At 39.3% G+C, this 72089-nt stretch overlaps 2 protein-coding genes across 2 annotated transcripts; both read left to right on the top strand.

Moving 5' to 3' along the window:
* The first annotated feature begins 38554 nt into the window (after positions 1-38554).
* On the top strand, positions 38555-40870 carry LOC147636157 (uncharacterized). The gene is made up of 2 exons (XM_086801106.1): positions 38555-38912; positions 39038-40870. Exons 1-2 carry the CDS (start codon positions 38700-38702, stop codon positions 40565-40567), a joined length of 1743 nt encoding a protein of 580 aa, XP_086657232.1. The 5' UTR covers positions 38555-38699; the 3' UTR covers positions 40568-40870.
* A 24042-nt stretch (positions 40871-64912) lies between these two features.
* LOC147636156 (uncharacterized) lies at positions 64913-67229 on the top strand. Its single transcript, XM_086801104.1, has 2 exons — positions 64913-65271; positions 65397-67229. Exons 1-2 carry the CDS (start codon positions 65059-65061, stop codon positions 66924-66926), a joined length of 1743 nt encoding a protein of 580 aa, XP_086657230.1. The 5' UTR covers positions 64913-65058; the 3' UTR covers positions 66927-67229.
* The last annotated feature ends 4860 nt before the right edge of the window (positions 67230-72089 follow it).

Below are 72089 nucleotides of genomic sequence, written 5' to 3'. Positions count from 1 at the left end.
TAAACCAAACGGCATGACTCTGAAAGCATAACAACCCCAAGGAGTGATGAAGGTTGTTTTCAATTGATCCTCCAATGCAATCCCAATTTGAAAGTAACCCGAGTAGCCATCACATATTGTATACTTCTCATGACCTGCTACCTCATTTAGGATCTCATCTTGAAATGAAAGAGGAAAGTGGTCCCTTTTTGTCGCCTCGTTGAGTGGACGATAGTCCACACACGCCCTCCATTTGCTGTTCTTCTTGGGAGTGACCACGACGGGAGAGACCCACTCTGAATTTTCTACAGGATATATGAATCCCACTGCTAGAAGCTTCCTCACCTCTTTGAGCAGTGCTTGCTCCTTGATGACTCCTAGTCTTCGTAGCTTTTGTGCCTTAGGTTTGGCTTCTGGCTTTAGCTCGATCTTGTGTTGAATGGCCTCTATGCCACGCACATCTGTGTAATCTTTAGCAAAAAACCTAGGAAATTTCCTTAGTACACATTTAAACTCCTGTCCTTCCTCCGATGTAAGTGTTTTTGAGAGCATAGCATCAAACATTTCTTCATCATGCACAATTTGGTCTTCTTGAGAGCCTACCTCCTCCAAACCTTGACAGGGTGTCTCTTTGTCTTTTGCTCTGAATCTTACCCCCATGACTTCAATGGAAGACTCCTCGTCCCCATAGTGCTACTGCTGCTTTCTTCCTCTGAGGCGTCATCAGTCCAATCCTCCTCTGTTTCGCCTTGAGAAGATTCTTCATTTATCTCCTCTTGTCGTTGCTCCTTCATGTCAAAGATAATCTTCTTACGATTTTCATTCCTGCAAATTAACTTTCCATTTTCCCAATCTTGCAAAGCTCGCATTCTCATTAGCCATGGTCTACCTAGGATAAATGGATAACCACTTCCCTTGGTAGACATAACATAAAAATCAACAACCTTCTTAATGCCAAAAACTTCCACAGAAACATTCTTACAAATCCCAAGACACTTTGCTTTGCTATTGTTTGCCATTTTCACCTTAATTTCAGGTGTTTCATGAATATGCATGCCTAGTTTTTGCATAAGGTCGTCTGTCATGATGCAAATTTGTGCACCCCCATCTACTAGACCCTTCTTAACTAGCCTTCCCTTGATGTAGCAATCTAATATAGGTGCAATGTCCTCATCCATCTCCACTTGTGAAATTTTTACAACAGGCACATTCTCTTTTGTTTTTCTCCTAGTGCTCACGGCCTTTGTTAATTCCCTCCTAACTTGTGGACATAAGGCTAGAAATTGAGGCCACGAGATATCAGGACCCTTACCTCTCATGTCTTCCAAAAGGTTGTATGGAGCCATACCATGTCCAAGGGGGAAATCTTGGAGGTTTATACGACATCGTCTCCTCTTGACTTCCTTGTTTTCCTTCACTTTCTTTCCTTGTCCATGGTCACTTTGTGATGCCACACCCTCCTTTTCCTTCTCTTTTCCACGCCCTCGTTTGACACCATTTGCTTCAATATCTACCTCCTTGCCTTTGTTACCTCTACCACATGTACATTTGGGTCCGGCAAGGGCGGCATTCCTTCCACTCCTCGTGGAGGTGGTCTTGTTGCATTAGGCCTCTGCAAAATCATCGGTTGTTGTTGACTAGTGCCTTCACCTGCATTCATCACTGGATAATTCATGTTAGGCTTCCCTGGCTCCCCACGAGGCCAAGGACAATCATACATCCCATGCCCTAACTCTCCGCAATTCCAACATTGCAAGAGTCGCCTAGGTCGTTGCTCTCGTTCTTCAACCCTTTTAGCTTGGCCCTTCTGTTCCACAGCTTGTGTAAAGTGGATAGACAAGTTATTTAAAGACTCATTTAACTTTTCTATCACCTCGACTGTGACCTCAGGTAATTCTCTACGAGTGCAAGACTGTACCTCTTCCCTAGGCTTTGAGTCATCAAAGATAAAGCCCCCCCCCCACAAGCATACACCTCATCTTTCGGAGTTTCTTGGTAGTCCTAGCCTCAGCAGCATCAAATGTTGTGGGCTCTCCTGACTCTACTTGCAATTTTAGTGATGGGTACATTCCTGCAATAAATCTCTCCTTCTTCAAGAATTCTGCACCATCTCTAGGGTTAGGAAGACTACACAACCAAAGAGTCCAAAGACGTAAGAATTCTTGCTTATAACTCAAGTAGTCCTCTGGATCCTTTTGCTTATGAGCAACTATTTCTTGCCATGGCTTTTGTGTGTTCAAAGGAGTGAAGTAATTGTCTCTAAAAAGTTGCATGACCCCCTTGTAATCTACTCGTGCGGGTGCAGGTAGAGATTAAAACCAAGTGGAAGCAACTCTTCGTAGGACCAACTCAAACATGTCTAAGCATTCTTGGTCTCCTACCACTCTCTTTATGTGGAGTGCCATTCTAAAATTTGATAAGAACAACTCGGCATCCTCACCGGGCTCTCCAAAGAATAAGGGGTAGCCACTCATTTGCCTAGTTGTATCCATGCTTAAAAAAAAGAAGCACAAATATGATTACACAAAGGTCTTCCTTCACTCTCTTTCTCTCTCACTCCTTTTTTTCTTTTTCTTTTTTTTTTCTTTTTCAAAGTAGAATGAAAATGTAGACGTCAAAGCTTATGTCATAATGAATCAAAGGCAAAATAAATGGATTAACTGAGGCATTAATGGCTGCTACTTGCCTAGGTCCAAACATACGACGAATGACACGTTGAAATTGTAACTTACTACCAACAACTATGTGTATTTTTTACCTAGCATAAGAGATTGGCCTACGGTATAAGTCTTCTTGATTCATAAAACTAAGCTAAAACAAGATGAAAATATGTACATCAAAGGAAATGGTGTAATCTACAATGGGAAGTATGACAGAATTAGGTGATGCTAAAATCTCACTTAGTCTTTCTGGACCAAAAAGAAGAACCATGCGTTGTTGGTAGAAAATTTTTCTATCTATGCAAACATTCACTCTAATGGAGTGCACCCAATGAAATTGGTTGAATTGAATCCTAAGAGGATTAGGAGGAGGTGGATTGTTCATGAAAGATCACACAAAAGTACCACTTTCCTTCTTAAAATATGATACCCAACAAGCAAACAAGGAAATTTATGTGTTAGAGAGATCGATTTACCTTAAATATCCATTCAAAAACTGCTCGTTCCTCAGTGGGGGCACCAAAATTGAGGCAGTCTGGGGCGGGCAACAAGAAGAGCGGCCTCTAAACACTCCTCAAGGCTCCCGTGTTGCTCAATGGGCTTGGGGCACAACGCAACACAAACATAAGAATCCCAAAACGACACACCCAACAAGAAAAGGGACACCACCTAGTTATGTGTGTGAACTAGGACACCAAACATCTTTCCTTGTAGCAAATCAATACAATCTAACCATAACATAAATCAAAAGGCACACACACCCTCAACAAACACTCATAACATATGATATTGTGTGTGGAGGAGACTAGCATAACACAAATAGATGCACACCAAACTTGGAGAAGAGCTTAGAGAGAAAATATAAACTTGATTTTGTTGTCGATATACACATGGTCTTAAGATTACGGGAGCCCTCTCACCATACAACTCTCTTACCATGGAATGAAGGCAACAAATCAAAAATAGGCCCTCAAGCCGCCAAGCATAAGATCACACCACAAAATACAAGGATCGAATTTACCTTAAATCAAACATCGGACCGCTTTGCTAAATCAACTTTGGAGATGTAGGAGTCCAAGATTTTGTACACAATTACATCCAAACTACTAATCTTATTTATGCACAAAGGCAAGTTACAATTATGATAGGGAGTATGGCATCACTCAAGCCCTCACAATGACAAAACTAGCTTCAAGCTTCAAGCTTCTCTATGCAATCAAAGGTATTGATGTATAGAGAGAGCTCACAAGTTCACTATCTCCTTACACACTAGAGTTAGGAGTGGTGTACAACGTGTGTAATCTCTCTTCTTACAAGGAATGGAGGGGGCTCTATTTATAGGTTTGAGAAGCCCTAATTAGGATTAAGCCTAATCAATCTTATTATGGGAAATCATAGATTATGGATTTTTTATTTTGAAATGAGAGTGGGCCTCTTCTTATCCCTTGAGTCACATGGATGTGGGCTCAAGGTGAGAGAATTATTGAAGATGAGAGGAGAGTGTGATGTAGAGGTTTGAGCAAATAACTTGTAGTAATGCCTACTCCAAAAGTAGTAGAGTGGGTGCTTATTTACAAATGTTAGTGTGGTAGTAGTTAGTAATCACTATAAAAGGTTAGTAATACAATGTAAAAAATGGGTGAGAAGGGCTGAGAGGTTGAGTGAGAGGAGTAAATATTTGGAAAGATCCTTTGTGTGGTTGAAAGCTCGAAGAAGCTTGGATTCTCCCATGTGTAGATCTTTAAGTTAACCGCCAGTCTCCTTCTTACATTTGACGCCACAAAAGTTGATTGAGGTGAAGAACATGGGGGTTTTTGTAGATGGAAACCCCATATTTGCAGAGGTTAATATGATACATTCATGCTGAATTTTTATGTATTTTTTGAGATTGGGAAAAAAATTTAGTAATATAGGAGTAGTAGGGAGAGAAATGGAGATGAGGTATGGGTGTAGGGTAGATATGAGAGCAAATGGAGATGGAAGGAGAGGGAAAAGGTGGAGAGGGTGAGAGAGGACATGAAGTTTGCAGGTTTGATGGAGTGAGAAAGGAATGAGTAAGTGTGTAGGTGATGAATGTGTAAGGGAGGTGAGAAGAGACTAGGTGTACCTTGCCAAAAAGTGGGTAGACTGGGGTCCAATAAAAAATTTATATCTCACCGCCATTAGCTCCAAAAATTCTCAAAAACATTGATCATATTCTTGAGCTTGCAAGCTAACTTTTGTCTTTTGATGACCAGTCCAAATTCGGAGTGGAGGCGGGCGTAAAAAATTCAGCAGAATCATGTATTTTCTGAATTTTAAAAATCTTTGTGTGGGTCCCCATTGATGGAATTTCTTGATAGCTCCAAGAGTGAGTCCCCCAATACATCATACCCTGACCTTAGAGACTCAAGTGTATGTGGACACTTGCATCATGGAGGAGATTTTTTTTCATTTTATAAAGGATTTACATAATAAGAAAAAACAAGCTAGTATTTAACTAGTGAACATATCATGACAATATGGTTATTATGATAGGAAAATAAAATAAACAAAGAATATAATTGTGAATAAAATACTAAAATAAAATATACAAAAATAATTGATATATGAAAAAGTATTTAATAAAAATATATAAAATATTTAATAGTAAAAAATATATACAAAAATACTAAACTATGGAAGTCAAAAGGGAGGGAGACCCTCATTTATTTTAGGGTAGATGAGAGAATAAAAGATAAAATAGTCTAAGGGGAAAAGTGATTTGGGTAGTAGGCTTTCTACATGGTGTGGGTAGAAATGTGAGGGCATAGGATTTACTTATGCATGGTGAAGTTGAAGCATATGTACAATGATGGTCCAAAAGTATTATGAAGAAATAATAATAATAATAATAATAAATAAATAAAATATACTTAGGTTTTATAATACACACGCCTAATGAAGTATTTACATATTTGAGAAAATAGAGACCCCCATATTTAGGCCCTTATATAAAATGAAATATTTACACAAAATGGGTCGTAATAATTTTATTTATTTTTGATGAGTAGCTAGCAAAAACTTCTTTTTTTTAATAATATAAAAAATTTATAGAAGATATGGGTAAAGTCCCTAACGCACACACACCTATTTACAGTGAAAAGGTATTTATGACAAAGAGTTTATGTGATTTTCCTTGGCCGAGGTAGCTCCTTGTGGTAATGTGGATAGCCGAAAAAATGGCTATCACTACATTGCCTGCCGCCATTGGTTGCATGACTTTGATGTTGAGACAAGTTTATGGTCTCTTTTGAAGTCATTTGGCAAGGCTCTGGTATGTGAATTGAAATTCTATTTACCTCTATTTTGTAGTAGCTCTCTTTGAATCATAGGAACACTATTGCAGATAGCACGAAGTGGATAATCAGTCACCTTAGTAGGCTTCAACCTTGTTACGTTTGGTGCCTAATGAGCCGCTTCCTGTGCTGCCGACTTGCTAGGGCCTTTTGTTAGACTTGGCCTTGAGCTCATGGACTCGTGCTATGGTCTCGCAAAAGAACGAACCATCCCATAATGCCTACCTGATGTCTACCCTGCCTCTCCTTCGTCTATGCTACCTCTTGCACCATCTACCTCTGCTGAGATCCTTGCAACTCTGAGTGTGTCCAAATTTCACATAGTAAATATGTATGCTTTTCTTCAATTTTTGTCCTATATTTTTGTGCCTAAGATTGCATATGTAAATATTAATAATACATATCCACTCACCAACACATCACAATTTGCAATTATACATAAATGTAATCAAATATTGGTGGTTGAAAATTAAAAATAACTAGCCATAGCAAAGCAATTTTAAAAAGACTTAGAACATTTATAGAAACATGGGATAAAATTACTATTATCTAGAAAATATTAACATACCCAACTCTAAAAGCAAAGTAGAACTCTTGAAGGGAAGCTTGTGAGCTTGACTGTGTATATTATTCTTATACATCCTCCCCCATGAGTTGTAGTTCAACTTATTTATCATCCCTGCTTGGATTTTCATAAAAATTTTGTGACTGGAAAACACAAATCAAATAAATACAGAAATAAAAATAACTTATGTTAAAATAAAAATAACTTATGTTAAAATAATGCACAAATAAAACAACTTAACTTACTTAGTGAGCTCAGCACCCACCTCATCAAGAGTAAGCTCCTTTCCAATCACCCACACTAGGACATAAAGAATTACTTTCACATCCTTAATACCTCAAAGGGATTGCCAAGGCATCAATTTCATATCTTCAGGAAGCTCTTCTATAGTGAAGCTTACCTTTTTATTACATGCTTTTGAAACAAGACTTGAATCATCAATTTTCTTTGATGATTTTTTGTCTTTCAATCATTTGCTTTCCCACATGGCAAAGATTCTTTCTTGAGCATCCCAAATCTCACCAATACAGAATGCTAGTTGGAAAAGTGGATCATACTTTCGTAGCCCATTTGATTGCTTCTCCTTCGAACACGATAACTTCAACTTCATGAAGGCAATTTCTTCTAAGGATAGAGTCTAGTTTGCCATGCTTCTTAATGTAGTCCATGTACCCATGGTAAAAGAACCTTATTCGCTCAAGGAAAGACATCTTGGTCCGATAGTCATTGTCGTTGTTGTGATCCCATGCCTATAGCATTGGTTCATCAACTGTAAGCCCCACATACACTTTACAATATGCTCGAACAAACAAGGGGCTATCTTTGTTTTCCATATGCAGCTATTTTTTCACTTTAGCATAGTGGGAGCCCCTAATGACATAGTAAGTGTACTCGTTAATCTTTGAAATATCAATAGATTGTCTACCAAGACACTATGCGCTCAGTTGAAAAGTATAATAGAAGGAACAATAGAAGCATATGGATTTAGTTTCATCTTTTTCTTTAAATTCTCCACATGGACTATGTGTGGCTCTCTAATCTCCATTAACTTTCTTCCTATAAGTGTATCAATAGGTGCCTGCTCAATCTTTTGAATGTGAAGATTAAGAATCCTATCATCCTCCACCACTTTTTCTCGCTTAATTTTTTTCATGAAATTTTGTTGTGATGCTATAATACCCGAGCTCAACTTTTCCTTAGGTGATAGGAACGTTGTCTTCATCTTCATTCTCTGAGTTGAAAGATTCTGGAGATGGTGATCAAGCTTTGAAATCATTTTTAGAATAATTTCTACCCCTAGATGAAGCTCCAATATCTTACTTACTTTGATAAGTTGGTGTGGCAACAATTGCTCGTTGTTTGGGGGTGAAAGTTTGACCTTTGTTGGAACTTTCATTGGTTGTGCTTGTAGAAAAAGTGCCAAAGCAACATATAGATTACCTGAGTTCTACAAAAAGCAGTAAAGAGAGTTGAAGGCCAACATTGATTGATCTGAAGGTTTCCTTACTACATAAGAAAATCAATTGCATGATTCTTTGCAGCAGTAACTATAAAAGAAGAACATGTTCTCCTTCATCTTCTCCTGTATACTGAGCATTCAAGACTTTTCCACAAATCTTTGACCTTATTTAAGCTTATGTGCACCACTACGTTTTGAAATAATAAAAAATAATGAGTTATCTTGAAAAGTAAGAGACCACTCATGATTTGGATATGAATGCCTTGATACATCAGGGAGGGTATTTGAGGTGGAGCATTAATGAAAAGAATAATTGCATTCCAAGAAACCTCGCATTAAGAGTTAGGTTATAGAAGGCAGAAATCAGCCAAAAACATATCAAAAACACTAATGGCGAAACTTTTTCATTGCATATATCATGGAAAAACCTTCTCTTTCTATTGTGGTATAATTCTTCTCAGCATTGTTCAACTAGCATATGAGATTGGGAAATCCTTATTATCTTCTCCCGATTGAGCCAAAATACATCCAATTGCAAAGTTTGAAGCATCAATATGGACATGAAAGATTTGGTTCCAACAGGTGCCCGTAAGATGGGTGCAGACACTAATGCTTGCTTCAACTTTTCAAAGGATTCCTCACACTCGTCAGTCCAATTAAACTTTACAAGAAGAGCATATAATGGTCTGGCTAGGACAGCGTACATGTAGATGAATCGACGATAATAGCCACAATGTTCCATGAATATTTGTACCCCTTTAGGGTTGACAGGTCGAGGTAATGAGACAATGACATCAATTTTATCCATATCTGTATACCATTGTGAGAAACAATATGGCCCAAAATCTTCCCTTGTCTTACCATGAATTTGCACTTGTCAGGATTTAAGCATATACGATAAACTTGACACTTTTGAAACACAAGTCTGAGGTATTATATATGATCATCACGCTCTTGTGAGTGAACACATAAATCATCCATGAAGAGCTCAAGAAATAGCCTAAGGTACTCCTTGAATACATGACTCATTATCCGCCGAAAGGTTGCAGGTGCATTTGTTAGACCAAATGGCATAACACGATAGGCAAAGATGCCATCTTCAGTAGCAAAGGTTGTCTTGTGTTGATCCTTCGGATCAATTGACACTTGATTGTAACCGGAGAATCCATCCAAGAAACTATATGCCTTTTTCCCTGTAACACATTCCAAAACATGATCCGTGATTGGAAGTGGGTAATGATCACGTACAGTAGCTGCATTTACCTTCTTGAGGTTTACACATACTTGAAGTTTTCCATTTTTCTTGGACACCACTACAATAGGGGAGACCCATCAGTGTGTTCAATCTCATAGATAAATTTTGCCTCTAAGAGCTTGTTTATTTCTTCTTTTATCTTTCATGCAAAATTCTCATTGTAAGTATAAGGACGTTGCTTGGAAGGATTTGCATCCTCTCGCAATGGTATTGTATGCTGACATATGCTTGGATCAACTTCTTTGAGGTCTTTATAACTCCAAGCAAAAACATCGCGATACTCCTTTTTTTGTTTGAATTAATAACTTCTCCTCATCTAAGGGCCAAAGCAGAAAACTCATAGCAGAAACGTGATGCACAGACAGAGGGTTGATAGAGTAAGGTTACACAAGAGATAAGAAAAGAACTCCAAATTCTGCTTGATTCACTCTCTCATTACATTACTTCCCCTTCTTTTCTACTTTGCTCAAAACGTTACTCTTTCCAAAACGTTCTTAAACAATCGTTACCTATCTTAACTTCCAAGATTACCAAGAAAGTCATCAGATATTCCTACCACTTGAGCATATGTCCGACTTACTAAATATCCGACTGCTTACATATCCGACTTACTACATTCCGACTTCTTACATATCTGACTGAGCAACATTCTGACTATAGGGAACTATGCCTTCAACAAGCAATGTGTTGCCACCTAGTATGTTTTCACATAGTTCCCAAAGGGTCCCCTATGCAAAAAATATTGATTTTGGGTGGGGCATCATCATCATCTTAGGATTTTTGATGGTGGTGAAAGTTTGTAAGTCCATGGAGATTCTACCCCACCACTCGTAAGGTTTCACCACCATCGGATGCCCGATGGGCAGGACGGTGTGTTGCCATATGCTATTTTTTCACATAGTGTCCAAAGGGTCCCCTACGCAACAAATTGCAGCTTTGGGTGGGGAATCAGTATGATACAGTGTTCAATGGTGGTGAAACTTTGTGTGTGGTTCCAAGGGGCTCCTACCCCACCACTCACAAAGTTTCAACACCATCAGATGTCAGATGGGAGGGACATTGCGTTGCCACCCGCTATTTTTTGCACAGCACCCAAGGGGTCCCTATGCAAAAAACAACGGATTTGGGTGGAGCATCATTAGCATACGATGTTTGATGGTAGTGAAACATTGTGAATGGGTCCAAAGAACTCCTACCCCACCACTCACAAAGTTTCACCACCATCAAACGCACCGGTGGATGGGCAGGATGGGGTGTTGCCACCTGATATTTTTCCACGTAGTGTCCAAAGGGACTCCTATGCAAAAAATAGCGGGTTTGGGTGGGGCATCGTTATCATACGATGTCTGATGGGGTGGTGAAATGTTGCGAGTGGGTCCATGGGGCTTTTACCCCACCATTAACAAAGTCTCACACCCACTATCAGATGCCAAATGGGTGGGACATTGTATTGCCACCCCCTATTTTTTCACATAGTGTGCAAAGGGTCCCCTATTAAAAAAGAAGTAGGTTTCGGAGGGGGGTCATTACCATAGGATGTTCGATGGTGGTGAAATTTTTGGAGCCGATCCACACGGCTCCCCCTCCATTCGCAAAGTTTCACCACCATCTGTTGCGTGCCACTAAAGGTTCCCTCTACAAAAAAATAGGGGGTTTTTGTGAAGCATCATTATCATAGATGTCCGATGGTGGCAAAAATTTACGACAAAAAGGTCCAAAGGTCTCCTATCCCACCACTCACAAATTTTCACCACCATAGGACACCAGATGGCTACGACGGTGTGTTGCCACCCGTAATTTATTCACATAGTGCCCAAAGGGTACCCTATGCAAAAAATAGCGGGTTTGGGTGGAGCATCATTATCATACAGCATCCAATGGTGATGAAACTTTGTGACCGAGTCCAAACGGCTCCTACCCCACCACTTGTAAAGTTTCACCACCATTGGATGCCGGATAGGTGGGATGTTGTGTTGCCACCCGCTATTTTTTCACATAGTGCCTGAAGGGTCCCCAATGCAAAAAATACCGGGTTTTGGTGGGGCTTCATTATCATATGATTTTCAATGGTGGTGAAACTTTGGGAGAGGGTCTAGAGGGCTTTTAGCCCACTACTCGCAAAGTTTCACCACCATGCCGGATGGGTGGTACGATGTGTTGCCACTCGCTATTTTTTCACATAGTTCCCAAAGGGTCCCCTATGCTGAAAATAGCGAGTTTGGGTGGGGCATCATTATCATACAGCATCAAATGGTGGTGAAACTTTACGAGTGGGTCCGCTAGGTCTCCACCCCACCACTCACAAAGTTTCACCACCATCAAATACCAGATAGGCGGGACGTTGTGTTGCCACCCACTATTTTTTCACATAGTGCGCCCAAGGGGTCCCCGATGCAAGAAATAGCGGGTTTGGGTGGGAAATCATTATCATAAGATGTCCAATGGTGGTGAAACTTTGCATGCAGGTCATGGGACTCCTACCCCACCACTTTCCAAGTTTCACTGCCATTGGATGTCGGATGGGTGGGACGTTGTGTTGCCATCCACTCTTTTTTGCATCATTGCCCCAAGGGGTCCCCTATCCAAACAATAGCGGGTTTGGGTGAGGCATCATTATCATATGACATCCAATGGTAGTGAAACTATGTGAGCGGGTCCATGGGGCTCCTATCCGAGCACTCAAAAAGTTTCACCACCACGATCGGACATTGGATGGGTGGGAAGGTGTGTTACCACCCTCTATTTTTTCACGTAGTGCCCAAAGGGTTCTCTCTCAGGGGGTTCATTGTATGTAAATCCTCTATATCATGTGCATTCAATGCTTGTTTTAAAAACCCCTTATCTATGAATTCTCCATGAATAAAAGATATCCTTTCTCTATTTGAACAACCCGTGAATACTCCCTTTAAATGGTATCCTTTTGTATGTAAAAAATGTGTTAAAAAAAGATTTAAAAAATCCTTTTTGTTGAACCCACGTGCTATGCTTACATATTTGTGAGTGACCCCCCCGAGGATTCTCTATGCAATAAAAATAGGGTTTGGGTGGGACATCATCATCATCATCATACGATGTCCGATGGTGGTGAAACTTTGTGATCAGGTCCAGAGGGCTCCTACCGTGCACCTTGAAAAGTTTCACCACCATGGATGGTCATTACGGTGTGTTGCCATCTGCTATTTTTTCACATAGTGCCCAAAGGGTGCCCTATACAAAAAATAGCGAGTTTGGGTGCGGGCATCATTATGATATGATGTCCGATGGTGCTTAAATTTTGCAAGCCGGTCCACAAGGCTCCTACCCTACACCTCAAAAAGTTTCACCACCATTGAATGTTGTATGGGCGGGAAGGTATGTTGCGACACCTGCTATTTTTTCATATAGTGTCCAAAGGGTGCCCTATGAAAAAAATAGCCAGTTTGGGTGGGGTATCCTAATCATACGATGTCCGATGGTGGTAAAACTTTGTGAGAAGATCCATGGGGCTCCTATCCCATACCTCGTAAAGTTTCACGACCATCAGACGCCGAATGGGTGGTATGACATGTTGCCATCTTTTTTCACATAGCGCCTAAAGGGTCCCCTATACAAAAAATAGCGGATTTGGGTTGGGCATCATTATCATACCATTTCCAATGGTGGTGAAACTTTGTGATCGGGTCCTTGGGTCTTCTACCCTGCACCTCTCAATGTTTCACCACCATCAGCGGATGGGTGAGACAGTGTGTCGCCACCCGCTTGTTTTTTACATAGTGCCCAAATGGCCCGCTATGAAAAAAATAGCGGGGTTGGGTGGGACATGATTATCATACAATGCCTGATGGTGGTGAAACTTGCGAGCAGGTCCCAGGGCTCCTACCGTGCACCTCGCAAAGTTTTACCACCATCATCGAACGTCGGATGGGTATCGCCACTCGCTTTTTTTTTACATAGTGCCCAAATGGCCCCCTATGCAAAAAATAGCGGGGTTGGGTAGGACATGATTATCATACGATGTTCGATGGTGGTGAAATTTGCGAGCGGGTCCTAGGGCTCCTACTGCGCACCTCGCAAAGTTTCACCCCACCATCAGACGTCGGATGGATAGGAGAGTGTCTTGCCACCCGTTATTTTTTCACATAGTGCCCAAATGGTCCCCTATGCAAAAAATAGCGATCTTATGTAGTGTTGAATATCTTATAACTAGACCTCAAATAAGTATCTTGAGATTATGATAACTATGAGCATGTGAGCATATTGGAGATCCTGAGAGTTAGAGATTCTGTGGATTGATATTATAGCCTCCTCCCTCTTATTTATTATACCTACTGCCCTTCATTTTGTATCTATATCTGAGTTTGTATCTTCTATCCATATATATTATGAGTTGGCTTTTCAGTTGTTGTGCCCAAATATTTTGTATCCTTTTGTTCATGGTTTGGGGGTGAAACTTTGCGAGCGGGTGGTGTTCGCGGGTGGTGAAACTTTGCGAGTGGGCCCACGTGACTGTTATCCCTCCACTTGCAAAGTTCCACCACACCATCACACAACGGATGGGTGGGATGGTATGTTGCCACCCCACTTTTTTTTGCATAGTTGCCCAAGGAGTCCCCTATGCAAAAACAGTGGGTTTGGGTGGGGCATCATTATCATATGATGTCCGATGGTGGTGGAGCTTTGCGAGCGGATCCATGGGGCTGCTACCCCCTCAACTTGCAAAGCTTCACCACCATCGGCGGATGCTGGATGGGCGGGACGGTATGTTGCCACTCCGCTATTTTTTTGGATAGTGCCCAAGGGGTCCCCTATGCAAAAAATAGCAAGTTTGGGTGGGGAATCATTACCATACAATGTTCGATGGTGGAAAAACTTTGGGAACAGGTTTTCAGGGCTCCTATCACACCACTCACAATGTTTCACCACCATCGGACATCGTGCGGATGGGTGGGATAGTACGTTGTCACCCGCTATTTTCTCACATAGTGCCCAAAGGGAATTGGGCATCATTATCATACAATGTCTGATGGTGGTGAGAGTTTGGAAAGCTCCTATCCCATCACTCACAAGGTTTCACCACCATCGGATGCCGAATGGATAGGATGGTGTGTTGCCATCTCCTATTTTTTCACATAGTATCCAAAGGGTCCCCGTACTCAAAACATTTTGGATTTGGGTGGGGCATCATTATGATACAGTGTCTGATGGTGGTGAATCTTGGTGTGCGATTCCAAGGGTCTCCTACCTTGCCAGTCCAAAGTTTCACCACCATTAGATGCCGGATAGGAGGGACATTGTGTTGCCATCCACTATTTTTTGTATAGTGCCCAAGGGGTCCCCTATGCAAAAAATAGTGGATTTGGGTGGGACATCATTATCATATAATGTGCGATGGTAGTGAAACATTGTGAGAGGGTCCACAGGGCTCCTACCCCACCATTGTGAGAGGGTCCACAGGGCTCCTACCCCACCATTTGCAAAGTTTCACCACCATCGGCGGATGGGCGCGGGACAGTGTGTTGCCACACCCGCTATTCTCCGATATAGTGCCCAAAGGGTCCCCTAACAGAAAAAATAGCGGGTTTGGGTGGGGCATATATCGATGTCCTGATCATCCTCATCAACATCACCATCATCCTCAATGGTAGGGTCATTCTCATGATCATGAGAAATGGCACGCTCATCCTCATTATCATGATCATCTCTTATTTCTTGATCATCGATCACAACATCTTCATTGGCATGTTCGACATCATCTTCATTGCGGCTTGTTACATCCTCCATATGCTCCATATCAGTGAATGTATTATACATCACTTTGGAACGTGGTGCAATAGGGATGACGTACCACCATTTAATGTCATGCACCATTGGCAGATAGATAACCTACTCAAATACACATACTGCAGTAATTAATTAGCATATCAAAAGTCAAGGGGTACGCGAGCTTAGATATATATGTACATGAAACACATTAGTAAAAAAATGCATACCTACTCACATTGTTGTGGCAATACGAGCCTATCTTTCTTTGTTTGCCAAAACTTTGTAGAGTCAATAGTTACATAGCCACTTGCATGGCGTTTTATCGTTACATTAGGCCCTTTTTCCACCATATTCATTTGCCATTTGACATCCAAAACATACACAAAGAAGCGACGAAAGTCAAGCCTAAATATGTCTTGGATTGTGCCACAATAATCATCCATTTTTCCTGTAGCTCCCTCAAAGCTACTAATGACACTGCAATCTTGTGTATTCCTCTTTTCATCAATTCTTTGTGTTCTAAAATGCTTGCCTTCACACCATATAGCATTGAACATAGTGCACTGGACCAAAATAGAAGCAATATTTGTGTAAGCAATGTGAATAAATATTAAAAGCAAATCACTTACAACAACTAATGCAAAACATTAGTTGTATGTACCTTTAACATGCATCCTCATGCATACTCCCATTCTTCCGCCGTGATATGCAGCCCTTTATCGCTCTCTACTCTCTCCATTTCCTGATGCAACCAATCAACATGGATATCATTCGGAAGTGTTGCTAGATGCTTAGGGTACGCCTTACGAGAGCCATGTTGCTTCCGAAAAGAGAGCTCTTTCTGCTTGCCTTTTTGTCTTTGCATCCTCATATCTTGTAACCCATCTGCTCATCACATCACTATTAAGGATGCAAGTGAAATTGAGATCATCAATCAATGTTCTGTCAATTACTTTACTCTGTCCTTTTCCTTGAGGCACAATAGAGGTCATCCTCAAGTCCTCTTCATTGCTCCATAGTCGCGGCAAAGATCTGTCCACCTGACCAAGAAATTCTGAAATATATACAAGAGACTCTTGTATCAACCAACCCTCGGCCATGCTTCCTTCGGGCCTTGCACTTTGCCTCACAAAGTCTTTTAAGGTCTTCATACAGCGCTCTAGGAAGAACATCCAACGTGCATGCACAGTGCCACACATAAAGCAATTTTGTCCACTAAATGCACAATGAGATGTAGTTGACTTGTGAGAATGGTTCGCGGAAAAGTCTCCTCTACCAAACAAACCACCTCCACTGCCATAACACGTGCATCATCCAACGTGGCTGGATCAATTGCTTTGGAACTAACATATCTGAAAAATAAATGAATAGTACGTTATACCTCATGCACGTTCATTTTGCAAGGTATAATGAAGGGTGATCTGACATGGATTTTACATACCTCAAAAGCTCGCCCATCTTATAAATACATTTTTTCAAACTCTTATTTGCACAATGGTCGATGCTAGTAGGTAGTATGAACTGTGCACATAAGAGCACATGTATGTATGGTTTATGGCATTACAAAATTTAATTTCAACATACAAGACTTGGAAAACACTTACTTGGAGCATCTTGTGCCAATCGTGGGACTTCAGCCCATATAGTTGCTCAACGCCTCTTTTCTTAGTGGTTGTAAAGGCTCCCTTCAATGATCTCATGCATCCAGTGGGAGTACCCAAAGTGGTGATGGCCTGCTTTACCTGTTTCTCCTCTTTCTTTGATATAATCCATGGTGCAGGTGGAAGATGAACGTGCCCACCCTCCTCTCGTGGCCAAGCTTGACGCATACGTCCTGCGACCCGCAAGTCCTCCCATACGCTAACATTGTCTCGTTTACCAATAACATGTTCCCAAATACCAAATCCCACATTCTTGAAGATGTGCATGGGAGATCAAGAAGATGGTTGATCTTAAGATGGGTCCAATATGGCAGCCAAAAAAAAATGGAGTACCTACACAAGGGATTGCTCTATGTGACCTGTAATCCAATTAGAGACTACACAAAACAAGATTGAAAAACATTACTATACCTGTTCATGCCATCTAGAGGAAGAATATTTGTAGACTCCCAAATACGCTTCCAATCTTTTGCACGAAGTATTTGTGGAGGAATGTTACTCTTACTAGCAACATATTTAGGATGATCTGACGGGAGAAATCGATGATGATTATCGAATATGGTCTTACACAAACCGTCAGCATACTCATGTACTAACGAAGGGCCATAAACAGGACATGCATGTTTACCTGATGTTTTCAAACTTGTTAAAATATAAATAAAAGTTAGAATAATAAAGTCAATACATTGTCCACATCAACACTGCTTTTAAGTCGAAGTGTCGAGAGGAGGGCGGCCTACTAATGTCCACAACCGCAACACCTCTCCATAGTTCCTCCAACTCATCAATCAACGATTCGAGATAAACATCCATATGCTTGACTTTATGTTTCCCTGGAATTAGAAGGGATAACATAAGATGTCCCTTCTTGATCGCCATTGATGGTGGAAGGTTGTAATTCACCAACACAACTGGCCACACGCTGTATGCGGTGCTTTTGAAACCAAATGGATTCACTCCATCCATACCTAGGCCAAGTCTCAAGTTTCTGGGCTTTGTTTTAAAGCTCGGCCACTCATCTTCAATATGTAGCAGGAGTGTATGCGGGAATTCTCCACATGCCATCATCCGATCGATGTGAGGAATGCCATGACATGAGCTCTGCTATGGATTTGCACTTGAACATGTGTTTGATGATGCGAGGAATTATAGGAAAGTGTCGCAAGACTTTACGAGGTACATCAAAACTCTTTACATCTGTTCTATACCTTGCTTCACCACAAGTGGGACAATGTCGAGCCTCCTTATGCGTCCTACGAAAGAGAATGCAATCATTGATGCATGCATGTATGCGATCATAATCCAATCCTCCAAGAGATGTCACATAGCGCCATACTATGTCTCTTGAGGTGGGGAGTCTATTTCCCTTTTGGAAGCATGTTTGATAATAGCCTGCATCCAATATCATCAATTAGTCCTAAACCCTAAACCCTAGACCACTAATTCAAATTTGCAAGTTAGAATGCTTACTTCAATAATGCGTTAAGACTTGCATTGCTCCATCCATAAACTATTTGTATATTGAGTAGTTCAAGTGAAGCACGTAAAATAGAGAATGTGCACCCTTCAAAAACCAGTGTCGATGAAGCCTTGTAAAGATGCTCTTGTTCCATATCATCGTCGTCCATACCTTTGGGATCATCCTTAAAAAGATACCGCACCATATCATCAAACATTTCCTCTTCCACAACTTCGTGGGGTGCAGGGCTATTGTCATCCCTTTCCCAATCATCTCTGACCATAGATCCTGAAGCTCCAGCATCATCTCGTCGACACTTTGTGTGCTCTCATCGCGCGTAGGGCACCATGTTAGGGTGTGGTACTGCATCCTACTTCAATTAGAGTATATATATTACAACTCCATTAATTTAATTTGGATACCATGAGTCATTTGAATACTATCAATTTACATCTACTCACCTCTAAACTTGTTTGATTCCATTCTCTATACATGGAGATGTGATTCAAGGTAATTCGACGTGCTCGTACAATGCATCCTTGACATCGATTACACATACACTTGATCCTTTATCCTAACCACACATCGTGATTACGATGACGCATTGTCTCATCCTCACCAGAACTGCTTGAGGAGGTTGATGACATCCTATGTACAAACCAGAAAACAGAAAATCATAATCAGTTTTTAATGAAAGTATAAAAATCGCGTGTATTAACGCGGCTACATCCTAAAAATCACGTGTATCAACGCAGCTTCATCCTGAAAATCGCGTGTATCAACGCGGCTACATCCTGAAAATCGCGTGTATCAACGCGGCTACATCCTAAAAATCGCGTGTATAAATACGATTGATTTATTATAAATGCAAAAATACACGCGCTTTTACATGCGACGACCTATTCAACCTAAAAATAACCCGCCTTCCCCAAATAAACATTTTCAAAATATAGATCTGCTCTCGTCGCCTCTTCCAACAGAGCACTAAACCTAAGTGCAAGGAGAAGACAAGGAGTACACACGGGTGAAGGAAACCAGCCAAAAAGAAGACTCACTTTTTCAGAGGTGAGTCAGTTTGTCCTTTGCCCTGTCTCTTTCCTTCCATTTGTTTATACTATTGTCTCTTTCCTTTATGGGTTTGTCTCCGTCCTTCTCCTTCTCTGGTTGCCATCTAGTGAACGATTGTGACACGGGGTGACAGTGGGCTTTTTATAAGGACGTTTTGTCGGAGGTCGGTCGCTTTCAAAAAAAAATCTCGCAGGCCGCGTGTAGGAATGCGTGTATGTCTGCGTGTATCCTGTCTGCACAGACGGTTCACGTGCATATACACGCGTTTTTGGACGGGTGTATACACACGTTTTTGGACGAGTGTATACATGCGACTGTGTTTACCCCATACTATGGTCTTAGAGCTAGGTGGCTTGGATGATGGTATTTGTGTTTGTGTTGATTCACTCGGTACTAATGTGGAGGTGAACTATGGCTTATGTGATGAATACAAGTATGCTATCATGATGACTTATCTCTCAATATGAGTCAAGAGACAGCCCATGATGTACATGAGGATGGTGATAGTCATGCATGCAATAATGTGTGTGCAACCTTTGAAGATAACCACACAAGATGGATGTTGTGGTGATAGTGATGTAGTTTGATGGTGGAAAATCATATGTGCTAGCTTGCATTTGTGCTTTGATGCAATCATGTATATACTTTTATTTTTACAGATTGTTTATGGATCCAGGTTCTTCATCCGATCCATTTGCGTACAGCAATTGGCTGATGGAGATGCAAAATCATTTTGGGCACCATCCTGGTCTAGTTGAGCTTATAGAGTATATGTATGCCCATCCCCCTCCTTCCATGCCTGGTGTCTATACCCCTACCGCGAGTATCCAGGGCACTCCACTGCCGCGAGTATCCAGGGCACTCCACTGCCGTCTATGCCTGCGAGTCCGACGAGACGGCATGCAGCTTCTCCTCTTCCACGCCCACCGAGGAGACATACCTCGACCCAAACACACTCACACACACCCTCCCAAGCACCGTCACGTCAGGGATCACAGCCACCATCACGTACACCCTCAGAGCCACCGCCACATCAGGGCTCACAGCCTCGGGGGGGTCACTCACAAAAAAATGTAAATATTACGTGCATTCAACAGAAGCATATTTTTAATTTATGAAACTTACAGAAATATATTTACATAAGGGTATGATTTAAAATTTCTTCAAAAAAATTTACAGATTCATAAAGAAAAGGGGATATTATATGGATAAAAAAATTCACAGATAAAGGATTTAAAATATAGGCCTTGAACGCACGCGATAGGGGTATTCTACATATAGTGACCCCCCCGAGCTCACAGCCACCGTCACGTAGACAATCCCCCAGTCGTGACTCCACCCGCAGCAGTAGGAAGAGTGGGAGTGGAGGATGCGGCGGGTGCTTTGGTGGGGGAGGTAGTAGGGCACGCGGTGAGAGAGGAGAGAGAGGGAGAAGAGTTAGAGGAGACAGTGAGGATGAGGAGGAGATGAGAGAGGTGGAGGGAGTGATCTGCTAGGATGTGACGGATAGGGGCGGGATAGTGATGGATGTGAGGGGGAAAGAGGTAATGGAGTACATGAGTGGGGTAGTATCAAACTTGTATAGAAATTGTTTTATTAGATTTAAAGATCAAAATAGCTGATTAGTTGGGGAGGTGATAGAGGCTGTACACAGTCAGTACCCCAATCCCCCACATGCTACATTCTCGGATGTATGGAAAAGGACACGAATAAGGGAGATCTTAAGTAATAAAAGATCTCACCTTATAAAACTCGCGTACGATGATGGGCTAAATGTAGCTGCGGGTGGCTATCCTGTCGAGAAACCTACCACCACTGTGCACAAACGCGAGTGGAAGGAGGTAAAGAAATGAGCAGAGGGTGGCATGAAGAGCAGGCAGCATGTGGAGGCACGACGGATCCAAATGGAGACCATTGGATCTTCGAATTTTGGATCTGGTGGCGTCGAGTCATGGGAGGCAGAGTTCGTAAGTATCTTGCCACTTTATTTGATTGTTTACTTAATTCATTGATTCTATGATTGTTTTAATCTTACAAATTGTGTTGATTATGATACAACGATGATGGGTTACGACGGGGAGGAAGCCCACATCCCACGATACTGGGTATGCTCGCCGGCATAGCAGACGTGACACGTGGGCCCTCTTCAGAGCCGAGGGACGTATTACGGACGCGCAGTTTGAGATGGCCATGAGACCATACGGTCAACAGGTACTTGAAAACTCTAAACGAATGATTTTGGTTTATTGAATTACATATATATATATACTTATATACTATATATTACTTGAACAAGCACAAGCTGCATGATCCACCCGTCGCCGCCACTGTAGAGGTGGACGTGAGCACCATCGGACATTCCGACCGATGTGAGCTCATCTGATCATGGAGGGAGCAGCGAGTCTTCATCTGGGTCTGAGTAGTACTCAGACTTATAGTATCACATTCCATATTGAGGATGTGGTTGTATATATATTTTTGTAACTGAAGCCATGGGCTACTTCGACATATGGACTCCCTTGTATATATGTGTACACATAAAATTTTGATAGTAATATTGAATCGTGAATCAATAGTATTGCATTCATGTCTGTCTTGAGTCGTGTATTGACAATGTATGCATTCATGTCGTTCTTGTCTTAAATCTTTCTCGTGGATGGTCCAATGCACCCAAAAAAAAAATCCAGAGAGTGTTATTGGGTGCTAGAATGCTGGAACAGCATTCAGGTACCAAATAGCACTCTCTGGATTTTTTTTTTGGCTCTCTGTTCGCGTGTATAGACGCGTCAACTCTGCAAAAAGTCGCGTGTATATACGCGGATAATCTGTAAAACACGCATGTATAGACATGTCAAATCTGTGAAATACGCGTGTATAAGCGCAGCTAAACTGACAAAACGCGTGTATACACCCTTCTATCAGTGCGTGTAAGCGCAGCTAAACTGATAGAACGCGTGTATACGCCCGTGTATCAGTGCGTCTGAACATTCCTATACACGCGCTTTTACACGCATGTCTCTGGCCGCAATTATACATGCGCTGATACACGGGCTTGCTACTTTTTTTCACAAGTCATTTTTAGCGGCTAGGAGCGCGGGTATGAGCCCGATCCCTTGTAGTGAGAGTAACATGGATTCTCAATCAATCAAGACATCAGCAAATATATCGGGGAAGTACACAAACTCTCTTTCTATTATTTTTCTTTAAATTCTTTTGATATGAAATAAATAAATACAAGAGAATCTAAGTTGATATAGGGCATACTTAACGATGAGTAATTCTTAACTTTATTAATTATACATGGTCATCCTGGTCTATGAGACTCCTAGCATAAACACTTTTAGTGAGGTAAAGAATTAGAAGATAGAATATTTGATTGGTTTATGACTAGATTCTAGGAATACATTAGGGACTATTTTGCAAAGAGTCTATCTGTCCGTGTATTTAGAATCAGATTGTAAGATAAACACGAAAGTTTTGAAGAGTGTAAGAGACTATAGAAAGCCGAATTCCTTTTGTTTTTGAGAGTTATTCGAGTGCAAAGTGGGGCACTTGGCTGTTTTTGACAGTTTCATGCTGAAAACACAACTTTCGCTGTTTTGAATGCTCTCAAAGAGACCTTAGAACTCATTTTTAGAGAACCATCATTAAGACATGCTTTATAGAGCATTAGAAAAACTAAAACTTTATAGTTTTGGACTTTCTCTAATTCTACATAGATTGAAAGATATTACTCTCCCAAAGACACCAGTTACTAGGCTTTGCCTTAGAAATTGCTATCAAGATTGACTACCTTGTCGATATAGACCGGATGGACTAATGCATAAGCATAGTTAAGACTTAGTTAAACTGACTAGAGATGACCTCGCTCGTTAGAACATGATAATTGATTATGTTAAAAACAAGGACTCCCATGTGACTTAAAAGATAAAGAGAAGTTAAAGACTGTTTAAATTAAAAGCTTGTTTTATACTTGAAATTGATTGTGATTGATTTGAATATGCATGCCTTGAAAGATTATGGACTAGAGATGATTGTGAGATGATATGTATGAGTTATGATTGCTTTGTTTTGAGATGAATGATTGATATGCACACGTATGACCGATTGATATGCATGTGTATGATGAGACTCGACATGAGATTTTGAGATTCGGGCTGACTGTCCTTAGACAGGGCATGCCAGACAGAGAATGTGATTTATGCCCTCTGGGAGCCATTTGGTAGAACCCAGAGTGGATGAGATTTACTAGAGGCATACCCGGGATAGCCACGATATCCAATGTGGAGATTGGGTGGACGGGCATCGTAGAAAGCCCTAGATTGGTTGGATTTTGGTCATTATGACTAACCATGCTGTCGAGCACGCTGATGATAATAGAATCTTGAGATAGACACATACATTGTGATTGATTGAGATGCTATGCTGTAATTGATAGAGATTTATATCATGTGAATGTTTGTTTGAGATTACATAATTCTTTGCTTATGTGATAAGAACCTTGGATATGGCATGCATGCTTGTTTGCTATTTGAGAAGGTTGATTTAATTGTATCGCTATGTAGAAATAGCAGGATTAAGTGAGTTTAATGTTTTCTTAGATTAAGTTATACGATTAAGATATGGTTAGATTCAGGACCGTCATAGTTGGTATCAGAGCCTAGGTTGGGCAATCTGCATTTGATTGCGGATATTGCAGGTCTTGGGTGACTGATATTATTTTTTCCTCTGATATAGCCAAAAGTTTATTTTCTTTGAAAAATCTTTCGTAATTTTTTTGTAGTCACAAGATGGTTCACAAATCCATTTTTATGAGATGAGGGTAAATTTTATGCAGAGAATAAGAGAATGCAGATGGGTCACATATTGGTTTCCAGAGATGATAGAAAAGGCGTGGCATGAAGGCCTATGTTTCCGTTGTTTAGAAAAGGTTCATAAACTAATGAGTGCAAAAACAAGCTAGCATCACGTGAGGTACGTGAGGGATTAACTACAAGAGATCAGAAAACAAGGTAAAATGTACAAGAGAGTGTACGTCGATTTTCAAGTAATGACAACGCTCGTGGAGCAACATGAAAAGTTCTATAACTGTGGTCAAGGAGATTGAAGAATATGTGCATGTCAATGCTGTTGTTTATATAGGTAAGATCGAAAACCAAGATTCAAATTAATATTCCTATCAAAATTTTGAATAATGTATTTCAAGTGTTGAATAATTCAAGAAGCATGCATAGTTTTCAATCACCCCACATGGTAAAATAGTTAAGAATAACTGAAATTTGCCAAAAGAATCTTATGGTAGAGATTTCTTCGAGAAAGCAATAGACATGTAATGATTATGTCAAGAATATGCTTTTCGTTCATAGGTGACCTCAAGTCAAAAGCTGATTTTCCACGTGTTGGCTTTGGGAAGATATTATGCCATATTAGGGATAGATCAGTTAGTGCCTAGAAAGACCAGGATATTATGTTATGAAAAGCAAGTTTGCATGATTGGAGATGATGGTAAAGATTATTGCTTATAGGGTCAAAGATAGGATGTAGAATTTAGAATGATGTATACTTTTCAGCAGAGCAAGAAAAGTATTTCATGTAGTATACTATTTGCTTATTAAATAGTAAGTTATCATTGTGAAGTTAATTAAGTGTAGGTTTAAAAATCTATATCTATTGTGGAGGTTGCAAGTCCATCAATAGAAAGATTATGTAGCCACATTTGTTGTAAAGTTTGAAAGTGTTTCGCTTTGTAAACTCCTTCATTGAAGAAAGAATAGAGGATTTCTCTATTGAGGAAAAATTTGACTAAGTCTAAAGCTACAAGGAAAGTGAAAATAAGAGTTTACAAATTGTTTGATTACCTTAAAGTTTAAGACAATACGACGATAATGTTTTTCATCAGATTTATTATTATTTATTAAGTTGTGATTCCAAGAAGACTTGTTTATGACATGGATAGTGGATTGATTTACAAGATCAAGACACTTTGTGAAATGCCTCAATATCTTTCTAGTTTCTTGTTTGGAGTTAAATTTTATGGAATTAAGATGAGTTTAGAAACTCTACCATATACATGACTAGCTTAACATATAAAATCGTTTATCCAAGATAAGATCTATCAAAGATATGAATGAAGAGAACACAATACTAAGAGAAAAGAATGTTATATTATTAAGAGTCTAATAGATGCAGTGAATACCGAGTATGTTGATTTTGTCCAAGAGATATCTAAGAAATGGAAAATCAAGTTAAGAACTTATTATATCAAGTTAAGATCTTAGACAAGAAAGTTGTTAAGTCATTCTTTCTAAGGCTACTTTGAAGAAATCTCAAGACGAAGACATATGGATATTAGTTTTCTTGAAGGTCAAAAGCATACGACTTCTCAAGTACTGTATCAAGTATCATAGTTGAGTAAGAAAAGCTATTTCTCAAGGTCTAATGATTGGAGGATAAGATATTTTTGTCATCGAGGATAACGATTTCTTAACGGGGAGAGAATGTAACATACCTTCGAGATTAACCAAGTTATGATTAAAGATAATCCTAAGTTTTGGATGCTACAGATTTCAGTAATAATGAATTCCACTAAGTTTTCATTGGTTTTTCAGCAGTAAAGATTCTAAGTGTTAAAATTAAGTAAAAATTCAAGATTGCATTTTCAATTAGTGAGTATACTCAAAGAAAGCCCTTAAGTGTGCACATGGACATGCAAATCGAAATTTCATAAAAAAGTAGAACCTGATCTATTTTTGGAGTTGACTTTCACATACAGCTAATTTTGGCGATTCCACCTGCTCTACGTTGTAGACCGCATACAATCTCATAATTTTAACTACCCACACAATTAGTATCTGATAATTGTATGCAAAGTTATACTTGTTACAAATTGCAGCCCCCCTGACAGCAGATCTGAGAGGCTTGCCGAATCTACAAGTAGCTCTTCCACAACTTCTGGAGAGTAGACATGGATTCTCAATCAATCAAGATATCAGAAAATATGTCAAGGAAGTACACAAACACTCTTTCTATTATTTTTCTTTAAATTCTTTTGATATGAAATAAATAAATCAATAAGTATATACGAGAGAATCTGAGTTGATATAGGGCGTACTTATAACGATGAGTAATTCTTTACCTTATTTATTATACATGGTCATCTTGGTCTATGAGACTCCTAGCATAAACTCTTTTGGTGGGGTAAAGAATTAGAAGATATAAGATATTACTCTCCCAAAGAGACCAGTTATTAGGCTTTGCCTTAGAAATTGCTATCAAGATTGACTACCTTGTCTATATAGACCGGATGGACTAATGCATAAGCATAGTTAAGACTTAGTTATACTGACTAGAGATGACCTCACGCGTTAGAACATGATAATTGATTATGTTAAAAACAAGGACTCCGATATGACTTAAAAGATAAAAAGAAATTAAAAACTGTTTAAATTAAAAGCTTGTTTTATACTTAAAATTGATTTGTGATTAATTTGAATATGCGTGCCTTGAAAGATTATGGACTAGAGATGATTGTGAGATGATATGTATAAGTTAAAAGCTTGTTTTATACTTAAAATTGATTGTGATTAATTTGAATATGCGTGCCTTGAAAGATTATGGACTAGAGATGATTGTGAGATGATATGTATAAGTTATGATTGCTTTGTTTTGAGATTAATGATTGATTTGCACGTGTATGACTGATTGATATGCATGTGTATGATGAGAGTCGACATGAGATTTTGAGATTCGGCCGTCCTTAGACACGGAACGCCGAACAGAGGATGTGATTTATGCCCTCTGGGAGCCATTTGGTAGAACCCTGAGTGGACGACACATGGATCCAAGGGTTCTAATGGATGTTTTTTTAAAACTATAATCATTTTCTATGTATATGACATGTATAACTGAAATTCAGCATCAAACAACTCTATGGATATTTATGTAGTGAAAATAGCAGGGCAATTTTGCTGCGTAGCAGCCTAAATTATAATAGAACAACCGACTAGTGGCCAACTGTGAGAGATGAGCACTCCATGTCTAGAACATCAGTACATGGACATTGAACGATGGCGCATTGGGCTTCTTGAGTCTAGATTGTCTCCCCACATGTCTACATTATAAAAATGAGGCATGCTCAAACTTAAAAAACATAAGAACACATTAGAACTCTTATACCTTATGCATGCTCAATCTTAGAACTCTTATACGTTATGCATTATGTGTATACCTTATGCATGCTCATACTTAAATAACAAAAGAACGCATTAGAACTCTTATACTACTCATGTGATATTAGAACTTTATTAAGACCTTCTAGTATACTGCGTAGATAAGCAAGGTGGACAGTGCCCCTTTTCCATAATGGCTTCTGAGGACTTTCCACATGCTCCCCACTATTAAAGTCAAAGGAAACTTCTCTTTTACAAGAGAAGGATAGTAAAAAGATCAAGGACTCCCCCTCCACTATAACCACCTACTCGCAAATAACCACTCCTAACTTGACTTTAATGAACATTCTAAAAGGCCTACAATAGCGTCCATATCTTTATGTATCATGCTCTAAGCCTAAGAGAATAGAAAATTTGAAACCCTAGCACCAAAGGGTGCAAAGAAAATAATTGAGAAGAATAAAAAAATTGGAGAATACCTCAAGAGATGAAATAATACTCGAGTTGCTCTATGTAGAAGGAGGGCACAATAATGCAAGACCTAAAAAGCATAACATGCAAAAAAAAGTGACATTTATGAGAAAATTCTTTTTTTAGTAACACATCTATGGTTGATCTATATGCATGCATGCATAGAGCCTATATGTGAGAGGATCGGGACCACTTCACAATACTTGCATGACCTCCTTACATTAGCATGCAATGTCACTTCTCATTGAACTATAGCATAAGGAGATCTAGCAAGCATTGTGATGAATATGTCTATACACATGTAAACTCCATGAATAGATAGAATACCTTATGCAGACGAAAAGAGACCATAAGAAATATATGCTATATGCAGAGTATAAACATTCAAAAAGCTTATACTGTCCATCCATGCATAGCACTCCATATCAAAAAATCCTTATGCATAGATTTAGCGTTAAAAATGCCTAAGCTCTATGCATAGAGGTTAATGCATGCATTAAGCTCTAAGCATATAGATTAATGCATAGATTAAGTTTAATGCATGCATAGATTAAGCTCTATGCATAGAGCTTAATCTATGCATTAAGCTCAATATTTAAATATTAACCTTTACATACATGTATTAAGGTTTATGCATGCATTAAGCTGTATGCATAGAGCATAATCTATGCATGGAGCTTAATTCATGGAGCTTAATCTATGCACTAAGCTTCATGCATAAAGCTTAATCTATTAATCTATGCACTAAGCTTCATGCATAAAGCTTAATCTATGCATAGATTAAGTTGCATACATAGATTATGCTTTTTGCATTAAGCTTAATGCATAGATTAAGTTTTATACATAGAGCTGCTTAATCCATGCATTAAGCTTTATGCATAGATTAAGCTCTATGCATAGAGCTTAATCTACGCATTAAGCTCTATGCATAGAGCCTAATCTATGCATAGAGCTTAATCTATGCATAGAGCTTAATGCATAGATTAGGCTCTATGCATAGAGCTTAATGCATGCATTAAGCTTAAGCTAGATGCATGCATACTTAAGCTTACGCTAATCCTGAATCCTAACACCCAAGGGTGCAATAATAGGTAGATGAAAAGCATAAATCATTTAGAGGGCTTACTGCTTTTCGGTGAAGTTGAAGGAAAGGATTAGAGGGCCTACAAAACAAAAGATTAAACAAAGTAATTAGTAATCGAAAGCCCTAAAAGCTTAATGCATAGATGCGAAACCCTAAAGAAGACAAGAAAAAGAGAGCTTCCCTCTATATTGTCTAGCTAAAAGTGATGATTAGTGTAAGACCTACACAACATAAAAAGACCAAAGAGTGATTTTAGCAACACATTTAATGAACTCTACCTACCAAACACAAGAAACATATAAAAGACTAATATACATTAAGAATAGACAGAAAAAGGTGAAGGAGAAGAAGCAAAAGGACAAGGTTAGTACTCTATGCGATAATCTTAATCTCATTGTGTTTCTTATTAATCATTAGGTTAAGCATAATGCAGGCAAACCCTAATAATTAGGTCACACCATCACTTGTAGAGTGATGGTGGTGGATAGGAAACGAAAAGAGGAATAGTAAGGGGAAAGCACGTGGTATCCTAATATATTTTTAGGTGAACCCCCTGAGCTAGCAATGCTAAGTAAATTCTAAAGAGAAAACCTACGAATATACCATTGACATTGCTAGACATAGTGCATGTATTCATATTCAATTTTTTAATCGCTCACTTTTTGTGCCCCCAATACAGATATCTTCTACTAGTTCGGATAGTGATGGGTCACCATTAATTGGAGGTCTAGAGTGGTTGCGAAGAAGAATCCCTTGTTCATGTGCAAGATGCAAGAATGTTGGTATATGTGAAGGTTGAGTGTCATTGCAGCATATTAGAAAATGGAGATCATTTGAACCAATTCTAGCCAACTTGATGATGCAAGCCAATTCCTCGGTTAGTATATAAACTTATGAGATGAAACATAAACTCATGGTTTGTCATATGTAATGTTGAGTGTTATTTTCAAATATAGTTCATTAGGATGAGGAGGACATGGACCTTCATGCATAAGTACTACACAATACGCCTCATTATTTTGTCTTTGGGAAAACTTGAGGAAGGAGTACAAGCATCATAAGGAGAACTTGGAAAGTGGAGTATGTTCAATACATTTGGAAGACCCATGATTTCCACCACATGAGATAGAGAAAGAGGATTTCATGGTGGAGGAGATGATCACTCACTTTTTTCAAAGAGAGGGTGAGGAAAAGACACCTAACTTTGAAACACATGAAAGAGAGGATGTGTTACACAAGGAGGCTAACACACCATTGTATGAGGGTGCAAAGTACTCAACTTTGCGGGCATGCTTAGAAATCCTCAACTTGCAAACAACATATGGATGGAGTGATAATAGTGTGAATGGCCTACTCCGGTTATTAAAGAAGATACTCCCAATAAACAATTTGATACCGGCAAGAAGAAGTGATGCTCGAAAAATGCTTTCCAAGCTTGGTCAGGATTACAGTCAAATTCATGCATGTCATAATAATGATTGTGTACTATTCAGGGGTGTCTTTGCTAATGTCATGCAATGTCTAATTTGTGTAGAGGATTGTTACATGAAGGATTTACCGGATGTTAAAATTTCACAAAAGGTATTGAGGAACTTTCCTATTATATCTCGAAATCAACATATATTCTGGTGTCACTTCATTGCTGAGTTACTGACATGGCATGTGACCATCATTTAACCAATGGCATGATGAGGATTCCCACCGACTCACCGGCTTGGGCACACATTGAGCATGGATGGCCATAGTTCAAAGATGAGCCCCGTAATTTATGGCTTGGATTGGGTATGGATGAGGTGAACCCATTTGGATTGAGGTCTACATCATGGTCCACATGGCCCACTGTTGTTGTGCATTACAATACTCCTCCATGGATGTCCATCAAGAAGGGTCATGTGATGCTTGCGCTTATTATGCCCGAGAAGCACAAGGTAAAGAATATGGATGTATATCTTGAGCCCTTGATTGATGAGCTTGAGCAATTATGGAGAGGCATAAGGGTGCATGATGTTTCTCGTCCAATTTCATACCGTAATGCAATGGTCAAGGGTATCTTAATGTGGACTATGCATGATTTTCTGAGCTATGTGGAGTGCTTAGGTACGTCGTACGCATAAATTGATTTTTATCTAAGCATGCACAAATGATCCATTTATAACTCTAATGCATTGTAATGTCTATTAACTTTATATTCTTACATGCCAATTTCGTAGGTCTCACAACTGCAAGATATAATGCATGTCCAATTTGTGGTCCATCACTTGTATCCAAACAAGCACATGCACTAAAGAAAGTGGTGTATGATGAACATCATTGATTTCTTCCTCCAAACCACCCTAATTATGCTCCATCAGAGATTTCTCCGATTGTGATGAGAGGTGCTGAGTGGGAAGCCATGACATGAAATTTGCCTCCTTCAAAACCATTGGAGGGAAGGTGGCGAGATGGAGAGTGGGATGAGAGATGCAGGGTGACTGCCATCACAGCACCCGCGGGCATGAAAATGTACTCAATCTTCTATCATCTACCATATTGGACAAAGTTAAGCATAAATCATCTTTTGGATCCAATACACATTTTTTAGAATGTGGCATGAATGATTTGGGACCATCTAAGTGGTAAAGAAGATTCCCATGAAATAAGGGATGACCTAAAGAATATCAGACGCATGAAAAATGCATGTCCAAGGGTAGTCAATGACAAGGTGGTTTTACCAAATACGCCATGGAGGTTGACAAGGCAAGACAAAAAGAATGCAAAGAATCAATTTTCATCTTTTTGTACATCAACCGATATAATGCACTCATTAAAGGATGCATTTATAATAACCAAAAAAAAGGGTGAGCATCAATTGTATGGTCTCAAATCACAAGATTGGCACAAGATGATGCAGATAGGTACATAACTATATCTATTTTTGTGTGCTCCTCAGTTTATGTTGTGTGACTAGATATTGATCGTTTATTGTTTTCAAAAATCTATTTCACTAGTTCATACTTCCAATATCAACTAGTGGGTGTAGAGAAGAGAAAGCTTAGAATGCCATATACAAACTAGGTGGACTGACAAGGTGAGTTCCAATTAAAACTATAGATTTGTGTGTTTGGTATAACATGGATTTGTTTATTTGGTATAACATATAGCTTTAAAATTATATATTCTTCTTTAATTTATCATTTATTAATGTTAAATAGGTGGATAGTGTCAAAGGAGATTCATCTAGATTCCATTGATAAGGCTCGATTTGAGTCAATTAAGGCAGTGTGTATGATTGAAGAAAGCTTTCCAAGAAGCATACTCACAACTAAATTACACATTCTAATACATTTGGGGGATGAGGTGGCTATATTTGGTGTTGTTCATAGCCGGTGAATGTTCTTTCTCTTCATGAAAACCTTGAAGGGATTTGTAAGGCAAAGGGAAAGGCCAAAAGGAAGCATGGCAGAGGGGTGGTTGGTGCAATAATCCCTCGTATACATCTTTGAATATTTGAAAGAAATTGATGCATATTCTATTCCTACATTCATGCATAAGATGAGGATGAATGGATGATGTCACATGTGCCACATGGAAAAGGATGCATTTGAAAGATGGATGAGTCCATGTGCAAAAAGATCATTACGTTTTGTCTTCTTAACACTTCTGTGATAGAAAAGTGGATTGAGAAATATGAAGATGCAAGAAAGATAAGGATAGAGGTTAGAACATCATTTAAGAGATCAACATGGAGGCACATGGCACACCCACCCATCCTAAAGACTCTTCCAAAGGATTGCAATATTAAATGGCTAAGGATGGGAGGAGATTACAAGAGAAGAATGGGGGTCTGCACGGGGATCCGACTACCATGTAAGTAAAGATGTTTTGATAAGATATATAATGTTGAATACTAAATTGCTTACATATAAGATATATTAAATATTTTTTATTGGGTGTTGCAGTATAAAGTGCATAATGCAATGTAGTCAAAAGGTCGACATTTTCACACTCAACGTGTGGAATCCAAAAGAATCACATATGATTGTGGTGTAATGGCAAGTTTTTCCCAAGAAAGTCAAGCTAGTAGAAGAGATAATAATGTTATAGTAGAGAAACTTAAATATTGTGGAACAATTCAAGACATCTTGGAGATTGGATTTAGAGCTTTCAAAGTATTCATCTTTGATGTGTCAAGTGGTTCAAAGTGGTATATAGAGGTACTCAATATAACGTACTCATACATATGTATTTTTTGGTCCCATTTGACTCAGCAATTTTTAGCATATGCATTTAATTTTGAAAAGTGGGAAATACTTAGAGGATATAAAAGATTAAGTTTGGTCACAAATTTAGTACTTTTAGAGATGTCGATTTTTGGTCAATTCTGGGACTTCTAATGCATGTTTTGTGGTGTCATTTGTGAGCAATTTCTATTCTATACTTAACCATGTTAGATAATATATAAGAGGGTCATAGTGAGTAGTTTAGCCTAAAGAAAGCTCATATGGGGGTTTACATAGTAAATATAACCACAACGGGTTCCCGAAAGAGGGTCCAGACACCAAATTAACCCTTAATTTTCAGTAAACAGTCTCGCATGAGGGGGTAGATAACTTTATTTCTCAAAGAGAAGTATTAAATAAAGTAATTTCATGACAAGAAGAACAAAATCCGTGTTCGGATAATTTGGAGATTCCGCATCGGGTGGTCGGTATTCACGAAACGAATCTGACGCCACTTTCCAGTGGTTCAAGATCATGTTTTTAGAAGGGATTTCTATCTTTATCATTTTCTTGCATGATAATCTGCTAATTCTCGTGGGTTGGTTTTTTTGGTTTCTTCCAAAGCCTTGAGGTGATTTTCTATGCAGGATAGATAGATAGATAGAGAGAGAGAGAGAGAGAGAGAGAGAGAGAGAGAGAGAGAGAGAGAGATCTAGAGAGATTTTGAGATTTGGGCTAGCCGTCCTTAGACATGTAACGCCAGACAGAGAACATGATTTATACCCTCGGGGATCCATTTGGTAGAACCCAGAGAGGATGAGATTTGGAAGAGGCATACCCCGGATAACTGCAACGTCCAGCGTGGAGGCTAGGTGGATGGGCGTCAAAGGAAAGCCCTGGATTGGTTAGATCTTTTTTGTTGGTGATTCTCTCTAGATTTTGAGATTTTGTATTGGAGATTATTATGTTACTTTGGATGATCACGATTATGGTTTATTCGAAAATTCTTTTCATTTTTTAAATTATGATGTGATTTTTCTGTAAATCTTGAGAGATTTTGTGCATAGATCACGAACAGAATATGTGTACGTTTCACTCAAGCAACCGTCCAAGAAGCATCCAAGTAGATTTTTTACAATTGACTCAACTAAATTATGGCAAGATTTAAGAGACACATATGTTCTACCACAACACTATGAATAGGTCTAAACTTGATTTTCAATTTTGATGAATCTATAGATAGATGCAAGACATTGTATATATTTTCTTGTAAATATTTTATGGTTCTTTCTTTTAGGCCATGTTTCACTTGGTCTAAAGAGATTCTAATTGGTGGTATGTAATATAAGTTGCTCCTTAATCTAAATGTATATTTCAAGATCAAGATGTCAAACTAGAAATGCATGGTGAATAATCAATGGAGAATGCAACTAACAATCAATATGACAACCATGAGGACCATGATGATAATACCTCTACAGCTTCTTCAAGTAGTGGAATGCGACTTTGTATTGATATAGGAGCCATCGAAATGATGGATTTAGAGATAGACCAATTGGCATGCATGGATTTATTGCAAGATGGATTTGACCAATTGGTATGCATGGATTTATTGCAAGATGGATTTGATCATAGCAAAAATTAAATATATATCATCATAACATATGGATTTGATGATGGTACAAATTAAATATATCTCATCATAACATATGTACACATCGATCGGTTTGTATAACAATTTGATCAATTTGTTATTTTAGTTCATTAATATTTGGATGTTTGTAAAGCTTTTTGGGTTTAAATTTATTTTAAGTTTTTATTTCCCCACAGTTTTAACACTGTTTTTCTCCCAGTGTTTGCTGATTGAGTGGCGTTTATATAACGACACTTATAGTAGCAGAGTTTTTACAGCATCATTGAGTGGCGCTGATAGTAGCGTTTTAACAAGAGTAGGTCAACGGTACTCCTAATAATGGTGTTAATAGCAGTGCTTATGAAGTGTCTCTAATAACGACGCTTATAGTGGTGTAACATAAAACGACGGTAAAACATCGTAAATAAATGTCGCTAATGATGCCTTCTCTTATAGTGGTGGGGTTAGTTCCCCAGTCATGGATCATCTTCAATTGTCTCATAAGAGGCCTGTTTAAGATCACATCATAAGTGGTTAATTTCTTGAATTCTATGATTACAAATATGTGATCAAAAGGCAATCCACTTGAGGTCAATCGATTCACTCTTACCACTCCCATGGGTGAAGTGAGGCTACCATTAGCCAATTTGATTTTCAAAGGTGGTGATCCCTAATTTTCTTGCTGTTTTTTGATAGCGATAGTCACTCCACCCTCATCATCTAGGATGGTTGTGGATGTTTCGATTCATAGTCTCAAAGGCAAGGTGGAATTAAGTTCTTCACCTTCAAAGTGCTTACCAGGTTTATTGACATGCACATCCCTGTATAATTCCTTAGGATTGTCATCACTCTCATTGTCTTTAGTCTCTAAGTTAGTATCTTCATTAGGTTTGAGTCTAAAAGGTACGTCCATCCATTCCCTTATATCCTGCAAAAGAGTAGGGTCCCTTGATGGGAACTCACCTAACGTGACTATGATTGGAGCAGATACAAATGTAGACATCCCTAATGTGTCCTTTTGTCTCTTGGTTTTGCCTAAGATAGGTGCTCTCATCGAGGTAACTACACCTTTCGAGTTGAGGCATGAGGGAAGAGTCTTTAAGGAGTTAGGTTTAGACTCACTTGAGTATGATGGGAATTGAAAGGTCCAAGTTTTGGACTGGTTGGTCAGGTAATCATTTAAAAGTTGATATTTTAGAGGTTCGGGATTACTTATTTTGATTAAAAAAAAGTTGAATCTAGAATTGGTTGGCGCTCTTTGGAAAACTCAATACTACCTTCTTTAGAACTTTCTCCTAGCGTGTCTAAGGTAGATATTGGTACAAATTTGTATGGATCTGGTCATACTGGTCCTAGAGGTCCCTCACATTGGGAATGAGTCTGTTTCACAAGTTCTTGGACCTTTTTGAATCTCAAAACTTGTGCCAAAGGTTGACAGTCTGTAAATGGGAGCTAAGGTATTGTCAAGTGTCCTTACAAAATCCACATCAAATTTTGTACTTGACAATGGGTAGGATGGTCTTTGTACGGGGTCTAGTTCTCGTATATAAGTGTTGGTGTGATCCTCAATGAGTGATCGTGCTTTAATGTGTCTCATGGGTGTCAAGCCGGGAGCTATAGGTTGAGGTCCATGAATATAGGGAGGTGTCTTAGGCACCCTTAGAATCCCTCTAAGAAGGGGATTGATCCCAATAGGGGGCATAGGGTCTCCACTACCCACTGTGTGGTGCAAGGAGTGCTAAGGGTTGGTTGGTGGAAGAAAGAGCTGGTAGTACATACATATTGTGATTTTCAGGATTGTACCTATACTTGTGGGTATCGTGATTAGGTATCTCCTGCAATAACCACACTACAAGCCCCTCCACCCCCTATTTAACGGACACTTATTTCTAGTGTGATACCTCGATAGTAAGGACACCATGTTCCCTATCTCCTTAGGTATGCTCTGAAATCTCTTGAAAGTACTTTCCAATTATCCCTCCATTTTCTTAAGCATAGCCAATAGTCATGTCCTCGACACTCATTTTAGCTGACTTCTTGCTATTGGAGGTTGTGCTATGGGGGACTTCGGATGGAGTACTATATTTCTAACACTCTTTCATGCTGTAGATCTTTTATCATCAAAGTTCAGAGAATCTATGCAACACTCATGAAAGGTTGTCTTCCTTTGCAAATAAAGGTAATTGTGCAAGTTTTGATCTTTGAAGCCTTCAAGAAATAATGAAATTAATCATGGTGAACTTTGTTTCTTATCAATTGAGTAGTGGGAATGATAATATTTTATGCATAAAATTTATTCCTATACTGACTCGCTCTCGTATTACTTGACATTGTTTAGCTATGTACATGAATCCATTTGGATCCAATCTTTGAGAACTCTACCCTAAAAGCATTCTTTAAGGTAACATAAGTGGCCTTATACTTTTAACTCTGCAGTAATGGATCACTTTGAACAAGAGAGTCGAGCTAGTGCTAGTGACTCAAATTTTATGCTCTCAAATCCTACTTATTGTGGAACTATACAAGACATAATTTGATTGGGTTTAGACAATTTGACATGAAAATTGAAACAAAAATATTTTTATGTACTAAGAAGAAAAATATCCTCTTTGCAAAGACTATATATATATGTAAGTATATATACACACACACACATACATACATACATACAAACATATAAATGTATATATAATTATGAATGTATGTATGTAATGTATGTATGTATGTATGTATGTATGTATGTATGTAATGTAATGTATGTATGTATGTATGTATGTATGTATGAATGTATATATATATATATATATATATACATACATACATGCATACATGCATACATACACATATTCATATATATATATATGTATGAATGTATGTATTTATCTGTAAATTTATACATATATATACATGAACATATATATATATATACACACACATGTACATACATACACATATCTATATATTTAAACATATGTTCATAAACGTGTTTATTTTGTATTACGACGAACCCCATTTCATTGAACCCGTGTACTATCGACCATAAATCCAATTTGACCTTTTTTTAATTCATCACGTTTTGTTGAATCTTGGGCCATCGGACATATTTTTTTGATTGGACCAACCCCCCGAGACTTGACCATGTCTTTTGTGAGGAATGACATTTTCATTGCACCATAAAGGAAAAACCAATGTGAGGTCATGCAGGTGGGAGCTCACTTGATGGAAGAAGATTTCCATAAGATATTCATGCCGTTGGCATGAATTCTTACATGGATTAGAAGCCTCGTGGAGTGACATTGATTTTTTTATAATTTATCAGCTTTTATTGAGTCTTGTGCCTTCGGACATATTTTTTTGATTAGACCAACCCCCCCCAAGACTTTACCGTGTCTTTTTTCGTGAGGAATGACATTTTCATTGCACCATAAAGGAAAAACCAATGTGAGGTCATGGAGGTCGTTGGCATGAATTGTTGCATGGATTGGAAGCCTCGTGGAGTTGTGGTAATCCATAGAACCCATTTATGAGATTGTTGTTTGTCGCTTCTCCCTTCTTTTGGAAAAAGACTCTTTGCGCTTTTGCATGAATTGTGAAAGCGAGAAAACGTTGACAATCACAAAAGTGGACTTTGCGCGTCGGGTTTACGCGGGCATGCAGAAGAGACCCCTTGGAGAATGCCCACGCAAATGGCAAAAAAGAAGATTGACGCAGCCAGCTTTAGCGAATTAATCAACGTTCAACTTGTTCTAGATACTGCGGCAATAGATGTTTAAGCCTTGCACGCATGATGCGTGGTGAGTACTATAAGAAGGTCCGATCCTTTGGTTATTTCCCCACACACAGTGCACACCCCTTCAGAACTGCATATCTAGGTAAATAGAGGAGGGCCCAATTATTTCGCGTTGTTTTGCCTGCACACACACAGCCATACCAACACATACGTACACACACACACTGCTAGCTCTCTAAATAGAATAATATGCGTGCAGCACCTGTGGTACTCTCCTTGGCCTTGCTTTTCCTTGTTGCGCTGTTAGCCTTACCGCACTCCGGATCATGCCAGCCCTCCACATGCAACCCGCACCTCTCCTCCCCCCCACTGGAGAAGTTCGTGGACTCCCTTCCCATCCCCACCGTCATCAACGTGAGCGCAGGTCAGCCCATTACCCTGGGAGCCTACAAGATCAAGCAGGTGATTAAGCATGAATCAATAAGAAGCTCGTACACACGTACAGATAATTAATACAAGGATTAATTCTAGTCGTCTTATCAAACTAACTTCCGTTTCATTAATCCGTGGATCATTGTATCATGCAGAAGCTACACAGAGATCTGCCTGAAACCACCCTTTACGCCTTTGGCACAAGCCAAGCCAGCGCAAGCTCCCCGGGTCCGACACTGGAAGCTGTCCACCGGGTGGAATCCCACGTGCGATGGGAGAACCACATCACGGACAAGCAGCACATGCTTACGGTGGACCACACACTGCACTGGGCCAACCCACGCGATGGAGGGGTGCCCACCGTGACACACTTGCATGGAGGCCAGGTGGAGAGCTCCTCGGACGGGCATCCGGACGCGTGGATCACGGCCAGTGGAGAGACAGGCAAAACTTTCCAGACCCAGAACCACACCTACCCCAACACGCAAGACCCCACCATGCTATGGTACCATGACCACGCTGTTGGCATCACCAGGTTGAATGTGTTTGCCGGGCTGCAGGGCCTCTACATCATCCGCTCAGCCGATGAAGAGATGCTGAAGCTGCCTAGAGGAGCCTACGAGGTCCCTCTTGTACTCCAAGACAAGGAATTCTATTATAACGGCACATTGGAGTTCCCCACCAGTGGTGATGCCCCATTGGTTCATCCCAACTGTTGCGCGGAGTTCTACGGGGACACTCTCCTGGTGAATGGCAAAGTGTGGCCGTATTTGAGTGTGGAGCCTCGCCTCTACCGCTTTCGAATCCTCAACGGTGCAAGTTCCCGCTTCTTCACGCTCTTTCTCAGCAACCCAAGCATCCCCTTCCTGCAGATAGGTACAGACGGAGGCTTCCTTCCCAAGCCCTTGAGCCTCTCCGATAACATTACTATTGGGCCGGCCGAGAGGTTAGACGTGCTAATCGACTTCTCGAGCCTCCAGCCTGGATCGGAGGTCTTTCTAAACAACTCAGCACAGTCTCCTTACCCCGTCGGCTACGACACATTTGACGACAACGTCAACACAACAGTGATCATGAAGTTCAGCGTGGTAGCGAGCATTAATAGTTCTTATCAAGCCGATACCAACACAATACCGAAATCGCTTCCTGCCCGACTCCGCAGAATCAACCACAAGAATGCGCTGGTTCGCAACCTCACCCTGCTGCAAGTCGATGATAACACCGGGAGCACGGTGCAGGTGCTATTGAGCAACTTGACCTGGCAGGATCCTGTCACAGAGACACCCAAGCTAGGAGCGGTCGAGGTGTGGAGGATAATCAACCTCACAAACCGAACTCACCCGATCCACGTGCATCTCATCACTTTCAAGGTGCTGGATCAGCAGGCTTTTGACGTTGATCGCTACAACGCCGGCAACTGCTCCTTAGATGTTCCTTACCACTACAAGTCAAGGAGCTGCTACACGGAGAAGAGGAGGAAGCCGGGCAACAATCAGCTGGGTTGGAAGGACACGGTGTCTGCTTCTCCGTGGGTTGTCACCAGATTGCTCATGCGCTTCACCACTTCCGAAGACAAGCCCTTTCCCTTCGATGCAACATCGGAGCCAGGCTATCTGTGGCACTGCCACATGATAGACCACGAAGACAATGACATGATGCGCCCCATGAAGCTCCAAAAGTCTTAGTACTTGCGCACACACCCTTGGTAGTCCTATCCAATTCTTTCATTCATTCATATACTCCTGCGGGCCCAAATCAGAAGCCTAACCAAATACGAAAATTGTTGTTGTTTAACATCAATCTAGTTATCATCTCTCTTACTTTTAAATCAATCTCTTCAATTAATTAATTTCTTTGGCCTTGCACATGAGGCTTGTGATTTATCTTCAAATTTGTGGGTCTGGAGAGTTAGAGTGAGGCTTGTGATTTCTTTGGCCTTGCACACTTGTGATTTAACCTAAGCATGTAATCTCAATATATAATCTCATGGCATGTCTTTCATAGGTAAGCACACATGAAAAATATACAATACTAACATTTATAATGCCAATGGCCAAATGAAGTGATGGTTGTCAATGGATGGCATTGACACTAGAGAGATGTCTAATGAGGATTAATAAGTAGGTGTTGGTTCAATGGCCAAATGAAGTGATGGTTGCCAATGGATGGCATTGACGCTAGAGAGATGTCCAATGAGGATTAAAAAGTAGGTGAATCAATTAGAAAGTCAATCTCATCCCGTGATGGCTAAAGTAATTTTTTAATCTGCATGGAACTAATGTGGGAAGAATGGTCAGGTACGAATAGCTGGTATGCAATTGGTAGCAGTAGTGGGACTTGGTTTAGTAAGTTTGCTATACAATTTCTCCATGGAACATGGTTCCTTTTGAGCTTTGATTTGTTTTATTTTTGGGTATGTTGTTATAGGAATTGTTGGCTTTAGGTACCCAAATCAAGTCATTTGTAGGATAATTCTGAGCCTTGAGAATACGTTTATGTAGCCATATTTATGAATGCTAAGCTTGTGGTTGTCATACAACTTCATGTCTATTTCTAGGTTTGTGTGTAGAGCCATGTCAGTGTGACCTCGGGCAGTTACACTCACTCAAACAAACAAACACCTTTCTCATATTTTATTTCTTCCATTTTTGTCATTTTAAAAATGTAAAAAAATAGAAACATAATAGAAATTAACCATACACACACGCATTCAAAATGGATAGTGGCTATGTGATGGGGATATTCCTTGGTAGTGGTGCCACTTATGGAGGGCCCTTACACCATGAGAAAGGTGAAGGGAACGACCAAATATCGTGGTCTTTGCCCAATCACACTTGAGAGTACAAACAACTCAATCGAGAAGCCAATTTATCGTGGCCTAACCCAAAATGCAAACGGGGATGTGTCACTCAACTCGTTGAATACTTGTTGTTAGGATTCTCATTGTTGTTGCGATCGGTGCATGAGGATTAATAAGTAGGTGAATAAGTTAGAAAGCTAGTCCTATTCCGTGATGTTGTTTCAGGAAATTGTTTGATTTACATGACACTAATGTCAGAAGAATGGTCAGTAGGAATAGCCGACATGCAATTGATAGCGGTAGTGGGACTTGGTTTAGTAAGTTTGTTATACGAGGTGTCAACCATTTTTAGTTTTGGAATCCACAAGGATCTCATCCACTCGTAATAACCTTGGATTAAAAGTTGTCTTGGGGACCCACACTTTTCGAATGTGCACCTATTCTAGGTAGCGAGTTTTCAATGAGGGCTTTTTGCGTGAAACCTGGTTCCTTTTGAACTTTGATTTGTTTTCTTTTTGTGTATGTTATTTCTTGAAGTTGGTGGCTTTAGGTACCGAAGTCAAGTTATTTTTGGAAGGATAGTTTTGAGCCTTGAGAATGGGTTTGTGTAGCCATCTTTGTGAATGTTAAGCTTGGGGTTGTCGTACAAGTTGATGTCTATATCTAGGTTTATGTGTAAAGTGTTGGTGTGAACTCAGGTAGTTACACTCACTCAAGCAAACAAACACCTTTCTCATATTTTATTTCTTCCATTTTTTCCATTCTTGAAAAAAAAACAAAAAATAGAAACATAACAGAAATTAACCATACACACACACATTCAAAATGGGAAGTGGCTATGTGATGGGGCTATTCTCAGGTAGTGGCACCACTTACCTTATGCCATGGCAAAGGCGTAAGGAATAACCAAATATCGTGGTCTTTACCAAATCACACTCGAAAGCACAAACAACTCAACCGACAAGCCAATTTACCATGGCCTAATGCACAAAATGCAAATGGGGGTATGTCACTCACTTTGTTGAATGCTTGTTGCTGGGATGCTTACGGCTATCATCACTGCATAAGCACCCGAGAGCTCTACTCCACTACCGTCGCCCCAATCCAATGGAAGCTTAACCCTCCTCATACTCAATCTCTCTCTGAAACATACACTCACACATACACAATGAGCATATAACAACTCTAATTGGATTAGGTAAGGAGCAAGAGAGTGGAGAAGAAGAATTACAAATTGACCCTTATCTTGGCCCCAAGCATGCCTTGGTTGGCCATACTTAAAATATAGGTCCCTTGCTAGCCAAGGCCACCTAGGCTTGTGCAAAAACTTAATCTAAGAATGTAATCTCAATAATTAATCTCATGGCACGTCTTTCATAGACTTTTAAGTGACGATCATACACGTAAAATACACAATATTAGCATTTATAATGTCAGTGGCTCCAAAAGAAGTGGATGGCATCACTAGAGATGTGTACATTGAGGATTAATAAGTAGGTGGATAAGTTGGAAAGTCAGTCTCATTCTGTGATATTATTTCAAGTAATTTTTTATTTGCATGGCACTAATGTGGGAAGAATGATCAGTAGGAATCGCGAGCATGTAGTTGGTAGTAGGTAGGTAGTGGGACTTGGTTTAGTAAGTTTGTTATACATAATATCAACCATTACAGTTTTAGAATCCATAAGGATCTCATCCACTTGTAATAACCTTGAGCTAAAAGTAGTGCCTAATTAGGCACCCACACTTGTCGAGTGTACACCTACTCTAGGTAGTGATTTTTAATGATAGCTTTTTGCGTGAAACATGGTCTCTTTTGAACTTTCATTTGTTTTCTTTTTGGATATGTTGTTTTTGGGAGTTGGTGTGGCTATAGACACCCAAATCACATCATTGGAAAAATATTTTTGAGCCTTGAGAAGGAGTTTGCGTATCCATCTTTGTGAATGCTAAGCTTGGGATTGTCGTATAGGTTGATATCTATGTCTAGGTTTGTGTGTAAAGTTGTGTTCTGACCAGTGTGAACGAAAGAGGTTACAGTCATATAAATCCAAGACATCCTTCGAAGTGTGTCTACATATTGTTAAGGGTCTAGGTAATCCATTCTTAGGCACAACCAATAGAGTTTCTTCATTTGGAAAGTTCAGATTTTCATATTCTAAAAAAAGAACATTGACCTCTAAATTAAATTTTTAATGAAAAAGTTCTTGAATCCCAGTCAATAGTACACCTATAATGGCCCATCCAATTTTGTGTGAGCAAAATTTCTTCAAATAATTCTCCAGGAGGCATAGCAAAAGAATTTACCTTTTGCTACAATGTTAAACATCATTTTATACTACTAAACAATTGACCAATTGTTCGCCAATGGACAGGATGGCCTCTACACCCGAGCCACTTTCCTAGCTCACTAAGGGCTACTAGGGGAAGGGCTTCCCTCACAACCAAGGTGAAGGGGGCACCACCTAGCCAAACGAGGGTGGGCTAGGACACCTACACAAAGACATGGTCATTTACAAATGAAAATAAATGAGAGGTAGGACATGACCTCAAATGAATATAGCCTCACATACACAACTCAAAATCTCCCAAATCAAATGCTAAAGAAACACATGAAAGTCATGAAAGAGGAAAGGAGTGATCATTATTCAAAGGGTTTCTTATGTACAAACTTTGTCATAGGGTAGAGAGGATGGGAGAGAGTGGGAAAGTGAGTGACATGAGAAGGAGATGTCCACTCCGACATAAAGCCCAACCCCCAAAAAAATGCATGAAATTTCACCAAATTCCCCAAAACTATAGATCCCTCATGATGCTAGCCCCTCCAATGCTTGGGCTATGATCTGTAACCTTCCCAAAGATGGAGTTGCCCTAAGCATGGTGTTGAAAATTTACACTATGAAATCCTTGTACAGGCTTGATTTTATACTTCACTAAATATGATTCCCTTCAATTCTAACCAAGTTAGTATTCCCTAATTGCTAAAGGGTGGGAATGATGAGGTGATGAGGGTAAGAATGCATGGAATTATGAGAGTATTGATGCTAGATACATGATTTTCATGGTGTTTCATTCACATCCTAAGTGACATATTTGATGATTCCTTGAGAGCTAATGAGGGTGGGTATCATGTAGCTTGTAACAGCACGTGGGAGCTCAACCGGATGCAGTGTTTGTATGACGGTGCATGCATCCGGGGTCTAGGAGTGAGGGTGCCCAAGTCAGGGCACTTGGGCAGTCGGGCAAGCCCATATAAATGCCAAGGAGTGTGGTGTTATCCACATTCTCCTCTATGGTTGGGTGGTGACTAGAGCTCCTTGCCCTCTTGTACTATGGTGGCGATTACAAGGATGTAACAATGGTATCAGAGCTGCGTTTAGATTCATCGAGCGGCCTCTCTCCCGATTCTCTGGGTGTGATCCGGCTCCATAAAGAGATAAGCCTGACATAATCTTTTTTTTTTGTTTATTTGGGATTGCTAGTGTTTTTTTTCCTCTGCTTGTCTTTGAGCGTTTGTATCGAGAGGATAAGGTGGAAGACATGTGTATGTGTGTGTGTGTGTTGAAGCCAATACAAGCAAGCAAGAGCTTCATTAGTGTGTGTTGACAGACGACGAGTAGGGCAAATCGGTAAGATGGAAATTAACTTAAACCTTGGTAAGACAGTGGTGTCGGGCCATTGATGAGGTCCATGCTAAGGGCTCCCCACATCAAAAGCTTTTCCTGTTCTTATCGTGCTTTTGAATTTCCTTCAACAACAAGGCTTTCTATTACACAGAGTGCTGGCAAGTGCTGCAGCAGAAGAGAAAGGCTTGAAAGAGAGAAGAGGAGGATCACGTCCAGCGAGAGGAAGAAAAGAAGAGCAACTGTAGTAGAGAGCGGGCAGCATCGTGTGTACACACACGAGTGCTATGAGGAGGCTTCGGAGATTGAGAACGCCCTGAAAAAGGAGATAGAGGATCTCAACGCTCGCATTTCCTTCCTTCAGAACTGGGCAGCCATGTCCGAGCACTTCTCCGATCTCGTGTTGGAAAGCTCCGACGGCTCCAAAATCAGGGACCATCTAGATCCCAAGAGGATAGCATTGAAGGGTGGTATGCGGCCGCAAGGTAAGCGAGGTGATAGGAGGGAGCGCTGCTGGCGTTCGTTGCAGAGCAGAGGCAGCGACCAACAGCTACGAATGCCACACGATAAAGATAAGGCTTCGGAGCCTGAATATTTTTTTAGTTTTTTAAAAAAAATTGGGGGCGGAACCGAACCTCGCACATACTTTAAATGTGTGGGGGGGTACACACGATGACATAGTCATAGCACATTTAGCCACTTCTAGACAGTTTTGGGAGTTGGTTCCCACGCCTTGAGTGCATAGTTACACACTCTGAACTTCAATGGTGGTTAGCATCATCGTAGGCATTATGGGGGTCATCAATTTGTAATCATATGCGCTCATATTTGTGACCATTTTCTCATGTGTGCGTAGTAACACACAAGAGGTACATTGACACAATTTGAAATTATTAAAAAAAAACCACTATGTCGTAGTAGCGCATGGCTAGTTAATTATGTGCGTAGTCACATCAAAGAAAGGGTTAAACAAAAGTCAAGGCATTGGTGTGCATAGTTTACACATGTATCATTAGCTTGGTGTCCATTGGCAATGAGTGCATATGATGTGCATACTTTGAAATTCTAAACGGAGCTCGAGATATACCCAACATGGTTGTGGATATGTATGGGTAAATGCATACAATTCTCTTGTGAAACGAATATGCAGGATGTGATGTAGTTTGCAATTTCTAAGTATATATAGGTGCACATGCTCGCAAATACATGTTTGCACATCACTTTCTGGGTAGTCGTAGTGCTACTCAAAATATGTGCAGATACTTTCGATTATATTTATGGTTATAGCTACCATAAAATTGGTACCCATAGTGGTCTTGTGTATTCTTACATATCTTATAACTAGACCTCAAATAAGTATCTTGAGAGTATGATAACTACATGGTTTGTTGCTACACAATCGAAGTGTATTATTCTTGGTCTGTAAATTTGCAAGCACTTGTGCATGGTCCTAGAGATCAATTATTCTAAGATTTGTAGTAATCTTAGAGTAAGGTTTGTAATGATTTTTCAATTCGGAGTTTACCAAAACCTAGAGGTTCATGATGTTAATGATCTAATCATTCAACGCATCTTGTAATAGATTAAGGAGCTACTCTACCCACCTTTAGAGTATGTCATTGCTCCTTTCGTTTGATAGGATGGGAGTGTCCCTGAGAGGTCTTGCTCTAAAAGCTACCTTGTGGCTAGTCTTTAGACCTTCACTTACTACTTCATATACTGGCTTGATTAGTAGTTTATGTAGTGGGCCATTGGGATGTTGTCGGATTGTTCTTATAAATACTCTAGATTAAGTATTTGAGGCTATGGAACTTGATTAGTTCTTAAAATTATAGCCATGTTGAATGTAACATACCTCTGAGATTAACCAAGTTATGATTAAAGATAATCCTAAGTTTTGGATGCTACAGATTTCAGTAATAATGAATTCCAGCAGGTTTTCAGTGGTTTTTCAACAGTAAAGATTCGAAGTATTAAAATTAAGTGAAAATTCAAGATTGAGTTTTCAATTAATTAGTATACCACAAGAAGCCCTTAAGTGTGTACATGGACATGCAAAATCAAAATTTGATAAAGAAAAATAAAACGTGACATATTTTTGGAGTCGACTTTCACATACAGTTGATTTTCGCGATTCCGCGCCTGCGTTGGGTTGTAGATCGCATACATTCTAGTAATGTTAAGTACCCACACGACTAGTATCTTATAACTGTACGCGAAGTTATACCTGTTATAGATTGCAACCCTAACAGTAGATCTAAGAGGCTTACCAAATCTACAAGCAGCTCTTCCACAACTTCTGGAGAGTAAAGATGGATTCTCAATCAATCAAGACATCAGCAAATATATCGGGGAAGTACACAAACTCTCTTTCTATTATTTTTCTTTAAATTCTTTTGATATAAAATAAATAAATCGATAGGTGTATACGAGAGAATCTGAGTAGATATAGGGCGTACTTAACGATGAGTAATTCTTAACTTTATTAATTATACGTGGTCATCCTGGTCTATGAGTCTCCTAGCATAAACACTTTTAGTGAGGTAAAGAATTAGAAGATAGAATATTTGACTAGTTTATGACTAGATTCTAGAAATACATTAGGGACTAGTTTGCAAAGAGTCTATCTGTCCGTGTAATTAGAATCAGATTTTAAGATAAACACGAAAGTTTTGAAGGATAAGAATCTCTACAAGAGTGTAAGAGACTATAGAAAGCCGAATTCCTTTCGTTTTTGAGTTATTCGAGTGCAAAGTGGGGCACTTGGCTGTTTTTGACAGTTTCATGCTGAAAACACAACTTTCGCTGTTTTGAATGCTCTCAAAGAGACCTTAGAACTCATTTTTAGAGAACCATCATTAAGACATGCTTTATAGAGCATTAGAAGTCCTTAAACTTTATAGTTTTGGCCTTTCTCTAATTCTACATAGATTGAAAGATATTACTCTCCCAAAGACACCAGTTACTTGGCTTTGCCTTAGAAATTGCTATCAAGATTGACTACCTTGTCTATATAGACCGGATGGACTTATGTATAAGCATAGTTAAGACTTAGTTAAACTGACTAGAGATGACCTCGCTCGTTAGAACATGATAATTGATTATGTTAAAAACAAGGACTCCCATGTGACTTAAAAGATAAAGAGAAGTTAAAGACTGTTTAAATTAAAAGCTTGTTTTATACTTGAAATTGATTGTGATTGATTTGAATATGCATGCCTTGAAAGATTATGGACTAGAGATGATATGTATGAGTTATGATTGCTTTGTTTTGAGATGAATGATTGATATGCATGCGTATGACCGATTGATATGCATGTGTATGATGAGACTCGACATGAGATTTTGAGATTCGGACCGGCTGTCCTTAGACAGGGCATGCCAGACAGAGAATGTGATTTATGCCCTCTGGGAGCCATTTGGTAGAACCCAGAGTGGATGAGATTTACTAGAGGCATACCCGGGATAGCCACGATATCCAATGTGGAGGTTGGGTAGACGGGCATCAGAGAAAGCCCTAGATTGGTTGGATTTTGGTCATTATGATCAACCATGCTGTCGAGCATGGTGATTATAATAGAATCTTGAGATAGACACATACATTGTGATTGATTGAGATGCTATGCTGTAATTGATAGAGATTTATATCATGTGAATGTTTGTTTGAGATTACATAATTCTTTGCTTATGTGATAAGAACCTTGGATATGGCATGCATGCTTGTTTGCTATTTGAGAAGGTTGATTTGATTGTATTGCTATGTAGAAATAGCAAGATTAAGTGAGTTTAATGTTTTCTTAGATTAAGTTGTACGATTAAGATATGGTTAGATTCATGACCGTCATAGTTGGTATCAGAGCCTAGGTTGGGCAATCCGCATTTGATTTGCGGATATTGCAGGTCTTGGGTGACTGATATTATTTTTTCCTTTGATATAGCCAAAAGTTTATTTTCTTTGAAAAAGCTTTCGTAATTTTTTTGTAGTCACAAGATGGTTCACAAATCCATTTTTATGATGAGGGTAAATTTTATGCAGAGAATAAGAGAATGCAGATGGGTCACATATTTGTTTCCAGAGATGATAGAAAAGGCGTGGCATGAAGGCCTATGTTTCCGTTGTTTAGAAAAGGTTCATAAACTAATGAGTGCAAAAACAAGCTAGCATCACGTGCGGTACGTGAGGGATTAACTACAAGAGATCAGAAAACAAGGTAAAATGTACAAGAGAGTGTACGTCGATTTTCAAGTAATGACAACGCTCGTGGAGCAACATGAAAAGTTCTACAACTGTGGCCGAGGAGATTGAAGAATATGTGCATGTCAATGCTGTTGTATGTACAGGTAAGGTCGAAAATCAAGATTCAAATTAATATTCCTATCAAAATTTTGAATAATGTATTTCAAGTGTTGAATAATTCAAGAAGCATGCATAGTTTTCAATCACCCCACATGGTAAAATAGTTAAGAATAACTGAAATTTGCCAAAAGAATCTTATGGTAGAGATTTCTTCGAGAAAGCAATAGACATGTAATGATTATGTCAAGAATATGCTTTTCGTTCATAGGCGACCTCAAGTCAAAAGCTGATTTTCCATGTGTTGGCTTTGGGAAATATGATGCCATATTAGGGATAGATCAATTAGTGCCTAGAAAGGCCAGGATATTATGTTATGAAAAGCAGGTTTCAGGATGTAGAATTTAGAATGATGTCTACTTTTCAGCAGAGCAAGAAAAGTATTTCATGTAGTATACTATTTGCTTATTAAATAGTAAGTTATCATTGTGAAGTTAATAAGTGTAGGTTTAAAAATCTATATCTATTGTGGAGGTTGCAAGTCCATCAATAGAAAGATTATGTAGCCACATTTGTTGTAAAGTTTGAAAGTGTTTCGCTTTGTAAACTCCTTCATTGAATAAAGAATAGAGGATTTCTCTATTGAGGAAAATTTTGACTAAGTCTAAAGCTACAAGGAAAGTGAAAATAAGAGTTTACAAATTGTTTGATTACCTTAAAGTTTAAGACAATACGATGATAATGTTTTTCATCAGATTTATTATTATTTATTAAGTTGTGATTCCAAGAAGACTTGTTCATGACATGGATAGTGGATTGATTTACAAGATCAAGACACTTTGTGTAATGCCTCAAGATCTTTCTAGTTTCTTGTTTGGAGTTAAATTTTATGGAATTAAGACGAGTTTAGGAGACCTCCTAAACTCTACCATATACATGACTAGCTTAACATATAAAATCGTTTATCCAAGATAAGATCTATCGAAGATATGAATGAAGAGAACACAATACTAAGAGAAAAGAATGTTATAGTATTAAGAGTCTAATAGATGCAATGAATATCGAGTATGTTGATTTTATCCAAGAGATATCTAAGAAATGGAAAATCAAGTTAAGAGCTTATTATATCAAGTTAAGATCTTAGACAAGAAAGTTGTTAAGTCATTATTTCTAAGGCTACTTTGAAGAAATCTCAAGACGAAGACATATGCATATTTATAGTTTTCTTGAAGGTCAAAAGCATACGACTTCTCAAGTACTATATCAAGTATCATAGTTGAGTAAGAAAAGCTATTTCTCAAGGTCTAATGATTGAGGATAAGATATTTTTGTCATCGCAATTTCTTAATGGGGAGAGAATGTAACATACCTTCGAGATTAACCAAGTTATGATTAAAGATAATCCTAAGTTTTGGATGCTACAGATTTCAGTAATAATGAATTCCACCAAGTTTTCATTGGTTTTTTAGCAGTAAAGATTCTAAGTGTTAAAATTAAGTAAAAATTCAAGATTACGTTTTCAATTAGTGAGTATACTCAAAGGAAGCCCTTAAGTGTGCACATGGACATGCAAATCGAAATTTCATAAAAAAGTAGAACTTGATCTATTTTTGGAGTTGACTTTCACATACAACTAATTTTGGCGATTCCACCTGCTCTACGTTGTAGACCGCATACAATCTCGTAATTTTAACTACCCACACAATTAGTATCTGATAACTGTACGCAAAGTTATACTTGTTACAAATTGCAGCCCCCCTGACAGCAGATCTGAGAGGCTTGCCAAATCTACAAGTAGCTCTTCCACAACTTCTGTAGAGTAGACATGGATTCTCAATCAATCAAGATATCAGAAAATATATCAGGGAAGTACACAAACACTCTTTCTATTATTTTTCTTTAAATTCTTTTGATATGAAATAAATAAATCGATAAGTATATACGGGAGAATCTGAGTTGACATAGGGCGTACTTATAACGATGAGTAATTCTTTACCTTATTTATTATACATGGTCATCCTGGTCTATGAGACTCCTAGCATAAACACTTTTGGTGGGATAAAGAATTAGAAGATATAAGATATTACTCTCCCAAAGAGACCAGTTATTAGGCTTTGCCTTAGAAATTGCTATCAAGATTGACTACCTTGTCTATATAGACCGGATGGACTAATGCATAAGCATAGTTAAGACTTAGTTATACTGACTAGAGATGACCTCATGCGTTAGAACATGATAATTGATTATGTTAAAAAACAAGGACTCCCATACGACTTAAAAGATAAAGAGAAGTTAAAAACTGTTTAAATTAAAAGCTTGTTTTATACTTAAAATTGATTGTGATTAATTTGAATATGCATGCCTTGAAAGATTATGGACTAGAGATGATTGTGAGATGATATGTATAAGTTATGATTGCTTTGTTTTGAGATGAATGATTGATTTGCACGTGTATGATTGATTGATATGCATGTGTATGATGAGAGTCGACATGAGATTTTGAGATTCGGCTTTTAGACACGGAACGCCGAACAGAGGATGTGATTTATGCCCTCTGGGAGCCATTTGGTAGAACCCAGAGTGGACGACACATGGCTCCAAGGGTTCTGATAGATGTTTTTTTAAAACTATAATCATTTTCAGTGTATATGACATGTATAACTGAAATTCAGCATCAAACAACTCTATGGATATTTATGTAGTGAAAATAGCAGGGCAATTTTGCTGTGTAGCAGCCTAAATTATAATAGAACAACGAAATTTCGCTACTATAGGCACTACTGAGCAGCAAAATAGCACTGCTATAAAGGCTTCTCACACAACACTAAAATAGCACTGCTATAGGCAATGCTATTTTGATGCAGGGTAGCAACTAGAATCGTCGACATCCTGACAAAATTAACGCTGCTATGCCCCTGACTTGTTTTATAGTGATAGCTTCATAGTTCAAAGCGACACCCTATTCTTGCAACCATTCAAATGTGGCGGAGATCTCATTGTGATAAGAAAAGTCATACTCCTCTCACAAGAAGGAGAATGGCCCACCACATTTTCCTACGTTAAACATACATTAAAAAAAGAACAATTTATATAAGATTTAATTCTTTGGAAACCAAAGTTTTGAATACAAAATGTTAAGAGTGAAAATACTTACAAATAGAGAGAGGAAAGATGGCCTTCCACCCGATCCAAGATGAGAAGCCCCTCTTTTATGCATGTGTAATCGGGTTGCTTCTCTTTGTTACTTGAATAGATGGGGATATTCCCAGTACATCTTTTTGGCCTTCTTCTCGATACATCTTTTTTTGATTCTGCTCTAGCGGCTTGATGCCACCACGCTTGATGGCCTTGGCAATCAATGATTTCATGTGACTCACAAGATCCTGCATACATCATTAAATTGTAAGTTGGAGTGGGGCACAAAAAACTCTGTCTTCATCAATACACTTAGAATGTATTGCTTCTTTGTATTGTCTTGAGTTCTCAAATCAATTCCCCAAATGTTTCTAAAATCAAGATTTACAAGGTGATGCATGCATGCCATGACATGTTTTCCCTTGCTATCCTCAATGATCAATCCATATGTCTTCCTCACATGATAAGGGTGTCATTGGGTTGTAGGCATTTGGATCCTCCACTTGCTGTGGTGGCACATCCTCTGCCTGATGGGGAATTGGAAGCAGATCTATTACTATCCCTAAAACCACCCCCACATCCACCCCCACCAGAAGGAATACCCCCATTAGAATGCTGAGAAGAGGCAGATCTCCCATCTGACGAGGTCATGGTATGAGGTCTTGGACTAGGTGCCACAAAAGAGAGTGGAGTGCCTGCTCGCAACCTCCACATGAAGGCCCAACACCCAAATGTGGACTAGATCCTCCAATGGAAGTGGACATGGGTATAGGAGATCTTAACCTAGGAGTAGAACCACCCATCAGAGTACCCCCCATCGGTGTAGAGGTAACTATGGAAGGAAGCAAGGGTGGAGCAAAAATGTTCCACACACTCTCTTTCCCATATGGATGTGTCAGACAATCGACTAGTGGCCAACTGTGAGAGATGCTCCATGTCTAGAACATCAGTACATGGACACTGAACGATGGCGCATTGGGCTTCTTGAGTCTAGATTGTCTTCCCACATGTCTACATTATAAAAATGAGGCATGCTCAAACTTAAAAAACATAAGAACACATTAGAACTCTTATACCTTATGCATGCTCAATCTTAGAACTCTTATACCTTATGCATTATGTGTATACCTTATGCATGCTCATACTTAAATAACAAAAGAATGCATTAGAACTCTTATACTACTCATGTGATATTAGAACTTTATTAAGACCTTCTAGTATACTGTGTAGATAAGCAGGGTGGACAGTGCCCCTTTTCCATAATGGCTTTTGAGGACTTTCCACATGCTCCCCACTATTAAAGTCAAAGGAAACTTCTCTTTTACAAGAGAAGGATAGTAAAAAGATCAAGGACTCCCCCTCCACTATAACCACCTACTCGCAAATAACCACTCCTAACTTGACTTTAATGAACATTCTAAAAGGCCTACAATAGCGTCCATATCTTTATGTATCATGCTCTAAGCCTAAGAGAATAGAAAATTTGAAACCCTAGCACCCAAGGGTGCAAAGAAAATAAATGAGAAGAATAAAAAAATTGGAGAATACCTCAAGAGATGAAATAATACTCGAGTTGCTCTATGTAGAAGGAGGGCACAATAATGCAAGACCTAAAAAGCATAACATGCAAAAAAAAAGTGACATTCATGAGAAAAAAAAAATTAGTAACACATCTATGGTTGATCTATATGCATGCATGCATAGAGCCTATATGTGAGAGGATTGGGACCACTTCACAATACTTGCATGACCTCCTTACATTAGCATGCAATGTCACTTCTCATTGAGCTGTAGCATAAGGAGATCTAGCAAGCATTGTGATGAATATGTCTATACACATGTAAACTCCATGAATAGATAGAATACCTTATGCAGACGAAAAGAGACCATAAGAAATATATGCTATATGCAGAGTATGAACATTCAAAAAGCTTATACTGTCCATCCATGCATAGCACTCCATATCAAAAAATCCTTATGCATAGATTTAGTGTTAAAAATGCTTAAGCTCTATGCATAGAGGTTAATGCATGCATTAAGCTCTAAGTATATAGATTAATGCATAGATTAAGTTTAATGCATGCATTAAGTTTAATGCATGCATAGATTAAGCTTTATGCATAGATTACACTTAATGCATAGATTAAGCTCTATGCATAGAGCTTAATCTATGCATTAAGCTCAATATTTAAATATTAATCTTTACATACATGTATTAAGGTTTATGCATGCATTAAGCTCTATGCATAGAGCATAATCTATGCATGGAGCTTAATTCATGGAGCTTAATCTATGTACTAAGCTTCATGCATAAAGCTTAATCTATGCATAGATTAAGTTGCATACATAGATTATGCTTTTTGCATTAAGCTTAATGCATAGATTAAGTTTTATACATAGAGCTTAATCCATGCATTAAGCATTATGCATAGATTAAGCTCTATGCATAGAGCTTAATCTATGCATTAAGCTCTATGCATAGAGCCTAATCTATGCATAGAGCTTAATCTATGCATAGAGCTTAATGCATAGATTAGGCTCTATGCATAGAGCTTAATGCATGCATTAAGCTTAAGCTAATCCTGAATCCTAACACCCAAGGGTGCAATAATAGGTAGATGAAAAGCATAAATCATTTAGAGGGCTTACTTCTTTTCGGTGAAGTTGAAGGAAAGGATTAGAGGACCTACAAAACAAAACATTAAACAAAGTAATTAGTAATAGAAAGCCCTAAAAGCTTAATGCATAGATGCAAAACCCTAAAGAAGACAAGAAAAAGAGAGCTTACCTCTATATTGTCTAGCTAAAAGAGATGATTAGTGTAAGACCTACACAACATAAAAAGACAAAAGAGTGATTTTAGCAACACATTTAATGAACTCTACCTACCAAACACAAGAAACATATAAAAGACTAATACACATTAAGAATAGACAAAAAAAGGTGAAGGAGAAGAAGCAAAAGGACAAGGTTAGTACTCTATGCGATAATCTTAATCTCATTGTGTTTCTTATTAATCATTAGGTTAAGCATAATGCAGGCAAACCCTAATAATTAGGTCACACCATCACTTGTAGAGTGATGGTGGATAGGAAACGAAAAAGGAATAGCAAGGGGAAAGCACGTGGTATCCTAATATATTTTTAGGTGAACCCCCTGAGCTAGCAATGCTAAGTACATTCTAAAGAGAAAACCTACGAATATACCATTGATACTGCTAGACATAGTGCATGTATTCATATTCAATTTTTTAATCGCTCACTTTTTGTGCCCCCAATACAAATATCTTCTACTAGTTCGGATAGTGATGGGTCACCATTAATTGGAGGTCTAGAGTGGTTGCGAAGAAGAATCCCTTGTTCATGTGCAAGATGCAAGAATGTTTGTATATGTGAAGGTTGAGTGTCATTGCAGCACATTAGAAAATGGAGATCATTTGAACCAATTCTAGCCAACTTGATGATGCAAGCCAATTCCTCGGTTAGTATATAAACTTATGAGATGAAACATAAACTCATGGTTTGTCATATGTAATGTTGAGTGTTATTTTTTAAATATAGTTCATTAGGATGAGGAGGACATGGACATTCATGCATAAGTACTACACAATATGCCTCATTATTTTGTCTTTGGGAAAACTTGAGGAAGGAGTACAAGCATCATAAGGAGAACTTGGAAAGTGGAGTATGTTCAATACATTTGGAAGACCCATGATTTCCACCACATGAGATAGAGAAAGAGGATTTCATGGTGGAGGAGATGATCACTCACTTTTTTCAAAGAGAGGGTGAGGAAAAGACACCTAGCTTTGAAACACATGAAAGAGAGGATGTGTTACACAAGGAGGCTAACACACCATTGTATGAGGGTGCAAAGTACTCAACTTTGCGGGCATGCTTAGAAATCCTCAACTTGCAAACAACATATGGATGGAGTGATAATAGTGTGAATGGCCTACTCCGGTTATTAAAGAAGATACTCTCAATAAACAATGATACCGGTAAGAAGAAGTGATGCTCGAAAAATGCTTTTCAAGCTTGGTCACGATTACAGTCAAATTCATGCATGTCATAATAATGATTGTATACTATTCAGGGCTGTCTTTGCTAATGTCATGCAATGTCTAATTTGTGTAGAGGATTGTTACATGAAGGATTTACCGGATGTTAAAATTTCGCAAAAGGTATTGAGGAACTTTCCTATTATATCTCGAAATCAACATATGTTATGGTGTCACTTCATTGCTGAGTTACTGCCATGGCATGTGACCATCGTTTAACCGATGGCATGATGAGGATTCCCGCCGACTCACCGGCTTGGGCACACATTGAGCATGGATGGCCATAGTTCAAAGATGAGCCCCGTAATTTATGGCTTGGATTGGGTATGGATGAGGTGAACCCATTTGGATTGAGGTCTACATCATGGTCCACATGGCCCACTGTTGTTGTGCATTACAATATTCCTCCATGGATGTCCATCAAGAAGGGTCATGTGATGCTTGCGCTTATTGTGCCCGAGAAGCACAAGGTAAAGATTATGGATGTATATCTTGAGCCCTTGATTGATGAGCTTGAGCAATTATGGAGAGGCATAAGGGTGCATGATGTTTCTCGTCCAATTTCATGCCGTAATGCAATGGTCAAGGGTATCTTAATGTGGACTATGCATGATTTTCTGAGCTATGTGGAGTGCTTAGGTATGTCGTACGCATAAATTGATTTTTATCTAAGCATGCACAAATGATTCATTTATAACTCTAATGCATTGTAATGTCTATTAACTTTATATTCTTACATGCCAATTTCGTAGGTCTCACAACTGCAAGATATAATGCATGTCCAATTTGTGGTCCATCACTTGTATCCAAACAAGCACATGCACTAAAGAAAGTGGTGTATGATGAACATCATCGATTTCTTCCTCCAAACCACCCTAATTATGCTGCATCAGAGATTTCTCCGATTGTGATGAGAGATGCTGAGTGGGAAGCCATGACATGACATTTACCTCCTTCAAAACCATTGGAGGGAAGGTGGCGAGATGGAGAGTGGGATGAGAGATGGAGGGTGACTCCCATCACAGCACCCGCAGGCATGAAAAGGTACTCAATCTTCTATCATCTACCATATTGGACAAAGTTAAGAATAAATCATCTTTTGGATCCAATGCACATTTTTTAGAATGTGGCATGAATGATTTGGGACCATCTAAGTGGTAAAGAAGATACCCATGAAACAAGGGATGACCTAAAGAATATCAGACGCATGAAAAATGCATGTCCAAGGGTAGTCAATGACAAGGTGGTTTTACCAAATATGCCATGGAGGTTGACAAGGCAAGACGAAAAGAATGTAAAGAATCAAATTTCATCTTTTTGTACACCAACCGATATAATGCACTCATTAAAGGATGCATTTATAATAACCAAAAAAAAGGGTGAGCATCAATTGTATGGTCTCAAATCACAAGATTGGCACAAGATGATGCAGATAGGTACATAACTATATCTATTTTTGTGCGCTCCTCAGTTTATGTTGTGTGACTAGATATTGATCGTTTATTGTTTTCAAAAATCTATTTCACTAGTTCATACTTCCAATATCAACTAGTGGGTGCAGAGAAGAGAAAGCTTAGAATGCCATATACAAACTAGGTGGACTGACAAGGTGAGTTCCAATTAAAACTATAGATTTGTGTGTTTGGCATAACATGGATTTGTTGATTTGGTATAACATATAGCTTTAAAATATATTCTTCTTTAATTTATCATTTATTAATGTTAAATAGGTGGATAGTATCAAAGGATATTCATCCAGATTCCATTGATAAGGCTCGAGTTGAGTCAATTAAGGCAGTGTGTATGATTGAAGAAAGCTTTCCAAGAAGCATACTCACAACTAAATTACACATTCTAATACATTTGGGGGATGAGGTGGCTATATTTGGTGTTGTTCATAGCCGGTGAATGTTCTTTCTCTTCATGAAAACCTTGAAGGGATTTGTAAGGCAAAGGGAAAGGCCAAAAGGAAGCATGGTAGAGGGGTGGGTGGTGCAATAATCCCTTGTATACATCTTTGAATATTTGAAAGAAATTGATGCATATTCTATTCCTAGATTCATGCATAAGATGAGGATGAATGGATGATGTCACATGTGCCACATGGAAAAGGATGCATTTGAAAGATGGATGAGTCCATGTGCAAAAAGATCATTACGTTTTGTCTTCTTAACACTTCTGTGATAGAAAAGTGGATTGAGAAATATGAAGATGCAAGAAAGATAAGGATAGAGGTTAGAACATCATTTAAGAGATCAACATGGAGGCACATGGCACACCCACCCATCCTAAAGGCTCTTCCAAAGGATTGCAATATTAAATGGCTAAGGATGGGAGGAGATTACAAGAGAAGAATGGGGGTCTGCACGAGGATCCGACTACCATGTAAGTAAAGATGTTTTGATAAGATATATAATGTTGAATACTAAATTGCTTACATATAAGATATATTAAATATTTTTTATTGGGTGTTGCAGTATAAAGTGCATAATGCAATGTAGTCAAAAGGTCGACATTTTCACACTCAATGTGTGGAATCCAAAAGAATCACATATGATTGTGGTGTAATGGCAAGTTTTTCCCAAGAAAGTCAAGCTAGTAGAAGAGATAATAATATTATAGTAGAGAAACTTAAATATTGTGGAACAATTCAAGACATCTTGGAGATTGGATTTAGAGCTTTCAAAGTATTCATCTTTGATGTGTCAAGTGGTTCAAAGTGGTATATAGAGGTACTCATACATATGTATTTTTTGGTCCCATTTGACTCAGCAATTTTTAGCATATGCATTTAATTTTGAAAAGTGGAAAATACTTAGAGGATATAAAAGATTAAGTTTGGTCACAAATTTAGTACTTTTAAAGATGTCGATTTTTGGTCAATTCTGGGACTTCTAATGCATGTTTTGTGGTGTCATTTGTAAGCAATTTCTATTCTATACTTAACCATGTTAGATAATATATAAGAGGGTCATAGTGAGTAGTTTAGCCTAAAGAAAGCTCATATGGGGGTTTACATAGTAAATATAACCACAACGGGTTCCCGAAACAGGGTCCAGACACCAAATTAACCCTTAATTTTCAGTAACAGTCTCGCATGAGGGGGTAGATAACTTTATTTCTCAAAGAGAAGTATTAAATAAAGTAATTTCATGACAAGAAGAACAAAGTCTGTGTTCGGATAATTTGGAGATTCCGCATCGGGTGGCCGGTATTCACGAAACAAATCTGACGCCACTTTCCAGTGGTTCAAGATCATGTTTTTAGAAGGGATTTCTATCTTTATCATTTTCTTGCATGATAATCTACTAATTCTCGTGGGTTGGCTTTTTGGTTTCTTCCAAAGCCTTGAGGTGATTTTCTATGCAGGATAGATAGATAGATAGATAGAGAGAGAGAGAGAGAGAGAGAGAGAGAGAGAGAGAGATCTAGAGAGATTTTGAGATTTGGGCCAGCCGTCCTTAGACAGGCAACGCCGGACAGAGAACATGATTTATACCCTCGGGGATCCATTTGGTAGAACCCAGAGAGGATGAGATTTGGAAGAGGCATACCCCGGATAACTGTAACGTCCAGCGTGGAGGCTGGGTGGACGGGCGTGAAAGGAAAGCCCTAGATTGGTTAGATCTTTTTTGTTGGTGATTCTCTCTAGATTTTGAGATTTTGTATTGGAGATTATTATGTTACTTTGGATGATCACGATTATGGTTTATTGGAAAATTCTTTTCATTTTTTAAATTATGATGTGATTTTTCTGTAAATCTTGAGAGATTTTGTGCATAGATCATGAACAGAATATGTGTACGTTTCACTCAAGCAACCGTCCAAGAAGCATCCAAGTAGATTTTTTACAATTGACTCAACTAAATTATGGCAAGATTTAAGAGACACATATGTTCTACCACAACACTATGAATAGGTCTAAACTTGATTTTCAATTTTGATGAATCTATAGATAGATGCAAGACATTGTATATATTTTCTTGTAAATATTTTATGGTTCTTTCTTTTAGGCCATCTTTCACTTGGTCTAAAGAGATTCTAATTGGTGGTATGTAATATAAGTTGCTCCTTAATCTAAATGTATATTTCAAGATCAAGATGTTGAACTAGAAATGCATGGTGAATAATCAATGGAGAATGCAACTAACAATCAATATGACAACCATGAGGACCATGATGATAATACCTCTACAGCTTTTTCAAGTAGTGGAATGCGACTTTGTATTGATATAGGAGCCATTGAAATGATGGATTTAGAGATAGACCAATTGGCATGCATGGATTTATTGCAAGATGGATTTGATCATAGCAAAAATTAAATATATATCATCATAACATATGGATTTGATGATGGTACAAATTAAATATATCTCATCATAACATATGTACACATCGATCGGTATGTAGAACAATTTGATCAATTTGTTATTTTAGTTCATTAATATTTGGATGTTTGTCAAGCTTTTTGGGTTTAAATTTATTTTAAGTTTTTATTTCCCCACAGTTTTAACACTGTTTTTTTCCCAGTGTTTGCTGATTGAGTGGCGTTTATATAACGACACTTATAGTAGCAGAGTTTTTACAGCATCATTGAGTGGCGCTGATAGTAGCGTTTTAACAAGAGTCGGTCAACGGTGCTCCTAATAATGGTGTTAATAGTAGTGCTTATGAAGTGTCTCTAATAACGACGCTTATAGTGGTGTAACATAAAACGACGATAAAACATCGTAAATAAATGCCGCTAATGATGCCTTCTCTTATAGTGGTGGGGTTAGTTCCCTAGTCATGGATCATCTTCAATTGTCTCATAAGAGGCCTGTTTAAGATCACATCATAAGTGGTTAATTTCTTGAATTCTATGATTACAAATATGTGATCAAAAGGCAATCCACTTGAGGTCAATCGATTCACTCTTACCACTCCCATGGGTGAAGTGAGGCTACCATTAGCCAATTTGATCTTCAAGGTGGTGATCCCTAATTTTCTTGCTGTTTTTTGATAGCGATAGTCACTCCACCCTCATCATCTAGGATGGTTGTGGATGTTTCGATTCATAGTCTCAAAGGCAAGGTGGAATTAAGTTCTTCACCTTCAAAGTCCTTACCAAGTTTGTTGACATGCACATCCCTGTATAATTCCTTAGGATTGTCATCACTCTCATTGTCTTTAGTCTCTAAGTTAGTATGTTCATTAGGTTTGAGTCTAAAAGGTACATCCATCCATTCCCTTATATCCTGCAAAAGAGTAGGGTCCCTTGATGGGAACTCACCTAGCGTGACTATGATTGGAGCAGATACAAATGTAGACATCCCTAATGTGTCCTTTTGTCTCTTGGTTTTGCCTAAGATAGGTGCTCTCATCGAGGTAACTACACCTTTCGAGTTGAGGCATGAGGGAAGAGTCTTTAAGGAGTTAGGTTTAGACTCACTTGAGTATGATGGGAATTGAAAGGTCCAAGTTTTGGACTGGTTGGTCAGGTAATCATTTAAAAGTTGATATTTTAGAGGTTCGGGAATACTTATTTCGATTAAAAAAAAGTTGAATCTAGAATTGGTTGGCGCTCTTTGGAAAACTCAATACTACCTTCTTTAGAACTTTCTCCTAGCGTGTCTAAGGCAGATATTGGTACAAATTTGTATGGATCTGGTGGTACTGGTCTTGGAGGTCCCTCACATTGGGAATGAGTCTATTTCACAAGTTCTTGGACCTTTTTGAATCTCAAAACTTGTGCCAAAGGTTGACAGTCTGTAAATGGGAGCTAAGGTATTGTCAAGTGTCCTTAAAAAATCCACATCAAATTCTGTACTTGACAATGGGTAGGATGGTCTTTGTACGGGGTCTAGTTCTCGTATATAAGTGTTGGTGTGATCCTCAATGAGTGATCATGCTTTAATGTGTCTCATGGGTGTCAAGCCGGGAGCTATAGGTTGAGGTCCATGAATATAGGGAGGTGTCTTAGGCACCCTTAGAATCCCTCTAAGAAGGGGATTGATCCCAATAGGGGGCATAGGGTCTCCACTACCCACTGTGTGGTGCAAGGAGTGCTAAGGGTTGGTTGGTGGAAGAAAGAGCTGGTAGTACATACATATTGTGATTTTTAGGATTGTACCTATACTTGTGGGTATCGTGATTAGGTATCTCCTGCAATAACCACACTACAAGCCCCTCCACCCCCTATTTAACGGACACTTATTTCTAGTGTGATACCTCGATAGTAAGGACACCATGTTCCCTATCTCCTTAGGTATGCTCTGAAATCTCTTGAAAGTACTTTCCAATTATCCCTCCATTTTCTTAAGCATAGCCAATAGTCATGTCCTCGACACTCATTTTAGCTGACTTCTTGCTATTGGAGGTTGTGCTATGGGGGACTTCGGATGGAGTACTATATTTCTAACACTCTTTCATGCCGTAGATCTTTTATCATCAAAGTTCAGAGAATCTATGCAACACTCATGAAAGGTTGTCTTCCTTTGCAAATAAAGGTAATTGTGCAAGTTTTGATCTTTGAAGCCTTCAAGAAATAATGAAATTAATCATGGTGAACTTTGTTTCTTATCAATTGAGTAGTGGGAATGATAATATTTTATGCATAAAATTTATTCCTATACTGACTCGCTCTCGTATTACTTGACATTGTTTAGCTATGTACATGAATCCATTTGGATCCAATCTTTGAGAACTCTACCCTAAAAGCATTCTTTAAGGTAACATAAGTGGCCTTATACTTTTAACTCTGCAGTAATGGATCACTTTGAACAAGAGAGTCGAGCTAGTGCTAGTGACTCAAATTTTATGCTCTCAAATCCTACTTATTGTGGAACTATACAAGACATAATTTGATTGGGTTTAGACAATTTGACATGAAAATTGAAACAAAAATATTTTTATGTACTAAGAAGAAAAATATCCTCTTTGCAAAGACTATATATATATGTAAGTATATATACACACACACACACACATACATACATACAAACATATAAATGTATATATAATTATGAATGTATGTATGTAATGTATGTATGTATGTATGTATGTAATGTAATGTATGTATGTATGTATGTATGTATGTATGAATGTATATATATATATATATATATATATATATATATATACATACATACACATATTCATATATATATATGTATGAATGTATGTATTTATCTGTAAATTTATACATATATATACATGAACATATATATATATATACACACACATGTACATACATACACATATCTATATATTTAAACATATGTTCATAAACGTGTTTATTTTGTATTACGACGAACCCCATTTCATTGAACCCGTGTACTATCGACCATAAATCCAATTTGACCTTTTTTTAATTCATCACGTTTTGTTGAATCTTGGGCCATCGGACATATTTTTTTGATTGGACCAACCCCCCGAGACTTGACCATGTCTTTTGTGAGGAATGACATTTTCATTGCACCATAAAGGAAAAACCAATGTGAGGTCATGCAGGTGGGAGCTCACTTGATGGAAGAAGATTTCCATAAGATATTCATGCCGTTGGCATGAATTCTTACATGGATTAGAAGCCTCGTGGAGTGACATTGATTTTTTTATAATTTATCAGCTTTTATTGAGTCTTGTGCCTTCGGACATATTTTTTTGATTAGACCAACCCCCCAAGACTTTACCATGTCTTTTTTCGTGAGGAATGACATTTTCATTGCACCATAAAGGAAAAACCAATGTGAGGTCATGGAGGTCGTTGGCATGAATTGTTGCATGGATTGGAAGCCTCGTGGAGTTGTGGTAATCCATAGAACCCATTTATGAGATTGTTGTTTGTCGCTTCTCCCTTCTTTTGGAAAAAGACTCTTTGCGCTTTTGCATGAATTGTGAAAGCGAGAAAACGTTGACAATCACAAAAGTGGACTTTGCGCGTCGGGTTTACGCGGGCATGCAGAAGAGACCCCTTGGAGAATGCCCACGCAAATGGCAAAAAAGAAGATTGACGCAGCCAGCTTTAGCGAATTAATCAACGTTCAACTTGTTCTAGATACTGCGGCAATAGATGTTTAAGCCTTGCACGCATGATGCGTGGTGAGTACTATAAGAAGGTCCGATCCTTTGGTTATTTCCCCACACACAGTGCACACCCCTTCAGAACTGCATATCTAGGTAAATAGAGGAGGGCCCAATTATTTCGCGTTGTTTTGCCTGCACACACACAGCCATACCAACACATACGTACACACACACACTGCTAGCTCTCTAAATAGAATAATATGCGTGCAGCACCTGTGGTACTCTCCTTGGCCTTGCTTTTCCTTGTTGCGCTGTTAGCCTTACCGCACTCCGGATCATGCCAGCCCTCCACATGCAACCCGCACCTCTCCTCCCCCCCACTGGAGAAGTTCGTGGACTCCCTTCCCATCCCCACCGTCATCAACGTGAGCGCAGGTCAGCCCATTACCCTGGGAGCCTACAAGATCAAGCAGGTGATTAAGCATGAATCAATAAGAAGCTCGTACACACGTACAGATAATTAATACAAGGATTAATTCTAGTCGTCTTATCAAACTAACTTCCGTTTCATTAATCCGTGGATCATTGTATCATGCAGAAGCTACACAGAGATCTGCCTGAAACCACCCTTTACGCCTTTGGCACAAGCCAAGCCAGCGCAAGCTCCCCGGGTCCGACACTGGAAGCTGTCCACCGGGTGGAATCCCACGTGCGATGGGAGAACCACATCACGGACAAGCAGCACATGCTTACGGTGGACCACACACTGCACTGGGCCAACCCACGCGATGGAGGGGTGCCCACCGTGACACACTTGCATGGAGGCCAGGTGGAGAGCTCCTCGGACGGGCATCCGGACGCGTGGATCACGGCCAGTGGAGAGACAGGCAAAACTTTCCAGACCCAGAACCACACCTACCCCAACACGCAAGACCCCACCATGCTATGGTACCATGACCACGCTGTTGGCATCACCAGGTTGAATGTGTTTGCCGGGCTGCAGGGCCTCTACATCATCCGCTCAGCCGATGAAGAGATGCTGAAGCTGCCTAGAGGAGCCTACGAGGTCCCTCTTGTACTCCAAGACAAGGAATTCTATTATAACGGCACATTGGAGTTCCCCACCAGTGGTGATGCCCCATTGGTTCATCCCAACTGGTGCGCGGAGTTCTACGGGGACACTCTCCTGGTGAATGGCAAAGTGTGGCCGTATTTGAGTGTGGAGCCTCGCCTCTACCGCTTTCGAATCCTCAACGGTGCAAGTTCCCGCTTCTTCACGCTCTTTCTCAGCAACCCAAGCATCCCCTTCCTGCAGATAGGTACAGACGGAGGCTTCCTTCCCAAGCCCTTGAGCCTCTCCGATAACATTACTATTGGGCCGGCCGAGAGGTTAGACGTGCTAATCGACTTCTCGAGCCTCCAGCCTGGATCGGAGGTCTTTCTAAACAACTCAGCACAGTCTCCTTACCCCGTCGGCTACGACACATTTGACGACAACGTCAACACAACAGTGATCATGAAGTTCAGCGTGGTAGCGAGCATTAATAGTTCTTATCAAGCCGATACCAACACAATACCGAAATCGCTTCCTGCCCGACTCCGCAGAATCAACCACAAGAATGCGCTGGTTCGCAACCTCACCCTGCTGCAAGTCGATGATAACACCGGGAGCACGGTGCAGGTGCTATTGAGCAACTTGACCTGGCAGGATCCTGTCACAGAGACACCCAAGCTAGGAGCGGTCGAGGTGTGGAGGATAATCAACCTCACAAACCGAACTCACCCGATCCACGTGCATCTCATCACTTTCAAGGTGCTGGATCAGCAGGCTTTTGACGTTGATCGCTACAACGCCGGCAACTGCTCCTTAGATGTTCCTTACCACTACAAGTCAAGGAGCTGCTACACGGAGAAGAGGAGGAAGCCGGGCAACAATCAGCTGGGTTGGAAGGACACGGTGTCTGCTTCTCCGTGGGTTGTCACCAGATTGCTCATGCGCTTCACCACTTCCGAAGACAAGCCCTTTCCCTTCGATGCAACATCGGAGCCAGGCTATCTGTGGCACTGCCACATGATAGACCACGAAGACAATGACATGATGCGCCCCATGAAGCTCCAAAAGTCTTAGTACTTGCGCACACACCCTTGGTAGTCCTATCCAATTCTTTCATTCATTCATATACTCCTGCGGGCCCAAATCAGAAGCCTAACCAAATACGAAAATTGTTGTTGTTTAACATCAATCTAGTTATCATCTCTCTTACTTTTAAATCAATCTCTTCAATTAATTAATTTCTTTGGCCTTGCACATGAGGCTTGTGATTTATCTTCAAATTTGTGGGTCTGGAGAGTTAGAGTGAGGCTTGTGATTTCTTTGGCCTTGCACACTTGTGATTTAACCTAAGCATGTAATCTCAATATATAATCTCATGGCATGTCTTTCATAGGTAAGCACACATGAAAAATATACAATACTAACATTTATAATGCCAATGGCCAAATGAAGTGATGGTTGTCAATGGATGGCATTGACACTAGAGAGATGTCTAATGAGGATTAATAAGTAGGTGTTGGTTCAATGGCCAAATGAAGTGATGGTTGCCAATGGATGGCATTGACGCTAGAGAGATGTCCAATGAGGATTAAAAAGTAGGTGAATCAATTAGAAAGTCAATCTCATCCCGTGATGGCTAAAGTAATTTTTTAATCTGCATGGAACTAATGTGGGAAGAATGGTCAGGTACGAATAGCTGGTATGCAATTGGTAGCAGTAGTGGGACTTGGTTTAGTAAGTTTGCTATACAATTTCTCCATGGAACATGGTTCCTTTTGAGCTTTGATTTGTTTTATTTTTGGGTATGTTGTTATAGGAATTGTTGGCTTTAGGTACCCAAATCAAGTCATTTGTAGGATAATTCTGAGCCTTGAGAATACGTTTATGTAGCCATATTTATGAATGCTAAGCTTGTGGTTGTCATACAACTTCATGTCTATTTCTAGGTTTGTGTGTAGAGCCATGTCAGTGTGACCTCGGGCAGTTACACTCACTCAAACAAACAAACACCTTTCTCATATTTTATTTCTTCCATTTTTGTCATTTTAAAAATGTAAAAAAATAGAAACATAATAGAAATTAACCATACACACACGCATTCAAAATGGATAGTGGCTATGTGATGGGGATATTCCTTGTAGTGGTGCCACTTATGGAGGGCCCTTACACCATGAGAAAGGTGAAGGGAACGACCAAATATCGTGGTCTTTGCCCAATCACACTTGAGAGTACAAACAACTCAATCGAGAAGCCAATTTATCGTGGCCTAACCCAAAATGCAAACGGGGATGTGTCACTCAACTCGTTGAATACTTGTTGTTAGGATTCTCATTGTTGTTGCGATCGGTGCATGAGGATTAATAAGTAGGTGAATAAGTTAGAAAGCTAGTCCTATTCCGTGATGTTGTTTCAGGAAATTGTTTGATTTACATGACACTAATGTCAGAAGAATGGTCAGTAGGAATAGCCGACATGCAATTGATAGCGGTAGTGGGACTTGGTTTAGTAAGTTTGTTATACGAGGTGTCAACCATTTTTAGTTTTGGAATCCACAAGGATCTCATCCACTCGTAATAACCTTGGATTAAAAGTTGTCTTGGGGACCCACACTTTTCGAATGTGCACCTATTCTAGGTAGCGAGTTTTCAATGAGGGCTTTTTGCGTGAAACCTGGTTCCTTTTGAACTTTGATTTGTTTTCTTTTTGTGTACATGTTATTTCTTGAAGTTGGTGGCTTTAGGTACCGAAGTCAAGTTATTTTTGGAAGGATAGTTTTGAGCCTTGAGAATGGGTTTGTGTAGCCATCTTTGTGAATGTTAAGCTTGGGGTTGTCGTACAAGTTGATGTCTATATCTAGGTTTATGTGTAAAGTGTTGGTGTGAACTCAGGTAGTTACACTCACTCAAGCAAACAAACACCTTTCTCATATTTTATTTCTTCCATTTTTTCCATTCTTGAAAAAAAAACAAAAAATAGAAACATAACAGAAATTAACCATACACACACACATTCAAAATGGGAAGTGGCTATGTGATGGGGCTATTCTCAGGTAGTGGCACCACTTACCTTATGCCATGGCAAAGGCGTAAGGAATAACCAAATATCGTGGTCTTTACCAAATCACACTCGAAAGCACAAACAACTCAACCGACAAGCCAATTTACCATGGCCTAATGCACAAAATGCAAATGGGGGTATGTCACTCACTTTGTTGAATGCTTGTTGCTGGGATGCTTACGGCTATCATCACTGCATAAGCACCCGAGAGCTCTACTCCACTACCGTCGCCCCAATCCAATGGAAGCTTAACCCTCCTCATACTCAATCTCTCTCTGAAACATACACTCACACATACACAATGAGCATATAACAACTCTAATTGGATTAGGTAAGGAGCAAGAGAGTGGAGAAGAAGAATTACAAATTGACCCTTATCTTGGCCCCAAGCATGCCTTGGTTGGCCATACTTAAAATATAGGTCCCTTGCTAGCCAAGGCCACCTAGGCTTGTGCAAAAACTTAATCTAAGAATGTAATCTCAATAATTAATCTCATGGCACGTCTTTCATAGACTTTTAAGTGACGATCATACACGTAAAATACACAATATTAGCATTTATAATGTCAGTGGCTCCAAAAGAAGTGGATGGCATCACTAGAGATGTGTACATTGAGGATTAATAAGTAGGTGGATAAGTTGGAAAGTCAGTCTCATTCTGTGATATTATTTCAAGTAATTTTTTATTTGCATGGCACTAATGTGGGAAGAATGATCAGTAGGAATCGCGAGCATGTAGTTGGTAGTAGGTAGGTAGTGGGACTTGGTTTAGTAAGTTTGTTATACATAATATCAACCATTACAGTTTTAGAATCCATAAGGATCTCATCCACTTGTAATAACCTTGAGCTAAAAGTAGTGCCTAATTAGGCACCCACACTTGTCGAGTGTACACCTACTCTAGGTAGTGATTTTTAATGATAGCTTTTTGCGTGAAACATGGTCTCTTTTGAACTTTCATTTGTTTTCTTTTTGGATATGTTGTTTTTGGGAGTTGGTGTGGCTATAGACACCCAAATCACATCATTGGAAAAATATTTTTGAGCCTTGAGAAGGAGTTTGCGTATCCATCTTTGTGAATGCTAAGCTTGGGATTGTCGTATAGGTTGATATCTATGTCTAGGTTTGTGTGTAAAGTTGTGTTCTGACCAGTGTGAACGAAAGAGGTTACAGTCATATAAATCCAAGACATCCTTCGAAGTGTGTCTACATATTGTTAAGGGTCTAGGTAATCCATTCTTAGGCACAACCAATAGAGTTTCTTCATTTGGAAAGTTCAGATTTTCATATTCTAAAAAAAGAACATTGACCTCTAAATTAAATTTTTAATGAAAAAGTTCTTGAATCCCAGTCAATAGTACACCTATAATGGCCCATCCAATTTTGTGTGAGCAAAATTTCTTCAAATAATTCTCCAGGAGGCATAGCAAAAGAATTTACCTTTTGCTACAATGTTAAACATCATTTTATACTACTAAACAATTGACCAATTGTTCGCCAATGGACAGGATGGCCTCTACACCCGAGCCACTTTCCTAGCTCACTAAGGGCTACTAGGGGAAGGGCTTCCCTCACAACCAAGGTGAAGGGGGCACCACCTAGCCAAACGAGGGTGGGCTAGGACACCTACACAAAGACATGGTCATTTACAAATGAAAATAAATGAGAGGTAGGACATGACCTCAAATGAATATAGCCTCACATACACAACTCAAAATCTCCCAAATCAAATGCTAAAGAAACACATGAAAGTCATGAAAGAGGAAAGGAGTGATCATTATTCAAAGGGTTTCTTATGTACAAACTTTGTCATAGGGTAGAGAGGATGGGAGAGAGTGGGAAAGTGAGTGACATGAGAAGGAGATGTCCACTCCCACATAAAGCCCAACCCCCAAAAAAATGCATGAAATTTCACCAAATTCCCCAAAACTATAGATCCCTCATGATGCTGGCCCCTCCAATGCTTGGGCTATGATCTGTAACCTTCCCAAAGATGGAGTTGCCCTAAGCATGGTGTTGAAAATTTACACTATGAAATCCTTGTACAGGCTTGATTTTATACTTCACTAAATATGATTCCCTTCAATTCTAACCAAGTTAGTATTCCCTAATTGCTAAAGGGTGGGAATGATGAGGTGATGAGGGTAAGAATGCATGGAATTATGAGAGTATTGATGCTAGATACATGATTTTCATGGTGTTTCATTCACATCCTAAGTGACATATTTGATGATTCCTTGAGAGCTAATGAGGGTGGGTATCATGTAGCTTGTAACAGCACGTGGGAGCTCAACCGGATGCAGTGTTTGTATGACGGTGCATGCATCCGGGGTCTAGGAGTGAGGGTGCCCAAGTCAGGGCACTTGGGCAGTCGGGCAAGCCCATATAAATGCCAAGGAGTGTGGTGTTATCCACATTCTCCTCTATGGTTGGGTGGTGACTAGAGCTCCTTGCCCTCTTGTACTATGGTGGCGATTACAAGGATGTAACAATGGTATCAGAGCTGCGTTTAGATTCATCGAGCGGCCTCTCTCCCGATTCTCTGGGTGTGATCCGGCTCCATAAAGAGATAAGCCTGACATAATCTTTTTTTTTTGTTTATTTGGGATTGCTAGTGTTTTTTTTCCTCTGCTTGTCTTTGAGCGTTTGTATCGAGAGGATAAGGTGGAAGACATGTGTATGTGTGTGTGTGTTGAAGCCAATACAAGCAAGCAAGAGCTTCATTAGTGTGTGTTGACAGACGACGAGTAGGGCAAATCGGTAAGATGGAAATTAACTTAAACCTTGGTAAGACAGTGGTGTCGGGCCATTGATGAGGTCCATGCTAAGGGCTCCCCACATCAAAAGCTTTTCCTGTTCTTATCGTGCTTTTGAATTTCCTTCAACAACAAGGCTTTCTATTACACAGAGTGCTGGCAAGTGCTGCAGCAGAAGAGAAAGGCTTGAAAGAGAGAAGAGGAGGATCACGTCCAGCGAGAGGAAGAAAAGAAGAGCAACTGTAGTAGAGAGCGGGCAGCATCGTGTGTACACACACGAGTGCTATGAGGAGGCTTCGGAGATTGAGAACGCCCTGAAAAAGGAGATAGAGGATCTCAACGCTCGCATTTCCTTCCTTCAGAACTGGGCAGCCATGTCCGAGCACTTCTCCGATCTCGTGTTGGAAAGCTCCGACGGCTCCAA

The sequence above is a fragment of the Cibotium barometz genome, chromosome 8, assembly GCF_041138505.1.
Source record: "Cibotium barometz isolate CiBa-2024 chromosome 8, ASM4113850v1, whole genome shotgun sequence".
Classification (NCBI taxonomy): Eukaryota; Viridiplantae; Streptophyta; class Polypodiopsida; order Cyatheales; family Cibotiaceae; genus Cibotium; species Cibotium barometz.
Note: the sequence above shows the minus strand (reverse complement) of the source record. Positions and strands in the feature narration are given on the sequence as shown.

Excerpts from the sequence above, each read along its gene's own strand:
- LOC147636157 (XM_086801106.1), top strand. The coding sequence starts at position 38,700 with ATGCGTGCAGCACCTGTGGTACTCTCCTTGGCCTTGCTTTTCCTTGTT. Across the intron at positions 38,913-39,037 it reads GAGCCTACAAGATCAAGCAG|AAGCTACACAGAGATCTGCC; the intron begins GTGATTAAGCAT and ends TGTATCATGCAG.
- LOC147636156 (XM_086801104.1), top strand. The coding sequence starts at position 65,059 with ATGCGTGCAGCACCTGTGGTACTCTCCTTGGCCTTGCTTTTCCTTGTT. Across the intron at positions 65,272-65,396 it reads GAGCCTACAAGATCAAGCAG|AAGCTACACAGAGATCTGCC; the intron begins GTGATTAAGCAT and ends TGTATCATGCAG.